Source organism: Trachurus trachurus (genome assembly GCF_905171665.1).
Source record: "Trachurus trachurus genome assembly, chromosome: 17".
Lineage (NCBI taxonomy): Eukaryota > Metazoa > Chordata > Actinopteri > Carangiformes > Carangidae > Trachurus > Trachurus trachurus.
In genome coordinates this window covers 3,221,983-3,294,071 of record NC_139900.1, presented here as the reverse complement: position 1 = coordinate 3,294,071, position 72,089 = coordinate 3,221,983, and the positions used below count along the sequence as shown (strand labels likewise).

Here is a 72,089-nt window from a genome sequence, read left to right as displayed (position 1 = left end):
AGCTTCATGTGGAGACTCTGTCACAGAGAGCAGAGCAGCACAGCACTGACATTTGACTCCTTTTCTGTTTCAGAGGTTCCAGCTCCAGCAGCCCCCTGTCCTCCAGAGAGACAGCCAGCACACCTGGCAGCTCCGCACCAAGCTGACTGTAAGATCACCTGCTGCCTCTCTGCATGGACAGCTCCAATGTTGTGCTGCAGTTAGGGCCCAGTATCAGTCTGTTCACTCTCTGCTCATCACATCACACTTCAACACACACTCCCTGATTCTGTCCCGGTGTCCAACAGCACAACAAAGTCCAGTCCCAGAGCTTTCACTGGCCCATTCCGTCTGATAACACGTGTTGGAGGCCCTGAACTCAATCTGAGGAGATACAACAACTGTAGGGACTGAATCTTAGAGCTGCACTCAGTCAGGTTTCTATTGAAGAGTCAATCTAAGGACTCAGTGTGAGGTCAAAGGTCACATTGAACTAATGGTAGTGGAGTCCTTCTGTGAATCAATAACCACCTGTGTCTTTTCCCATTTGGACTTTCCATGTGGTGGTGGAGTGATTTGAATAGTCATGGCCAGTTGACAGAAGAAGGTGATGGAGGCTTGGTGACTGTGTTGAGCAGTGATTCAGCTTCATGTGGAGACTCTGTCACAGAGAGCAGAGCAGCACAGCACTGACTGGTTTCTCTTTGACTCCTTTTCTGTTGCAGTGGTTCCCCTGGATCCCCTCCGGCCTCAGTGCAGGGTGAAGCTGCTCTGTCTGCTCTACACAGTGCTGATAGTGAAGAGTCTGCTCTACTGCTGTGGACTCTCTCTGCTGATGAGCCTCAGAAACACGGGACCGTCCACCAGCTGCACACAAGCTGACTGACTGTTTCCTCATCCTCTTTTCTCTCCATCGCATCTCATCACTTCATCTCATTTATCTCTTTGATCACGGCTCAGACATTTAAATCTGACAAACCTTTATACAGCTTTAGATAAATATTGAAATGTACTCACACTTTCATTTAATTCTGTTTTTTTCAATTATTAGGAGTATAGTTTTACGTTGATGCTGTCTTCTTTTTTCACTTCAGAGTGATTCTGGTAATAACATTGAATTTCAGTTGTATCGTTAGCTGCTTGGCAATTTCTCTGTTTTTTTTCACATCCTGTTACTCATTTTAATACAGTCTATTCATTTGAAATGTCTTTGTTAAATTGTTTCAGTTTTCTCTTTGAATTAAAAAACAAAAATGCAGTGTTCATGGCTTTTTTTAATCATTGATTTCCATTTGGCTTCAGAACAAATCATTAGAAAATTAAAAACCTGTATTGAATGTTGATTCTGACATCTACAATCAGCTGGGTTTTGCGTGTATTTTCACAATACAAACATCGTAACAATGTCCAGAGCTAAACAAACACTACAACAACAGGAAACGTAGACAAACATAAACATGTAGCTGTTTTAATATGAACAATCTTTTACAGTTATGTTGACGACTGTTAAACTCTACACTGACGACACTGTTTTTTACACACATGAACCTTCAGCAGATTGAGCAGCTGTGAAACTCCAGCTGTTATAAAAATGATGAAACTGCCACTTGAACAGTCTGAGCTGAAGTTAAAATGTTAAATGATATTGTCTGAATGATCCAAATACTATTTAACCTAATTAGAAAATCTAAGTTAATGAAACAATATGTTTATCTGATAAACAGGAGCATCGACAGCTGCATGGTTAACAAATGAACCATGAAATAATTTAGTAGAGATCAGTTAACTCATTAAGATTTGGCTCTGGTTGAGATGAACAGACTCTTCTAAAACCAGCTCTTATTTTTCTGGATGAAAGAAAAACATTTATTTGTGTCAGTGCTGCTTCTGTCTCTGTGTGGTTTGTGGTTATTTGGTCACAATATATATATTTGCATGTGTTTAGTTGTGTTTAAAAGAAAAAACAATCAAAATTCTTATAGTTTCATTTGAGCTCTTTCTATTAAAACATTTCTGATTTGGTATTGAATATTACTACTTTTGAGACATATCTTCATTATTTATTTTAAGAATTATCATAATAATGATGTATACCAACACTTCATACAAAAATGTTCAGGCCTCTGTTTGTCATTTGACTCGTGAACTCAGTAAAGACTGAAAAAACATTAACGTCTCACATTGACAGTAACATGACCACAGACCATCTTTGGCAAATGTCAGTGATTATAAAAACTCTATGTTGATGACACTGTTGTTTCCACTCACAAGTGAAACAACTCTTTACTACCAATTCATATTAAATTAGTCAGAAATAATTCAGAGGAAACTCTACATTTGTATCAGATTTTAGATTTCCGAACACTTTTAAATCCATGCAAGTGTAGATATTAGTGAGACATTATTAAGAGGCTGCTGAATGTTTGTGTAATGTTACACAGATGCTTCCTGAGTCTTTAACAGAGTGGATGGTTGTAGTTGTCATGGTGTTTATCAGAGTGAAAAGCCACAGCTCACAGTTTGGAGGCTGCAGAGCTGAAACCACACAGCCTGAGAGCTGCAGGAGAGGAAGTGTTGATTCGCTGTCAACAGTTTTTATGAGTCCTAATAACGACTGAGAACAGTATAAATCTAAACTAATTGTGAATAATGCCACTGATGTGCATTTATATTTATTCAGGGTTGTTTGTGACATTTCTTACGACTCAGATTATGTGAAACCTGATGATAACAACTTGCCAGCAGTTTTGTCTTTAAACAGCAGTGTCATCAGCGTAGAGTTTTATATTTACACTGACAGGGTTGTAAAAGATGATTTACGTGTAGGCTAAATGATTAATACAAACAATACTGATCCTGTTGCTAAATCAACATCCACCCCTCCTTGATTGTGTATGAAAGCTGTGTTTGTGTTTGTGCTGTTGTTGATTTAACTTTGTCCCAGTTCAGCTTCTTGATCCTGTTTGAATCTTCCTCTGTGTTTGTATTTGAGGTTTATGAAGGTAGAGCTGTTTACAGCCGCGGGCAAATAACTAGTAGGTGTCAATATGTGTGAACAACATTGTCACATCTGTCTGTTATAATTTGAAACAAGAAAATAAATTAATATCCATCCTTTGTTTTCTAAAAGACGATGATTTATTAATAAATTGAGGATGTTACAGTGAATCCATTTGACAAAACAACCACACTCTAAAGAAAATGTACAAAGCATGCAAAGGTTTAATAGAAAACAGAATATTTACCAGACAACTGATGATTCGGTTTGATGTTCTGTTAATTTAATGATGGCTATTAAAAGTAGAAATAAAATACAGCTAAAACCAGAAAACCATATTCAAAAAGTGAAAACATGGATCTGTATGTATGTTATTATCTTTGTGGTTGACTTTATCTAAACATGTAAAAAGATTTGTTAGATTTAAATGTCTGCGCCGTAATCAAATACAAAAAATAAGATGAGGTGATGAGATGTGATGGAGAGAAAAGAGGATGAGGAAACAGTCAGTCAGCTTGTGTGCAGCTGGTGGACGGTCCCGTGTTTCTGCGGCTCATCAGCAGAGAGAGTCCACAGCAGTAGAGCAGACTCTTCACTATCAGCACTGTGTAGAGCAGACAGAGCAGCTTCACCCTGCACTGAGGCCGGAGAGGATCCAGGGGAACCACTGCAACAGAAAAGGAGTCAAAGAGAAACCAGTCAGTGCTGTGCTGCTCTGCTCTCTGTGACAGAGTCTCCACATGAAGCTGAATCACTGCTCAACACAGTCACCAAGCCTCCATCACCTTGTGCTGCCTGGGCCTCCACCGTGCCCCCCTCGTGCTCGACGTAGCAGCGGTATTTATACGTGTAGAAGGCGTCCCGATCCACCAGCAAGATGGCGGCGGAGCGTCCCGGCTCTGTGAGCTGCAGCTGCTCTCCCTCAGCAGGAAGCAGAGGACCATCCTCCTTCTGTCTTTTCCAGGAGAACTGGACCAGAGGAGGAGACATGGCTGAGGCCAGACACAGCAGGGAGCTCCTCCCCTCCAGGTGGGCTCTGGATGCTGCTGGGTACACGCTCACCACGGGCTTCACTACCTGCTCATCTGAAGTTTGACAGCAGCAACAAGCAGCACAGACACATTCACACAGTCAACAGCAGCTTCCAGCACTGCACTGCATTCAGTCTGATCCTGGACACTACATGGACTCTGATCACTCAGCTCCTCATCAATACAGCACAGAGGTCACCATCAAACCCAGTCATCATCTAATGTCTTGTTTTTTACACAACAGATAAATATGTATCTGAGAAACGGATTTTAGTGTCGTGTATATATAACTAGAAAATTTCCTCTGGGAAATTTTGAGAGGGCCACAGGAGCTACGGCCGGTTTTGCCATCTCTGTCAGCCAGGTGGATTGTTCATGAAGTTAACGAGCTCTGGCCTGAGAATCAGTGGTTACCTCGGCAACTTGAGGTGGTTGCCAATGACGATAGGGGCCCCCCAGGCTGAGACAGACAGAAACGTCGAGAAAAAGAGCGATTTTCTGCCTTTGCACTGGTCTCGCAAAAGGCTTACTGTGACAAAACGGTAGCTCCTATCAGAACAAAACACAGATCAACGGTGCTCTAAGGACTTCCTGAAAAATTTGGTACGATTTGTTGTTTCTACAGTAAATATTTTGGAGACGCTGGCAGTTTTAAAACATCGGTCCGTTCTGCTTCTCTCAGAAAACCTTTGTATTGGACTCAATGAGGAGCAGAGACAGACGTGGCCGCACACAGAGGCTGATAATTCAAATTCTGTAAGTCTCTCTGATATTTTGAGCACATAGTGAGAAACAGAACAAGTGTTTCTTACAAATTTTGAAAAAATCATGTGTGTAGAGTGTAAATTGTGGCCGGGCCGAGTGTGAAAAGAGAAAAATTCAGGAATTTTTCTGGGCTCTCTCTCACTCTAACTGATGATGTCACCCACTCTGACACGAACATTCCGTGCAATACACACCCATTATAATCTCATAATTTCTCAAAAAATGATCATGGTCATTGATCAGTGATTGATCAAAAACTATAATACCTATCAAAACGTGGAATACTAAGCCAATACACAAGACTTGTGTCTACTGTTTAAAGTTTAAATGAAGTCTCTAGGTGAAAGTATGCCTGAGCAGTAGATGTTTGTTAAACTCCAATGATTGGTCTTTTTCGCTCTTTTTTTTTCACCCGTCCCATTGACTTTAATGCAAAATTTTGCGCAGTTTTTCGCGACTTACGTTGCAAACTGTTGAGAAATGTAATAGCATACCGATCCCGATCGAACCGCACGTTTTGATATATAATTAACTGAAAGTCGTCTGGAAGTAGGAAAAATAATAAGTAGGAAAAAATCCACACAATAACAGTACAGTTATTTCATAGCTGTAGGGTTCAGTGCCCGGTGCGATGGCCCGTGGCCCTAATAATTATCTTTGTTGATAGTCAATTTATTTCATATGAAAAGATAGGATATACAGTATATGTATATATTTTTTCTCTGTGCATAATAGTGGGAAAACGTGTATGATTTATACACATGTTCGTTATGTATTTTATGTTATATACATAACGAACATAATTTATCAGAAATATCTGTTTTAAATTAAAGCAGAAGTAAGTGATATATTTGTGTTTATATAAGTCTTAAATAGTTCTATCTTCCGACAGCAATCACTTACATAGAGTGTTTGGACCGAAACACGGGTCTGTCAGTCCCTCTGCTCTGCTCTGAGCCCAGGAGAAAACATTTATCGTATCCTACAGTTTTTATCCAATGAGGAGAGAGAACGGCATGCAGGGCTGTGTGTGCAGCCAAGGAACGCCGTGAATGTGGCGATGTAGGGACGAGGACTGTTATGGTGCGTTCAAGGAAACTCGTAGACTCGTGTTTTTCCGTCCTGTGAAGTTGTATCAGTTTGATCTGGTAGGAGTTCACGGGTCGGAAGTTACGAGTGGCCGTTATAGTGACTTTCACAGGTAAAACAGGTCGGAAAAACACGAGTGGGTTGCCTGGAACGCTACAAAGTCGTAAGTTGTGACTTGAAGCTGTAATTTACGATTTCAAAAGCCTGCCTGGAACGCAGCATTAGCGAAAACGACCGGATCACTCACTTCTTCCCTCTGGTAGACGTTATAAAGTACCAAGGGCAAATCGTAATATTTTTAAAAATTCTTTTATTCCTAATGCAATTGGGGCACTGAACACCATGCCCCGTTGATGCGTTGATGCGATGTGTTGTAATGTAACTGCCACTGCTGTCCTGCTTTTTGCCATGAAGATGTCTGTGTGTAAGTGTTGTTGTTGCTGTTGTTGTCCTGCTTGTTGTTGCTGTTATTGTCCTGCTTCTTGTTGTTGTTTTTTATGAGACCAAAGACAAATTTCCACATCGTGGACAAATAAAACTACCTAACCTAACCTAACCTTCTGCTTTAATATATTGGCGAAAATTATTATCTAAACATCCTCACTATTATCAATAATATATACATATATCCTTAAATGTTTATCTTTATGATTTATTTATTATTATTATTATTTTATATACAATGAACACAGTTACCATCACGCAAAACTGCACTTACATGACAACAATCTATTTAGCTTTTCTGATATATGCCACTGAACTTATGTTTTGTTAAACATAATAAATTAACTTCCTTAATTATTAAATGTATAAACTTAAAATTTAAGGTTTTACAGAGAACATAATTATTCTTGTAGCTTTTGGTAAATTTTGTTGAGTAGGTGACAGTATGATGAGATCTACAGGTAAGCATTTTTTATTTCACCTATAGACTTGGTTGTAAATGAAAAATGACAGAATAAAGACAATGACAGTCAGCATTTAATTAGTAAAAGTAAATAGGCTTCATACTTGTAAGGCATATTTTTGAATGAAGTTGAAGTTGAAGGAGAAGGAAGTTAAAATGGTTTGAAATGACATAATGCTGACGGCAGTAATGCAGGTAAAGCTTCACAATAAACCCCAAAGGTTTTATTTATCAACTGCCTGAGTTGCTCCTATTTTTCATGCACTTATAAAATGAAGCAGATTTTTAACTTAGCATACATTTTTTTAAAACTTATTTTCATTTAAAATATTAATGTGAGGGTGAAAATTCCACAACAACCAGCATCAGCATAAATATTATTATCTATATTAAAGTAAGGAGTCAAAATCTAAAGATATAAAGAAATTATTATTCATTTTAACATGTAAATTGACTGTGATGTGAGTCCCGAGATGGTCAAACACTGAATATTTTATAAATAATTCACTGATATATCTTTGTCTCTTCTTCATGTGGAGCTGAGCTGAACCGTGACATTTAAACATCTTTTTGTTACGTTAGAAAGCTGCAGAACTAATTCTTTGTTAACTCTGAACAAACTAACATGTAAAGTCTGAAACAGCAGAAACTGACTTCAAACACATTTTAACTTCTTCAATAAAACAACTGAAGGGAAATAAAAATTTGTTCTTACCTGTTACAAACAGTTTAGTTCCAGAGCCAACGATGTCGAACGGCCAGCCTCTCCACAGTGAGAAAGACTAATACAAAAACCCGTCTGCTGCTGAATGTGTCAGCTGAGCTGAACGAGTCCACATTATGAACCAGGATCATGTTTCAGCTCCATCATGTGTTTCTCTAACGTTCACATCAACATCACTGTCTCTTCTTCTCTTTTCTTTTGGCTTCACACTGAAACATATCAACAAATATTCACATTGAAGTTGGTCCAGATGTTCATGTTCCCCTCAGGATGAACCGTTGCTCCAGTTTTATCACATGATTTAAAGTTGGTTTGTTGTTTAGAGTTTTTATGTTTGATATGATTTTATTCATTTAGCTCCTTTGACTGTTTCTGTTGGTCTTGTTTTCTCATTGAGCTTCTGTGTTTCTTCTCTGTCCTCAGTGTGTGGAACAACAGGAAACCTGCTGAAATATCTGATAACAACATGGATCAACATCAAAGAAAAGTCAAGAAAAAGTGTGTGATGTGGAGGTGAAGTGTGTGAACCTGGGCTGTGGTTTACTGCTCTCTTCCTGTCACTGACGCTGTTTGACACCTGTTCATCTGGAGGTTTTTGTTCAGGCTGCAGGGATCATTTTTCACTGTGGGGATCATTCTTAGCACAGTAGCAGTAGTAGGAGGCTGAATGAGAGAGTTTAACTTTCTCTATCTTCAACTCACAGCCGTTCGGTTTATTAACAGCTGTGAAATCATCTTTCTGAGGATGAATGGAAATAGAATATATTTGACCATCTTGCCTGTGAATAGCAAGAATCATTGTGAATGTTTCTGTCTCTTTCTTCTGTAACCAGACCACATATCCACTGTTATCACACAGCTCAGTTCCTTCACAGGTGAAAGAGACATTTTCACCAACTCTCCTGGTCAATGATAACTGGTCCTGGACCAGCTCTTCTGCTGCCATGGCAACCAGTGCTTCAGAGACACAGACAGGTAGATGAAGGTCAGTGTGACGGTGGTAGTGACAGGTAGAGTGTGTGGGCTCCTGATTGGCTGGAAACACTCACCTGAACACAGACAGCACAGAGCAGCAGCTGGGAGGAAAAGCATTTTGTGAATCAGTGGTGTTTCCTCTGGAGAAGCTGAGGAGAAGTGGAGCTCTGATGCTGCTGAGGCCAAACAAGGACGAGCTGTGAGCTCAGACGAGGCCACGTGGTTTCTGACGGCTCCTCCAACTCCCATCAGCCCCTGCTGCTGCTGATTGACAGACATTTGTCTCTTGACCTCATTTCTGTTATGATCTACGCCTCTGACTGCATTTTATTTTATTTCTGTCATTTTACTTTGTTTAATTCAGGGATTAGCTTTTATTTCTTAACTTTTATATTTGTCTTTATTCTTTTGAAAAAAAACCTCCTGTGTTTCCTCATTATAAAGTAGCCTTAGCGTTTCCTCAGTTCACTGTGGTTTTAACAGCTCCCTGTCATGAAAGCATTGTGGGATGGCAGGTGGGTGGGGCTGTGGTCTGTCTCTCATGTCTCTGTGTAAAGCACTTTGAGTTACAATTACTGTATGAAAAGTGTTGTACAAATAATTTAATTTGATTTGATTTTGCTTATTTTGTTGAAATTGGTTTAAACTTTTCTTATTTCCAAAATGTGAAGTAACTTGTTTGATTTGAAATACAGGTTGATGTGTTTATTTAAACCCAAATGAAAATATGTTCATTTGGGTTATAAAGTAGAGTAGAGTAGAGTAGAGTAGAGTAGAGTAGAGTAGAGTAGAGTAGAGTAGAGAATACTTTATTCATCCCTAGGAGGGAAATTCAAATTAGTCCAGTAACTCACACGACAATGACACAAAAAAGAAAGAAAGATGGAGCAGGACCTCTGGATGGAGCAGGACCTCTGGATGGAGCAGGACCGCTGGATGGAGCAGGACCTCCGCATGGAGCAGGACCGCTGGATGGAGCAGGACCTCCGGATGGAGCAGGACCGCCAGGTGTAGTAGGACCACCAGGTGGAGCAGGACCGCTGGATGGAGCAGGACCGCTGGATGGAGCAGGACCGCTGGATGGAGCAGGACCTCCGCATGGAGCAGGACCTCCGCATGGAGCAGGACCTCCGGATGGAGCAGGACCGCTGGATGGAGCAGGACCGCTGGATGGAGCAGGACCTCCGCATGGAGCAGGACCTCCGCATGGAGCAGGACCTCCGGATGGAGCAGGACCACCGGGTGGAGCAGGGCCGCTGGATGGAGCAGGACCCCCGGATGGAGCAGGACCGCCGGGTGTAGTAGGACCACCAGGTGGAGCAGGACCGCTGGATGGAGCAGGACCGCTGGATGGAGCAGGACCGCTGGATGGAGCAGGACCTCCGCATGGAGCAGGACCTCCGCATGGAGCAGGACCTCCGGATGGAGCAGGACCGCTGGATGGAGCAGGACCGCTGGATGGAGCAGGACCTCCGCATGGAGCAGGACCTCCGCATGGAGCAGGACCTCCGGATGGAGCAGGACCACCGGGTGGAGCAGGACCACCGGGTGGAGCAGGGCCGCTGGATGGAGCAGGACCCCCGGATGGAGCAGGACCGCCGGGTGGAGCAGGACCGATGGTGAAGTGGATGAACCAGGCCGTCCAGAATGGCCTCCTCCATCCTCAGTGCTCATCTCTCCACCACACCCCCCAGTGAGTCCATCAGGGAAACATGACTGAAGTCTGTCGTCATTAAAGGTGCCTCAGGATGTTTAGTCTGTATCCTAGCAACAACTTTATGGAGAACTTCAGATGGAACTTAAGCAGTTGCCATTGGGTGGGATGTACACAAGTGTTGTTATGATTCGGAAAAAATAAAATAAATGTCTACTTTCTGAGTCTTCACCAATATCTCCAGCTCTTTGTCACTCTTGTTGGGCAGAGAGTTGATATTTCCAATGATGACTGACCGCAGAAAGGACTGATAGGACATCTCCACCTCCAAGCCTTTAACCCTCGCACCACCAGCAGCAGCACGACAACCACCTCTTCATCTCAGCTGGGACAGGATGGCGTCCTCCAGATCTGTTCATTTTCAATGAAAGAAGCTCATCTCTGAGAATCTCTTCTCTCCACAGAAGCATCCATCAGTAGATGACAAAAAACACAACAAAAATAAAGCAAATGTTGAGTAAAAACTCAAAAACTCAGAGCTACCAGACTTTGCTGCTCCCAGTTGAAGCGCATGTTCCAGAACATCCATTTCATCCATGGGTCATCCATTTAAGCCCAGAGCTGCAAAGAGGCTGAGAACTATGATATTGAATATTATCTGAATGGCTGTTTGTTTGCTCTGTATATTAACACTCATTGCATCAAACAGTCAGAGGAAATGACAGGATGAATATTTCAATGGATTTTTTTCAAATATCTAATATCAGTTTTATTTATTTTCCAAACATTATTTTCATGTCTGTCTTAAGAAACAGAGCCTCGGTCTCAGTTTACACAGTGAGAAGCTCTTCCTGTGTTTCTGCTGAAATCATCGGCCCACAAAACACAGAAGAAGCCCGCCCCCCTGTGGTGAGGTCGAAGATGTGCAAGGACATCCAGATGAGGCTGACTACGGTTGCCATGACAACACAACGATGAAGAAGCCTTGGGTCAAAGGTCAGGTTTCAGGTCAGCTGTCATTCAGCTGAACAGAGTCAGTCATGAAAGACACTGAAATATAAATATATAAAGCTTGTCCATTATTGTGACTCTGAATATCAGACCACATTTAATGAGATGATGATGCAGAAACGGAGGAAGGTCCAAGAGATTTGAGATCCTTTGTATTGGTGTAATCTATGTTATAGGATATGAGTCTCAGCTTTTAATAAACTGATCAATAACTCAGTGTGTAGACTGAAGCAGTGTGTTGTTTGAACCAGCAGAGGGCAGCAGTGTGAAGGTTTCACTCCTGACAGCAGGAGGAAACACAGAGGAGCTCATCAGAGACTGAAAGATCAACTGATGTTGATTCAAAATTCATTCAACACTAAACAAACTTGACTTTAATTTGTTGTTTTTGGTTCTTTAAGATCACAGCTAAGGAGCTCTGTGGATTTGTACTGTTGTGTTTCCATCACAGCTGTTCAACAACAGGTGACAGTGTGTGTTACTAAACTCACCACTGACCTGAATGTGTTGTTGTGTTTCTGCATCATGGTGACCCAGATTGTTTTTTATTTGCTTCCAGATTAAAATCAAGAGCAACTTTCCACTGATTCACTTCAGAGAAACAGAGAATTTCGGGAAAACAATCACCATTCATAAAAAACAAAAAAAAAGGTGTAAATAATGAGAATAAACCAAGATAAAGAGTTGAATTAGTAAATGAACCTCCTCTGCAGGCTGCCACCTCCCACTCAATGGAAAAACCACACAGCAGCTTCAGCTGAAGACAGACATGAAAATAATGTTAGAAAAAAAGATAAATATATTAGATGTTTGAAATAACTCCATTGAAATACACAAAGTAGTGGAGGCCAGTCTGTTTAAGACCAGAGAGACTCCATGTCCTGTCATTTCCTCTGACTGTTTCATGCAGAGTGTTAATATACAAACAAGAACAAACATCCATTCAGATAATATTCAATATCATCTTAAAATAATCATCAGGCTTCAATGGATGACAACACATTTTTATTTTAAATAAAAACATTAACCTGTATTTCAAATCAACAAAGCAGAGCAAGTGACTTCACATTTTATAAATATGAAAAGCTTTAACCAATTTCAACAAAATAAGCAGAATCAAATCAAGTTAAATTATTTGTATATCACTTTTCATACAGTAATTGTAACTCAAAGTGCTTTACACAGAGACATGAGAGACAGACCACAGCCCCACCCACCTGCCATCCCATAATGCTTTCATGACAGGGAGCTGTTAAAACCACAGTGAACTGAGGAAACGCTAACACTACTTTATAATGATGAAACACAGGAGTTTTTTTTTTCTTTCAAAAAACAAATATAAAAGCTAAGAAATAAAAGCGAATCCCTAAATTAAACAAAATAAAATGGCAGACATAATATAAATGAGGTCAAGAGACAAATGTCTGTCAGTCAGCAGCAGCAGGGGCTGATGGGAGTTGGAGGAGCCGTCAGAAACCACGTGGCCTCGTCTGAGCTCACAGCTCGTCCTTGTTTGGCCTCAGCAGCATCAGAGCTCCACTTCTCCTCAGCTTCTCCAGAGGAAACACCACTGATTCACAAAATGCTTTTCCTCCCAGCTGCTGCTCTGTGCTGTCTGTGTTCAGGTGAGTGTTTCCAGCCAATCAGGAGCCCACACACTCTACCTGTCACTACCACCATCACACTGACCTTCATCTACCTGTCTGTGTCTCTGCAGCACTGGTTGCCATGGCAGCAGAAGAGCTGGTCCAGGGCCAGTTATCATTGACCAGGAGAGTTGGTGAATCTGTCTCTTTCAGCTGTGAAGAAACTGATCAGTGTGACTATGATTATGTGGGCTGGTTCCAGAAGAAAGAGACACTAACATTCACTGAGATTCTTGGTATTAACAGGCAAAATGGCAACTTTCATCTTGTTTCCAGTCATCCTCAGAAAGATGATTTCACAGCTGTTCATAAACCGAACGGCTGTGAGTTGAAGATAGAGAAAGTTAAACTCTCTCATTCAGCCTCCTACTACTGCTCCTGTTCTAAGAAAGATCCTCCACAGTGAGAAATGATCCCTGCAGCCTGAACAAAAACCTCCAGATGAACAGATGTCAAACAGCGTCAGTGACAGGAAGAGAGCAGTAAACCACAGCCCAGGTTCACACACTTCACCTCCACATCACACACTTTTTCTTGACTTTTCTTTGATGTTGATCCATGTTGTTATCAGATATTTCAGCAGGTTTCCTGTTGTTCCACACACTGAGGACAGAGAAGAAACACAGAAGCTCAATGAGAAAACAAGAGCAACAGAAACAGTCAAAGGAGCTAAATGAATAAAATCATATCAAACATAAAAACTCTAAACAACAAACCAACTTTAAATCATGTGATAAAACTGGAGCAACGGTTCATCCTGAGGGGAACATGAACGTCTGGACCAACTTCAATGTGAATATTTGTTGATATGTTTCAGTGTGAAGCCAAAAGAAAAGAGAAGAAGAGACAGTGATGTTGATGTGAACGTTAGAGAAACACATGATGGAGCTGAAACATGATCCTGGTTCATAATGTGGACTCGTTCAGCTCAGCTGACACATTCAGCAGCAGACGGGTTTTTGTATTAGTCTTTCTCACTGTGGAGGAACAGACCTGTGGTACGGCATCTTTGGCTCTGGAACTAAACTGTTTGTAACAGGTAAGAACAAACTTTTATTTCCCTTCAGTTGTTTTATTGAATAAAATGTCACGGTTCAGCTCAGCTCCACATGAAGAAGAGACAAAGATATATCATCAAATTATTTATAAAATATTCAGTGTTTACCTGCTCAGGACTCACATTGGTTTCTTGGTATCAGAACATCACAGTCAATTTACATGTTAAAAATGTCTTCATATTAGATTTTGACTCCTATAGATAATAGTATTTATGCTGATGCTGGTCATTGTGGAATTCTTCACCTACAAATTAATTTTTTTAATGAAAATAAGTTTTAAAAATGTTTATGTTAAGTTAAAGCCTGATTTAAAAGAGTGGAAATGCATGAAAAATAGGAGGCAGTTGATAAACCTTTTGGGTTTATTGTGAAGCTTTACCTGCATTACTGCCGTCAGCATTATGTCATTTCAAACAATTTTAACTTCCTTCTCCTTCAACTTCAATTTATTTTTTTGTTGTACAATTCATTCAAAAAACATACAAGTATGAAGGCTATTTATTTTTTCAAATGAGGTGTTGAGTATCATTGTCTTTATCTTGTCATTTATAAGCAAGTCAAGGTAAAATGAAAAATGCCACTTGTAGAGCTCATCATACTGTGACCTACTCAACAAAATTCATCAAAAACCTACACAAATTATGTACGTAAATAACGTTTAAGGTTATACATTTAATAATTATGGAAGTTAATGAATTGTTTTTAATAAAACACAAGTTCATTGGCTAGCTAAATACATTCCAACATTGATGTGGTGACTGTGTTCGTGATAAATAAACGAATACAATAAAATAAAAATAATCATTAAGATGAAACATTTCAGGATATATAGGCTATCATTGATAATAGTGAGGATGATGAGATAATTTTTGATAAATTATGTTTATTATGTATTTTCCGTAGAAAAAATGTGTATAAATCAAACACATTTCCCCACTATTATGCAGAGAAAAAAATATAAATTTTCACTATCTTTTTATATGACATTAATTAACCATCAACATAAATGATTATCATATATACGACACTGAAATCCATTTCTCGGTTATATATTTATCTGTCATCTGACAAACTAGACCAGTGTTTTTCAACCACGATGTGGGGTCGCCTGAGATGTCTAGTAATTGATTAAAAAATGAATAAAAATAAACTTGAAAATATATCTCTTAAACCAATTATTATTCTTTTTAAAACTATGATTAAAAACACCCCACACAATCTTAAACAACTGGATCTATACTTTCACTTTCTCAAATATAAATCGAGGTCAAATAAAACGCAGCATATAAAAATATCTGAGCTGGCCTATCTTGATTGATGGTCGCGATGATCACAAGATCATAGGGGTTGCCAGAAATTTGTGATGTCAAAATGAGGTAACAAGCCAAAAAATGATGACTGGGTTTGATCCACATACATGTGGTGACCTCTGTGCTGTATTGATGAGGAGCTGAGTGATCAGAGTCCATGTAGTGTCCAGGATCAGACTGAATGCAGTGCAGTGCTGGAAGCTGCTGTTGACTGAGTGAATGTGTCTGTGCTGCTTGTTGCTGCTGTCAAACTTCAGATGAGCAGGTAGTGAAGCCCGTGGTGAGCGTGTACCCAGCAGCACCCAGAGCCCACCTGGAGGGGAGGAGCTCCCTGCTGTGTCTGGCCTCAGCCATGTCTCCTCCTCTGGTCCAGTTCTCCTGGAAAAGACAGAAGGAGGATGGTCCTCTGCTTCCTGCTGAGGGAGAGCAGCTGCAGCTCACAGAGCCGGGACGCTCCGCCGCCATCTTGCTGGTGGATCGGGACGCCTTCTACACGTATAAATACCGCTGCTACGTCGAGCACGAGGGGGGCACGGTGGAGGCCCAGGCAGCACAAGGTGATGGAGGCTTGGTGACTGTGTTGAGCAGTGATTCAGCTTCATGTGGAGACTCTGTCACAGAGAGCAGAGCAGCACAGCACTGACTGGTTTCTCTTTGACTCCTTTTCTGTTGCAGTGGTTCCCCTGGATCCTCTCCGGCCTCAGTGCAGGGTGAAGCTGCTCTGTCTGCTCTACACAGTGCTGATAGTGAAGAGTCTGCTCTACTGCTGTGGACTCTCTCTGCTGATGAGCCTCAGAAACACGGGACCGTCCACCAGCTGCACACAAGCTGACTGACTGTTTCCTCATCCTCTTTTCTCTCCATCGCATCTCATCACTTCATCTTATTTTTGGTCTTTGATTACGGCTCAGACATTTAAATCTAAGAAATCTTTCTACATGTTTAGATGAAGTCAACCACAAAGATAACAACATACGTACAGATCCATGTTTTCACTTCTTGAATATGGTTTTCTGGTTTAAGCTGTTTAGCTTCTACTTTTAAGTGATCATTAAATTAACAGAACATCAAACAAAATCATCAGTTGGCTGGTAAATATTCTGTTTTCTATTAAACCTGTGCATGCTTTGTACATTTTCTTCAGAGTGTGGTTGTTTTGTCAAATGAATTCACTGTAACATCCTCAATATATTAATAAATCACCGTCTTGTAGAAAACAAAGGATGGATATTAATTTATTTTCTTGTTTCAAATAATAACAGACAGATGTGACGATGTTGTTCACACATATTGATACCTATTTGCCCGTGGCTGTAAACAGCTCTACCTTCATAAACCTCAAATACAAACATAGAGGAAGACTCAAACAGGATCAAGAAGCTGATCTGGGACAAAGTTAAACCAACAACAGCACAAACACAAACACAGATTTCATACACAATCAAGGAGGGGTGGATGTTGATTTAGCAACAGGATCAGTATTGTTTGTATTAATCATTTAGCCTACACGTAAATCATCTTTTACAACCCTGTCAGTGTAAATATAAAACTCTACGCTGATGACACTGCTGTTTAAAAACAAAACCGCTGGCAAGTTGTTGTCATCAAGTTTCAAATAATCTAAATGCACATCAGTGGCATTATTCACAATTAGTTTAGATTTATACTGTTCTCAGTGGTTATTAGGACTCATAAAAAACTGTTGAGAGCGAATCAACACTTCCTCTCCTGCAGCTCTCAGGCTGTGTGGTTTCAGCTCTGCAGCCTCCAAACTGTGAGCTGTGGCTTTTCACTCTGATAAACACCATGACAACTACAACCATCCAAGACTCAGGAAGCATCTATGTAACGTTACACAAACATTCAGCAGCCTCTTAATAATGTCTCACTAATATCTACACTTGTATGGATTTAAAAGTGTTCGGAAATATTGTCTCATTTTAAAAATCTGATAAAAATGTAGAGTTGCCTCTGAATTATTTCTGACTAACTTCATATGAATTCGTAGTAAAGAGTTGTTTCACTTGTGGGTGCAAACAACAGTGTCATCAACATAGAGTTTTTATAATCACTGACATTTGTCAAAGATGGTCTGTGGTCATGTTACTGTCAATGTGAGACGTTAAAGTGTTTTCAGTCTTTACTGAGTTCACGAGTCAAATGACAAACAGAGGCCTGAACATTTTTGTATGAGGTGTTGGTAGACATCATTATTATGATAATTCTTATAATAAATAATGAAGATATATCTCAAAAGTAGTAATATTCAATACCAAATCAGAAATATTTTAATAGAAAGTGCTCAAATTAAACAATCAGAATTTTGATTGTTATTCTTTTTTACACAACTAAACACATACATGCAAATATATATATATATACTGTACATATATAATGTGACCAACAAACCACAAACCACACAGAGACAGAAGCAGCACTGACATAAATAAATGTTTTTCTTGTTGAAGCTAAACTAGCGCCTCCATGTTGGTTCACCTCAGCTCTCATTATTTCAGTACATCATAGTTGATATAAAAAATAAAAGCTGCTGTCAGAAGAGTCTGTTCATCTCAACCAGAGCCAAATGTTGATGAGTTAACTGACCTCTACTGAATTATGTTCAAGGTTCATTTGTTAACCATGCAGCTGTCGATGCTCCTGTTTATCAGATAAATATTGTGTTTAGTTAACGTAGATGGTGTATTTGGATCATTCAGACATTATCAAACTAAACATTATAACTTCAGCTCAGACTGTTCAAGTGGCAGTTTCGTCATTTTTATAACAGCTGGAGTTTCACTGCTCGACCTGCTGATGGTTCATGTGTGTATACAACAGTGTCGTCAGCGTAGAGTTTAACATCCCACAACCTTAAGTATGGAATAAACAGCTACATGTTTATTTCTGTCTGTTTTTAGGTGTTGTTGTAATTGTTTAGCTCTGGACATTGTTATGATGTTTGTTCTGTGACAATACATTCAGACGCAAAACTAAGCTAAGCTAATTGTAGGTGTCAGCATCAACATTCAATAAAGGTTTTTATTTTTCTGATGATTTGTTCTGAAGCCAAATGGAAATCAATGATAAAAGTAGTCAAAAAACCATGAACACAGCATTTTTTTTTTACTTTATTCAAAGAGTAAAATTGAAACAATTTAACAAAGTCATTTTAAATGAATAGACTATTAAAATGAGAAACAGGATGTGAAAAAGTACCAGAGAAATTGCCAAGCAGCTAACGATACAACTTAATTCTATGTTATTTCAAGAGTCACTCTTAAGTGAAAATAAGAAACAGCATCAAAGTAAGACAATAATAAAAACGTATTACATATTTAAATGAAAGTGTGAGTACATTTTAATATCTGTGGCCGACTTTATCTAAACATGTAGAAAGATTTGTTAGATTTAAATGTCTGAGCCGTGATCAAAGAGATAAATGAGATGAAGTGATGAGATGTGATGGTGGGAAAAGAGGAAGAGGAAACAGTCAGTCAGCTTGTGTGCAGCTGGTCTACCATCCCATGTTTCTGAGGCTCATCAGCAGAGAGAGTCCACAGCAGTAGAGCAGACTCTTCACTATCAGCACTGTGTAGAGCAGACAGAGCAGCTTCACCCTGCACTGAGGCCGGAGAGGATCCAGGGGAACCACTGCAACAGAAAAGGAGTCAAAGAGAAACCAGTCAGTGCTGTGCTGCTCTGCTCTCTGTGACAGAGTCTCCACATGAAGCTGAATCACTGCTCAACACAGTCACCAAGCCTCCATCACCTTCTTCTGTCAACTGGCCATGACTATTCAAATCACTCCACCATCACATGGAAAGTCCAAATGGGAAAAGACACAGGTGGTTATTGATTCACAGAAGGACTCCACTACCAAAGGTTCAATTTGACCTTTGACCTCACACTGAGTCCTTAGATTGACTCTTCAATAGAAACCTGACTGAGTGCAGCTCTAAGTTTCAGTCCCTACAGTTGTTGTATCTCCTCAGATTGAGTTCAGGGCCTCCAACACGTGTTATCAGTCGGAATGGGCCAGAGAAAGCTCTGGGACTGGACTTTGTTGTGCTGTTGGACACTGGGACAGAATCAGGGAGTGTGTGTTGAAGTGTGATGTGATGAGCAGAGAGTGAACAGACTGATACTGGGCCCTAACTGCAGCACAACATTGGAGCTGTCCATGCAGAGAGGCAGCAGGTGATCTTACAGTCAGCTTGGTGCGGAGCTGCCAGGTGTGCTGGCTGTCTCTCTGGAGGACAGGGGGCTGCTGGAGCTGGAACCTCTGAAACAGAAAAGGAGTCAGATGTCAGTGCTGTGCTGCTCTGCTCTCTGTGACAGAGTCTCCACATGAAGCTGAATCACTGCTCAACACGGTCACCAAGCCTCCATCACCTTGTGCTGGGGCCTGGGCCTCCACCGTGCCCCCCTCGTGCTTGACGTAGCAGCGGTATTCATACGTGTAGAAGGCGTCCCGATCCACCAGCAAGATGGCGGCGGAGCGTCCCGGCTCTGTGAGCTGCAGCTGCTCTCCTTCAGCAGGAAGCAGAGGACCATCCTCCTTCTGTCTTTTCCAGGAGAACTGGACCAGAGGAGGAGACATGGCTGAGGCCAGACACAGCAGGGAGCTCCTCCCCTCCAGGTGGGCTCTGGATGCTGCTGGGTACACGCTCACCACGGGCTTCACTACCTGCTCATCTGAAGTTTGACAGCAGCAACAAGCAGCACAGACACATTCTCAAAAATTCTGTTTTTGAGATAAAATTCTGATATTTGCCAAACTTCATCAACCACGACTCCAAAATATTCTCAATTTTTTTCAGGAAGATTGAAAATGTATTTAGCAGGAATTGGATGGTATATGTTTACAGTACTGTTTACAGTCAAACGTTTTCATGCACTGTAGGCTCAATTTTTGATTAATCAAAAATCTGTGTGGATCGTTTGTGGAGGACAGTCTGAAGATGCTCTCGAGCAAGTTTGGTGTCAGTTGAGCAAACATTGTGGGAGGAGATAGGTTTAATACGTTTCACAGATTTTGAAAAAAACCTGAGTGATGGACTAATTTGTAATGAGTTTAAGTTTCAGCAGGATTGGGGCGACATTTTGGCGAAAATTGCAAAACTGTAGCATGTACCATTGGTTTGGTAGAAATTTTCAAAGTTTTTTAATTTACAGTAAATGCCCAGACTGTGGAACAAACTCCTCCCCGACCTGCGTACCATCATTGACCTTGGTCTTTTTAAATCAAAACTTACAAGCTTCCTTTTTAAGATGGCTTTTAACACTTAAGATTGTTGTGCCATGTTTATTCTGTGTTTTTATTGTTGTCTTTTACTGTTGTTCTGGAATGTCTTGAATGTCTAAACGACTTTTAACTTATTTACTATTTTATTGTAAAGGTCTCTGGCCCCCTTTGGGCTGTTTTAATGTACTATACAAATAAATCTTGATTGATCAGACAAAGATCAGCTTCGACAAAGTCACACATGGAAAAACACTTTAAATATTTCACATTCATATTTCCCTTTATAAATCATCAGCTAAGATCATATTTGTGTATTCATTGTATGTTAAATACATGTTTAACGTGATATGTATATACTATTAATAAAAACACTAAGTTAGTAAGGTCTATACAGTATTAACAACCTACTTTGATATAGATAAGACAGGATTTTGTTGCTAATATGAAAACACCGTTATTTTTCTTTTTTGCCTGAAGTTTTAGCACTGAAACGCTGCTGCCATTAAATCTTCTAAAGTTTAACACTGTGCGGTATAAAAACACAAAATATTGACCATGATACAGTATATTCTGACAAAATAAAATTAGAAATTAGTGAACATATTTTCTTACATCAACATTCATGTAGAATTTCTGTGCGTGTTTATATTTTATGTATGGATACTACATTTAATTGTAAATTGATTATAATCTTATGATTTAAACATTTACCTTCTCAAAATTTTAGGTTAATTCTCTATTGAAATAAATATATGTTTCAGCGATATAAAAAAATCACAGTCCTACAAATTGTTATAAACAATTACAATAATTCTCACCACTAAATTTAAATCGTAAAACAATATATTAATATATAGTTCTCTTTAAATAATTACAAACATATTTTACATGATGTTTGACATAATTTATCCAATTTCATTCCGTTATTATCTACTATTAACTGCTACAATTGCTGACTTTAAGCTTTAAGACTAGTTATCTATATTCATGATTAGTGTTTTTACATTTATTAAACAGTTGAACAATTATACAGATTATACATGTGATTAACTGATTAATGGCTAATTTAGTCCAAACAGTGGCCTGAGCAGTAAAATCCTCAGTTCTTCATGTACTAGTGAATTGATTTAAGAAGAGAAAAGAAAAGCCGTCTGATGGTTGATGAAGCAGCACAATATCACACTTTTTAGACTAAAACATTTCAGCTGCAGCAAAAATAAAGAAATAAAGAATTCCTTCTGCTGTTCAGAGATTCAAACATCTTTTCACTCATGGTTGAACTTTTTCATTGAAGAACGGCTGCATAAGGAACTTTGTACTAAACTCTGAACAAACTATCATGTAAAGTCTGAAACAGCAGAAACTGACTTCAAACACATTTTAACTTCTTCAATAAAACAACTGAAGAGAAATAAAAGTTTGTTCTTACCTGTTACAAACAGTTTAGTTCCAGAGGCAAAGGTCTGGTAGTACCCGCCTCACCACAGTGAGAAAGACTAATACAAAAACCCGTCTGCTGATGAATGTGTCAGCTGAGCTGAACGAGTCCACATTATGAACCAGGATCATGTTTCAGCTCCATCATGTGTTTCTCTAACGTTCACATCAACATCACTGTCTCTTCTTCTCTTTTCTTTTGGCTTCACACTGAAACATATCAACAAATATTCACATTGAAGTTGGTCCAGATGTTCATGTTCCCCTCAGGATGAACCATTGCTCCAGTTTTATCACATGATTTAAAGTTGGTTTGTTGTTTAGAGTTTTTATGTTTGATATGATTTTATTCATTTAGCTCCTTTGACTGTTTCTGTTGGTCTTGTTTTCTCATTGAGCTTCTGTGTTTCTTCTCTGTCCTCAGTGTGTGGAACAACAGGAAACCTGCTGAAATATCTGATAACAACATGGATCAACATCAAAGAAAAGTCTAGAAAAAGTGTGTGATGTGGAGGTGAAGTGTGTGAAACCTGGGCTGTGGTTTACTGCTCTCTTCCTGTCACTGACGCTGTTTGACACCTGTTCATCTGGAGGTTTTTGTTCAGGCTGCAGGGATCATTTCTCACTGTGGAGGATCATTCTTCCAACAGCTGCAGTAGTAGGAGGCTGAATGAGAGAGTTTAACTTTCTCTATCTTCAACTCACAGCCGTTCTGTTTATTAACAACTGTGAAATCATCTAACTGAGGATGATTGTAACCTGAAAATATTTTACCACTTTGCCTGTTAATATCAAGAATCCGTATGAATGTTTCTGTCTCTCTTTTCTGGATCCATTCTACCCATCCAGTGGTGTCACACAGCTCAGTTCCTTCACAGGTGAAGGAGACAGATTCACCAACTCTCCTGGTCAATGATAACTGGTCCTGGACCAGCTCTGCTGCCATGGCAACCAGTGCTGCAGAGACACAGACAGGTAGATGAAGGTCAGTGTGACGGTGGTAGTGACAGGTAGAGTGTGTGGGCTCCTGATTGGCTGGAAACACTCACCTGAACACAGACAGCACAGAGCAGCAGCTGGGAGGAAAAGCATTTTGTGAATCAGTGGTGTTTCCTCTGGAGAAGCTGAGGAGAAGTGGAGCTCTGATGCTGCTGAGGCCAAACAAGGACGAGCTGTGAGCTCAGACGAGGCCACGTGGTTTCTGACGGCTCCTCCAACTCCCATCAGCCCCTGCTGCTGCTGATTGACAGACATTTGTCTCTTGGCCTCATTTCTGTTATGATCTACGCCTCTGACTGCATTTTCTTTTATTTCTGTCATTTTACTTTGTTTAATTCAGGGATTGGCTTTTATTTCTTAGCATTTATATTTGTTTTTATTCTTTTGAAAAAACCCCTCCTGTGTTTCCTCATTATAAAGTAGCATTAGCGTTTCCTCAGTTCAGTGTGGTTTTAACAGCTCCTTGTCATGAAAGCATTGTGGGATAATGTAGTATAATTTAGTTTGATTTGATTCTGCTTATTTTGTTGAAATTGGTTTCAACTTTTCATATTTATAATGAAGTGACTTGCTCTGCTTTGTTTATTTGAAATACATGTTAATGTGTTTATTTAAAATAAAAATGTGTTATCATCCATTGAAGCCTGATGATTATTTTAAGATGATATTGAATATTATCTGAATGGATGTTTGTTCTTGTTTGTGTATTAACACTCTTTGCATGAAACAGTCAGAAGAAATGACAGGACATGGAGTCTCTCTGGTCTTAAACAGACTGGCCTCCACTACTTTGTGTATTTCAATGGAGTTATTTCAAACATCTAATATCTTTATCTTTTTTTTTTCTAAGATTATTTTCATGTCTGTCTTCAGCTGAAGCTGCTGTGTGGTTTTTCCTCTGAGTGGGAGGTGGCAGCCTGCAGAGGAGGTTCATTTACTAATTCAACTCTTTATCTTGGTTTATTCTCATTATTTCCACCTTTTTTGTTTTGCTTTGTTTTTTATGAATGGTGATTGTTTTCCTGAAATTCTATGTTTCTCTGAAGTGAATCAGTGGAAAGTTGCTCTTGATTTTAATCTGGAAGCAAATAAAAAAGAATCTGGGTCACCATGATGCAGAAACACAACAACACATTCAGGTCAGTGGTGAGTTAAGTAACACACACTGTCACCTGTTGTTGAACAGCTGTGATGGAAACACAACAGTACAAATCCACAGAGCTCCTCAGCTGTGATCTTAAAGAACCAAAAACAACAAATTAAAGTCAAGTTTGTTGAGTGTTGAATGAATTTTGAATCAACATCAGTTCATCTTTCAGTCTCTGATGAGCTCCTCTCTGTTTCCTCCTGCTGTCAGGAGTGAAACCTTCACACTGCTGCCCTCTGCTGGTTCAAACAACACACTGCTTCAGTCTACACACTGAGTTATTGATTAATTTATTAAAAGCTGAGACTCATACAACCTTTAAAAAAGTCCATTTGCCAGATAATGTGGATTACACCAATACAAAGGATCTCATACACTCTACTGCCAGTTATTAGGGTTCAATTATATTGTGTCAAACATGAGGTGATCCTGTTATATAACTAATTGTTATACGAGGGTTTAATAATAAGAAATAGTGATTAAATCTCTTGGACGTTCCTCTGTTTCTGCATCATCTCATTAAATGTGGTCTGATATTCAGAGTCACAATAATGGACAAGCTTTATATATTTATATTTCAGTGTCTTTCGTGACTGACTCTGTTCAGCTGAATGACCTGACCTGAAACCTGACCTTTGACCCAAGGCTTCTTCATCGTTGTGTTGTCATGGCAACAGCAGTCAGCCTCATCTGGATGTCCTTGCACTTCTTCGACCTCACCACAGGGGGGCGGGCTTCTTCTGTGTTTTGTGGGCCGATGATTTCAGCAGAAACACAGGAAGAGCTTCTCACTGTGTAAACTGAGACCGAGGCTCTGTTTCTTGACATGAAAATAATGTTTGGAAAATAAATAAAACTGATATTAGATATTTGAAAAAAATCCATTGAAATATTCATCCTGTCATTTCCTCTGACTGTTTGATGCAATGAGTGTTAATATACAGAGCAGACAAACAAACAGCCATTCAGATAATATTCAATATCATAGTTCTCAGGCCTCTTTGCAGCTCTGGGCTTAAATGGATGACCCATGGATGAAATGGATGTTCCAAAACATGCGCTTCAACTGGGAGCAGCAAAGTCTGGTAGCTCTGAGTTTTTGAGTTTTTACTCAACATTTGCTTTTTTTTTGTTGTGTTTTTTGTCATCTACTGATGGATGCTTCTGTGGAGAGAAGAGATTCTTCAGAGATGAGCTTCTTTCATTGAAAATGAACAGATCCTGTCCCAGCTGAGATGAAGAGGTGCTTTTGTGGTGGTTGTCGTGCTGCTGGTGGTGCGAGGGTTAAAGGCTTGGAGGTGGAGATGTCCTATCAGTCCTTTCTTTCTGCGGTCAGTCATCATTGGAAATAATATCAACTCTCTGCCCAACAGGAGTGACGAAGAGCTGGAGATATTGGTGAAGACTCAGAAAGTAGTTTCGAATCATAACAACACTTGTGTACATCCCACCCAATGGCAACTGCTTAAGTTCCATCTGAAGTTCTCCATAAAGTTGTTGCTAGGATACAGACTAAACATCCTGAGGCACCTTTAATGACGACAGACTTCAGTCATGTTTCCCTGATGGACTCACTGGGGGGTGTGGTGGAGAGATGAGCACTGAGGATGGAGGAGGCCATTCTGGACGGCCTGGATCATCCACTTCACCATCGGTCCTGCTCCACCTGGTGGTCCTGCTCCATCCGGAGGTCCTGCTCCACCCAGTGGCCCTGCTCCATCCAGCGGTCCTGCTCCATCCAGAGGTCCTGCTCCATCCAGAGGTCCTGCTCCATCCGGGGGTCCTGCTCCATCCAGCGGTCCTGCTCCATCCGGCGGTCCTGCTCCACCCAGTGGCCCTGCTCCATCCAGAGGTCCTGCTCCATCCAGAGGTCCTGCTCCATCCAGAGGTCCTGCTCCATCCAGCGGTCCTGCTCCATCCAGTGGTCCTGCTCCACCCGGCAGCCCTGCTCCACCTGGTGGTCCTACTACACCTGGTGGTCCTGCTCCACCTGGCGGTCCTGCTCCATCTTTCTGTCTTTTTTGTGTCATGGTCGTATGAGCTACTGGACTAATTTGAATTTCCCTCCTAGGGATGAATAAAGTATTCTCTACTCTACTCTACTCTACTCTACTCTACTCTACTCTACTCTACTCTACTCTACTCTACTCTATAACCCAAATGAACATATTTCCATTTGGGTTAAAATAAACACATCAACCTGTATTTCAAATCAAACAAGTCACTTCACATTTTGGAAATAAGAAAATTTTAAACCAATTTCAACAAAATAAGCAGAATCAAATCAAATTAAATTATTTGTACAACACTTTTCATACAGTAATTGTAACTCAAAGTGCTTTACACAGAGACATGAGAGACAGACCACAGCCCCACCCACCTGCCATCCCACAATGCTTTCATGACAGGGAGCTGTTAAAACCACAGTGAACTGAGGAAACGCTAACGCTACTTTATAATGAGGAAACACAGAAGGTTTTTTTTTTTTTTTTTTCAAAAAAACAAAAAACAAGTATAAAAGCTAAGAAATAAAAGCTAATCCCTGAATTAAACAAAGTAAAATGGCAGACATAACAGAAATGAGGCCAAGGGACAAATGTCTGTCAATCAGCAGCAGCAGGGGCTGATGGGAGTTGGAGGAGCCGTCAGAAACCACGTGGCCTCATCTGAGCTCACAGCTCGTCCTTGTTTGGCCTCAGCAGCATCAGAGCTCCACTTCTCCTCAGCTTCTCCAGAGGAAACACCACTGATTCACAAAATGCTTTTCCTCCCAGCTGCTGCTCTGTGCTGTCTGTGTTCAGGTGAGTGTTTCCAGCCAATCAGGAGCCCACACACTCTACCTGTCACTACCACCATCACACTGACCTTCATCTACCTGTCTGTGTCTCTGCAGCACTGGTTGCCATGGCAGCAGCAGGGCTGGTCCAGGACCAGTTATCGTTGACCAGGAAAGTTGGTGAATCTGTCTCATTCGACTGTGAAGTAACTGAGCCGTGTGATCAACGTGGATATGTACATTGGTTCCAGAAGAGAGAGAGAGAAACATTCACATGGATTCTGAATATCAACAGGCAATATGGTGAAATATATTCAAGTTCAAGTCATCCTCAGAGAGATGATTTCACAGTTTTTAATAAACAGAACGGCTGTGAGTTGAAGATAGAGAAAGTTAAACTCTCTCATTCAGCCTCCTACTTCTGCGTCTGTTATAAGAAAGCTCCCCACAGTGAGAAATGATCCCTGCAGCCTGAACAAAAACCTCCAGATGAACAGGTGTCAAACAGCGTCAGTGACAGGAAGAGAGCAGTAAACCACAGCCCAGGTTCACACACTTCACCTCCACATCACACACTTTTTCTTGACTTTTCTTTGATGTTGATCCATGTTGTTATCAGATATTTCAGCAGGTTTCCTGTTGTTCCACACACTGAGGACAGAGAAGAAACACAGAAGCTCAATGAGAAAACAAGAGCAACAGAAACAGTCAAAGGAGCTAAATGAATAAAATCATATCAAACATAAAAACTCTAAACAACAAACCAACTTTAAATCATGTGATAAAACTGGAGCAATGGTTCATCCTGAGGGGAACATGAACATCTGGACCAACTTCAATGTGAATATTTGTTGATATGTTTCAGTGTGAAGCCAAAAGAAAAGAGAAGAAGAGACAGTGATGTTGATGTGAACGTTAGAGAAACACATGATGGAGCTGAAACATGATCCTGGTTCATAATGTGGACTCGTTCAGCTCAGCTGACACATTCAGCAGCAGACGGGTTTTTGTATTAGTCTTTCTGACTGTGGAGGAACAAACCTGTGGTACCAGATCTTTGGCTCTGGAACTAAACTGTTTGTAACAGGTAAGAACAAACTTTTATTTCCCTTCAGTTATTTTATTGAAGAAGTTAAAATGTGTTTGAAGTCAGTTTCTGCTGTTTCAGACTTTACATATTAGTTTGTTCAGAGTTTAGTACAAAGTTCCTGATGCAGCCGTTCTTCAATGACAAAGTTCAACCATGAGTGAAAAGAGGTTTAAATCTCTGAACAGCAGAAGGAATTCTTTATTTCTTTATTTCTGCTGCAGCTGAAACGTTTGTGAAGAGTCTAAAAAGTGTGATATTGTGAGTTCAGTCTGGATTCTCATCAGCTGCTGCTTCATCACACGGCTTCACTTTTCTCTCTTCTCCTCAAATCAATTCACATTTTATACAAAATGTTCATGGAAATGACTTATTAAAGATAAGTATTGAACAGAGTTAAATGATAAATACATGAGTGCAGGTTAAATTTTAATAGAAAACAATTTTCTAAAATATGTAATGGTAAATTTCCATGGTAAATATCAATAATTTATTGGATAAAATAATATTATAACAATAATTTGTGTAGTGTTAAAATTGCATGAATAGGTCTTATTGTGAAAATATATTTAACTTATTGTGAAATGTATTTGTAATTGTTTGATAATAATTCTGTATATGATTCTTATTACATTACGAATGTATTATCATATGAATCATTATTTATATCACCAAAACACAAATTACCTTAATGTAGAATTGATTGATATTTTAAACTAAGATTATAATCAATGTTTGATTAATTTATTTAAAGAGGAGCAATGTAAGTGCAGTCGCTTTTCTGCTGTTTTGCTAACCCTCATCCTGGCCGTGTGCATTTGCACAAAAATTAACAACTTACTTTGTCATTACATATTGTCAGAATATATAATATAAAATTGTCTGTTTTCTAAAAAAAATTTTTTAATTGTATGTATTTTACTTTTACACTTCACATTTATTTTGATAGTAAATATGTATATAGTAAATATATGATATCATGAGGACATGATCTGAGCAGGTAATTTATGAAGTGAAATATGAATATGAAGAATTTAAACAGTGTTCTTCCATGTCCGACTTTGTTGAAGTGGATCTTTTTCTGATGATAAATATTCTTCTTATTACATTACTAATGTAGTAATAACAGTTCATCATATTAATTAATATTTATATTACTAGAACACACTAGATTAATGTAGAATTTATGAATAATCATAAGATTATGATAAATATTTATGAATGTATTAAAAGTGTAATGTATAGACATAAAAATTATACCTAAACCTTGTCAGCTCTTGTTAACATTTCTATGTTTTCCATATTCTGTTTTATAAACTGTTTTCTTCTCTGTATACAACATCTACTGCACGTCTGCCCGTCCTGGGTGAGGGATCCCTCCTCTGTTGCTCACCCTGAGGTTTCTCCTGTTTTTCCCTGTTAAAAGGGTTTCTGCGAGCTTTATATTAACAAGTTTAAAATATAGTAATATTTTATATCATGAGGACATGATCTGAGCTGATAATTCATGAAGTGAAATATGAAAATGAAGAATTTAAACAGTGTTTTTCCATGCGTGACTTTGTTGAAGCTGATCTTTGTCTGATGATAAACATCCTCTATAAACATGATGTACAGCACAGTAAATGTGTGTGGAGGTGAGTCCAGTACAGGTGGTGACCTCTGTGCTGTATTGATGAGGAGCTGAGTGATCAGAGTCCATGTAGTGTCCAGGATCAGACTGAATGCAGTGCAGTGCTGGAAGCTGCTGTTGACTCATCATCTCTCATCTCTCATCCAGCCCAGTCCAGATCAGCGGCCCCCTGGTGGTAATACATGGGCTAGTGCGTTTTAAACGTCTCTTTTTTCCATGCACAGGGCTGCTGACTGGGATGAGCATAGACAGTTTAGGATTCAGATTATATACAACTTGGTAAATCATTGTTGCATTCTGATGGATATTGAATTCTGTGAATGTGTCTGTGCTGCTTGTTGCTGCTGTCAAACTTCAGATGAGCAGGTAGTGAAGCCCGTGGTGAGCGTGTACCCAGCAGCATCCAGAGCCCACCTGGAGGGGAGGAGCTCCCTGCTGTGTCTGGCCTCAGCCATGTCTCCTCCTCTGGTCCAGTTCTCCTGGAAAAGACAGAAGGAGGATGGTCCTCTGCTTCCTGCTGAGGGAGAGCAGCTGCAGCTCACAGAGCCGGGACGCTCCGCCGCCATCTTGCTGGTGGATCGGGACGCCTTCTACACGTATAAATACCGCTGCTACGTCAAGCACGAGGGGGGCACGGTGGAGGCCCAGGCAGCACAAGGTGATGGAGGCTTGGTGACTGTGTTGAGCAGTGATTCAGCTTCATGTGGAGACTCTGTCACAGAGAGCAGAGCAGCACAGCACTGACTGGTTTCTCTTTGACTCCTTTTCTGTTGCAGTGGTTCCCCTGGATCCTCTCCGGCCTCAGTGCAGGGTGAAGCTGCTCTGTCTGCTCTACACAGTGCTGATAGTGAAGAGTCTGCTCTACTGCTGTGGACTCTCTCTGCTGATGAGCCGCAGAAACAAGGGACCGTCCACCAGCTGCACACAAGCTGACTGACTGTTTCCTCTTCCTCTTTTCTCTTCATCACATCTAATCATCTTATTTTTTGTATTTGATTACGGTGCAGACATTTAAATCTAACAAATCTTTCTACATGTTTAGATGAAGTCAACCACAAAGATAACAACATACGTACAGATCCATGTTTTCACTTTTTGAATATGGTTTACTGGTTTTAGCTGTATTTTATTTCTACTTTTAAGTGATCAGTAAATTAACAGAACATCAAACCGAATCATCAGTTGTCTGGTAAATATTCTGTTTTCTATTAAACCTTTGCGTGCTTTGAACATTTTCTTTAGAGTGTGGTTGTTTTGTCAAATTAATTCACTGTAACATCCTGAATTTATTAATAAATCACAGTCTCATAGAAAACAAAGGATGGATATTAATTTATTTTCTTGTTTCAAATAATAACAGACAGATGTGACAATGTTGTTCACACATATTGACAACAACTAGTTATTTGTCCGCGGCTGTAAACAGCTCTACCTTCATAAACCTCAAATAAACATAGAGGAAGATTCAAACAGGATCAAGAAGCTGAACTCGGACAAAGTTAAACCAACAACAGCACAAACACAAACACAGCTTTCATACACAATCAAGGAGGGGTGGGTGTTGATTTAGCAACAGGATCAGTATTGTTTTTATTTATCATTTAGCCTACACGTAAATCATCTTTTACAACCCTGTCAGTGTAAATATAAAACTCTACGCTGACGACACTGCTGTTTAAAGACAAAACAGCTGGCAAGTTGTTGTCATCAAGTTTCATATTAAAGCAGAAGTAAGTGGTCCGGTCGTTTTCGCTAATGCTGCGTTCCAGGCAGGCTTTTGAAATCATAAATTACAGCTTCAAGTCACAACTTACGACTTTGTAGCGTTCCAGGCAACCCACTCGTGTTTCTCCGACCTGTTTTACCGGTGAAAGTCACTATAACGGCCACTCGTAACTTCCGACCGGTGAACTCGTACCAGATCGAACTGGTACCACTTCACGGTCGGAAAAATACGAGTTTCCTTGAACGCACCATAACAGTCCTCGTCCCTACGTCGCCACATTCACGGCGTTCCTTGGCTGCACACACAGCCCTGCATGCCGTTCTCTCTCCTCATTGGATAAAAACTGTAGGATACGATAAATGTTTTCTCCTCGGCTCAGAGCAGAGCAGAGGGACTGACAGACCCGTGTTTCAGACCAAACACTCTATGTAAGTGATTGCTGTCGGAAGATAGAACTATTTAAGACTTATATTAACACAAATATATCACTTACTTCTGCTTTAAGTTGAATAATTTGAGTCGTAAGATATGTCACAAACAACCCTGAATAAATATAAATGCACATCAGTGGCATTATTCACAATTAGTTTAGATTTATACTGTTCTCAGTGGTTATTAGGACTCATAAAAAACTGTTGACAGCGAATCAACACTTCCTCTCCTGCAGCTCTCAGGCTGTGTGGTTTCAGCTCTGCAGCCTCCAAACTGTGAGCTGTGGCTTTTCACTCTGATAATCACCATGACAACTACAACCATCCACTCTGTTAAAGACTCAGGAAGCATCTGTGTAACATTACACAAACATTCAGCAGCCTCTAATGTCTCACTAATATCTAGACTTGTATGGATTTAAAAGTGTTCGGAAATATTGTCTCATTTTTTAAATCTGATAGACATGTAGAGTTTCCTCTGAATTATTTCTGACTAACTTAATATTCTTCGTAGTAAAGAGTTGTTTCACTTGTGAGTGGAAACAACAGTGTCATCAACATAGTTTTTATAATCACTGACATTTGTCAAGGATGGTCTGTGGTCATGTTACTGTCAATGTGAGACGTTAAAGTGTTTTCAGTCTTTACTGAGTTCACGAGACAAATGACAAACAGAAGCCTGAACATTTTTGTATGAGGTGTTGGTAGACATCATTACTATGATAATTCTTATAATAAATAATGAAGATATGTCTCAAAAGTAGTAATATTCAATACCAAATCAGAAATATTCTAATAGAAAGTGCTCAAATTAAACAATCAGAATTTTGATTGTTATTTTTTTAACACAACTAAACACATACATGCAAATATATATATACTGTATAGTAAAATGTGACCAACAAACCACAAACCACACAGAGACAGAAGCAGCACTGACACAAATAAATGTTTTTCTTGTTGAAGCTAAACTAGCGCCTCCATGTTGGTTCACCTCAGCTCTCATTGTTTCAGTACATTATAGTTGATATAAAAAAATAAAAGCTGCTGTCAGAAGAGTCTGTTCATCTCAACCAGAACCAAATGTTAATGAGTTCACCGACCTCTACTGAATTATTCAAAAGTTTCATGTCAAAGGTCAAGGTTCAAGGTTTTATCAATTTGCTCCATTCCAGTGTAACAAATTGATAAAATAAAGACCTTTGACCTTTGACCTTTGAAATGAAACTTTTACATAATTCAGTAGAAGCCAGTGAACTCATTAACATTTGGCTCTGGTTGAGCCAAATGTTAGTATGTTTGTTTGTTTGTTTGTTTGCTTGCTTTGTTTGTTTGTTAACCATGCAGCTGTCGATGCTCCTGTGTATCAGAAACATATTGTGTTTAGTTAACTTAGATGGTGTATTTAGGTTAAAATTGTATTTGGATCATTCAGACATTATCGAACTAAACATTATAACTTTATAACTGATCAAGTGGCAGTTTCATCATTTTTATAACAGCTGGAGTTTCACAGCTGCTCGATCTGCTGATGGTTCACGTGTGTAAACAACAGTGTCGTCAGCGTAGAGTTTAACAGCCTATAACCACATGTGTGAAATAAACAGCTACATGTTTATATCTGTCTGCTTTTCCTGGTGTTGTTGTGATTGTTTAGCTCTGGACATTGTTATGATGTTTGTTCTGTGACAATACATTCAGACGCAAAACTAAGCTAAGCTAATTGTAGGTGTCAGCATCAACATTCAATAAAGGTTTTTATTTTCCTGATGATTTGTTCTGAAGCCAAATGGAAATCTATGATAAAAGTAGTCAAAAAACCATGAACACTGCTTTTTTTTACTTTATTCAAAGAGTAAAATTGAAACAATTTAACAAAGTCATTTTAAATGAATAGACTATTAAAATGAGAAACAGGATGTGAAAAAATACCAGAGAAATTGCCAAGCAGCTAACGATACAACTTAATTCTATGTTATTTCAAGAGTCACTCTGAAGTGAAAATAAAAGATAGCATCAACGTAAAACTATACTGTAATAATTAAAAAAAACAGAATTAAATGAAAGTGTGAGTACATCTCAATATTTATCTAAAGCAGTATAAAGACTTATAGATTAAAATGTCTGAGCTGTGATCAAAGAGATAAGTGAGATGAAGTGATGAGATGCGATGGAGAGAAAAGAGGATGAGGAAACAGTCAGTCAGCTTGTGTGCAGCTGGTGGACGGTCCCTTGTTTCTGAGGCTCATCAGTAGAGAGAGTCCACAGCAGTAGAGCAGACTCTTCACTATCAGCACTGTGTAGAGCAGACAGAGCAGCTTCACCCTGCACTGAGGCCGGAGAGGATCCAGGGGAACCACTGCAACAGAAAAGGAGTCAAAGAGAAACCAGTCAAGGCAAGGCAAGGCAAGGCAATTTTATTTGTATAGCCCGTTTTTACAAACAGTTTGTCTCAAAGGGCTTTACATGTCATCACAACAACATCCTCTGCCCTTAGACCCTCACATCGACTGAGGAAAAACTCCATGGAAAACCCTTTTAACAGGGAAAAATTGGAGAAACCTCAGGGTGAGCAACAGAGGAGGGATCCCTCACCCAGGACGGGCAGACGTGCAATAGATGTTTTTACATACAAGAAAATAGTTTATAGTTTATGACACAGAATGTGGGAAACATGGAAATAAGTCAGTAGGAATACAAAGTCAGTGCTGTGCTGCTCTGGGTTACATGCTGCTATTCCCACATGCCGCTATTTCGACATTGACTTCTAATTGTCGGAATAGCGGCATTAACATTATTTTTCAAACGTCCCACTATTCCGACATTTTTTTTTTCATTGTCGGAGTAGCGGCACTTTACTATTTTTCAAACATTCCGCTTTTCCGACATTGATTGATTACGTTATAGTCAGACGTGTCCTTCTGATTTTTTTTTTATTTTCATCTGAGACACTGTTTCTCATACACAAATACATAGGCCTATAAGAGAGAAGAAAAAACAAACCCTCCAAGTTTAAAAACTAGCAGCAGCACCCGCTGATCTGCAGCTACTGAGACTGTTATTATTCTGTCACCTGAGTTAACAAGGTGCACGTGCGTTTGGAGCTGACGAGGGGAGAGAATAAAGAGTGAGACAACACGGCCCTGAGGAGGAACTGTGAAGGACTCAGCTGTAATGGAAAATGAGCTAAACCGAGTCCAGTAGAGCTGTAAGGATTTCCAGGATAGTGACCATTACTTTGAACGCCTTTCCACAGTTACAGCCTGTAACTGTGGAAAGGCATTCAAAGTAATGGTCACTATCCTGGAAATCCTGCTTTACATTGTTTTAAAGGGATAGTTCAACATTTTGGCAAATTGGCCCATTGCCATAATCGCTATAGTCATAGCAGTAGGTTCGTTACCTTTAATTGTCGGTGCAAGCTATTTTTAGAACGGTGGAGCAGAGCGGAAGGCTGCTCAAAGCTAAGCTATGGAGGCTAATGGAATTTCTTGGTTTCCCTCATCAAACTCATCAAATACACAATCCAAAAACTCAAAAACGCTTTCGTGGACAAGTTGTGACTTGCACATTCACCATGCTATGAGATAATAATGGAACGTTACGAAACGGAGCCACTTTTGAGGTAAATGCAGAGACTGCTTGCTGAAAAACTGTCCCTGAAGGCAACGCGCATCAGCGGTTTTGCATGAATTTACCTCTAAAACATCTCCGTGTCGTTACATTCCGCTATTATCTCATAGCGTGGTGAATGTGCAGGTCACAACTTGTCCACAACAGCGTTTGGGAGTTTTTGGATTGTGTATTTGATGAGTTTGATGAGGGAAACCAAGAAATTCCATTAGCCTCCGTAGCGTAGCTCTGAGCAGCCTGCCGCTCCACTCCGCCATTCTAAAAATAGCTTACACCAACAAATAAAGGTAACGAACCTACTGCTATGACTATAGCGATTATGGCAATGGGCCAATTTGCCAAAATGTTGAACTATCCCTTTAACGTAAAAGGAAAAAAAAAAGATTTTCTGGGATAAAGGGGCAGATTACATAAGATTATTCTTCTTTCTGCTCCCTTTTGTTGAGATTTGGGAGGTTCTTGTTTGTAGCTTATTAAAATGCAAGATAATTTTTCTGACTGATTTATTGCCGATGCCGTGTATTTCGCTTTCTTTCCCCCGCCCTCCGCCCGTTGTCTTCGTTGTCACTTTGTTGCCGCTCCACAGAGCGCACATGGCTAATTAATATGCACGTGCTGACCATCTATGGTTGTGTCTAGGCATTCCGGGGGCGGAGGTGTGTTCACGTGCGCAACTGCGCACCATTCTTGGATCCAGTTTGATTTATCAAAGAGAAATTGCGGAGTTGTGCACGCACAGTTTGATAGATCTAAAAAAGCTGTAAATATTTTGGGTGTCTTTTCGCTGTAGGCCTAAGCAAAAAATGTAGTAGCAGCAGTTTTACACTGCTTGCTTACAGTTTTGATAAGGGTTAGGGTAGCCCAGAGCCCAGACACTCACAGCTGCAGCTTCTCCGCGGCTCATCCGCTGCGCTGTCCGTGGTGCTGAAGGTGACAGGTTAACTTGACAAACAAACTGCAACATAGTTCTGTTTGTTTATCATATGTGTAAGTTTTGTTTGTGACTTGATAGTTTAATTGTTGAGATTAAGAACATCACTCCCTCGTCAAACCGGTGATAGGCATGCTGAAAAGAAAAGAAGAGAGACGCGCCTGAGTATCGCAGCTTAAAAAAAAAAAAAAGAAAAAAAAAGATGACGTGTCGGAATAGCGGTATCAAAAAGTGTCGGATTACCGGCATGTCTAGATAGAGGGATGTCGTAATAGCAGGATGTCTAAATAGAGACATGTCGGAATAGCGGGATGTCTGAATAGCGGGCGGACCCCGCTGCTCTGCTCTCTGTGACAGAGTCTCCACATGAAGCTGAATCACTGCTCAACACAGTCACCAAGCCTCCATCACCTTCTTCTGTCAACTGGCCATGACTATTCAAATCACTCCACCACCACATGGAAAGTCCAAATAGGAAAAGACACAGGTGGTTATTGATTCACAGAAGGACTCCACCACCATAGGTTCAATGTGACCTTTGACCTCACACTGAGTCCTTAGATTGACTCTTCAATAGAAACCTGACTGAGTGCAGCTCTAAGATTCAGTCCCTACAGGTGCTGTATCTCCTCAGATTGAGTTCAGGGCCTCCAACACGTGTTATCAGTCGGAATGGGCCAGTGAAAGCTCTGGGACTGGACTTTGTTGTGCTGTTGGACACTGGGACAGAATCAGGGAGTGTGTGTTGAAGTGTGATGTGATGAGCAGAGAGTGAACAGACTGATACTGGGCCCTAACTGCAGCACAACATTGGAGCTGTCCATGCAGAGAGGCAGCATGGGATCTTACAGTGCATTGACACCGGGCGCGAGTAAAATATTCGCCTCGCTCTATTCGCTCGAGTTTGCCCGCTGGAATATTTGTTTTTACTCGTGGCATTTGCGCGAATGGGCGAATTTCGCGTTTTCGCTTCATTCGCGTCGCGACATTCGCGTCATTCGCGTCGCGACATTCGCGTCATTCGCACCGCGCCATTCACGTCATTTGCGCCGCCGGCACAAATTCGCGTCCACTCGCGTCTGTACATTGACTTTGTATGTAATCGTATTGTGCAAAAAATTTGCACCGCGTGCGGTGTGGACGCACCATTACAGTCAGCTTGGTGCGGAGCTGCCAGGTGTGCTGGCTGTCTCTCTGGAGGACAGGGGGCTGCTGGAGCTGGAACCTCTGAAACAGAAAAGGAGTCAAATGTCAGTGCTGTGCTGCTCTGCTCTCTGTGACAGAGTCTCCACATGAAGCTGAATCACTGCTCAACACAGTCACCAAGCCTCCATCACCTTGTGCTGTCTGGGCCTCCACCGTGCCCCCCTCGTGCTTGACGTAGCAGCGGTATTTATACGCGTAGAAGTCGTCCTGATCCACCAGCAAGATGGCGGCGGAGCGTCCCGGCTCTGTGAGCTGCAGCTGCTCTCCCTCAGCAGGAAGCAGAGGACCATCCTCCTTCTGTCTTTTCCAGGAGAACTGGACCAGAGGAGGAGACATGGCTGAGGCCAGACACAGCAGGGAGCTCCTCCCCTCCAGGTGGGCTCTGGATGCTGCTGGGTACACGCTCACCACGGGCTTCACTACCTGCTCATCTGAAATTTGACAGGGACCCTCTGGTCATTCATTTTTTTATCCCCGCAAAAAAAAAAAAAAAAGAATGAAAGAAGAAGCCCTATGGTCTGATCCGAGTTAGAAATGTTTTCGATCTGAACCCTGTCTGGTCGTGTTCGGCCCGGTCCGATGACTGAGCCATGGGAAGAGCCGGTATAACTACAGTCTGTGGCTGAAGCACACAAAGTGTAATTGGTTCATATTAAACTTGAATGCTCCTCTCGATCCGACCCTTCCCTTCTATCCTGACTCTTTTAAACAGTAACAACAGAACCAAGATTTTCCATCTTTGCTGAGCATCAGAATTGTTTGAAATTAATAAAATAAAATTTTAAAAAAGCCTGTCCCTGTCTCTAACATATGCCGGGTCAGTTCGGCTCATATAGAGCAACCCAGTATCACACCAAAGCGTGAAATACGCCCCAACAATATACACTACCCCCCGCCCCCACCACCACCACCACCCCTCCTTTTATTATAGGGCCCGCTACAATAATTTCAATAATTTTGCATTAGGGCCCGTAGCAGACTACTTTCGCCACGGGACACATTCACACAGTCAACAGCAGCTTCCAGCACTGCACTGCATTCAGTCTGATCCTGGACACTACATGGACTCTGATCACTCAGCTCCTCATCAATACAGCACAGAGGTCACCACCTGTACTGGACTCACCTCCACACACATTTACTGTGATGTACATCATGTTTATAGATGATGTTTATCATCAGACAAAGATCAGCTTCAACAAAGTCACACAAACACTGTTTAAATTCTTCTTATTCATATTTCACTTTATAAATCATCAGCTCAGATCATGTCCTCATGATATAAAATATTTACTATATTTTAAACTTGTTAATAAAATACATATTTTTTACAATATTAATATGAAGTGTAAAATATATAGTCTCAAGATTCACATAAATAATTTAAAAGGTAAATATTTTAAAAAATCTAATTTAGTGCTAATACAAAAAACACATAACATGTAATATATATTCTGACAATATATAATGACAAATTAAGTTGTTGGATTTAGGTTTAATTTCTGTGTGCACAACCATATGTTTTATACATTAAAACTTAATTCTATTATTGTTGAATGAATTCATCAAATATTTATGATTTGTGATCTTATTATTAAAATATTGACACCATTTGTACATCAATTCTACATTACATACATACAACTAGATTTTAGTGATATAAATATTGATTCATATGATTAACTGTTACTACATAAACTTATAAATTCTTCAAATATTTATTAATGTCATATGATTAAAATATTGACACATAAGTGATTTATCTAAATTCTACATCATACTAATTCGTGTTTCAGTGAAATAAATATTAATTCATATGATTAACTGTTGCTACATGACTTATGTGATAAGAATATTAGGCTACTTCTATACATATTTACAATATTAATATGTAGTGTGAAAGATACAGTTACAAGATTCACATGTAAATAAATAATTTAAAATGTAAATAAACAATTTTTCATCAAATTTAGTGCTAATTAAAAAATCACAAAACATGTAATATTATATATTCTGACAATATATAATGACAAATTAAGTTGCTGCTTCTTCTTTTTTTAAAACGGTTTAGATGTAATTTTTGTATGTTTGTGTATACACAACCATACATTTTATACATCAAAACTTGATTCTATTCATTGTTAAATACATTTGTTAAATATTTACTATTATCATATGATTAAAATATTGACCCATGAACTTATTTTAGCAAAATTCTACGTTAAACTAATCTGTGTTTCACTGAAATAAATATTGATTCATATGATTAACTGTTAGTACATAATGTAATGAGAATAATATATTGAATAATTCTCAAAACAATTATTAATACATTTCACAATAAGCTCAATATATTTTACACAATCAGACATGTTCATGCAATTTTAATATGACTAATTAGTACAATCATTTTTTAAAATTTCAATATCATCAACAATTTATCTTTGTTTGATTTTTAAATGTAATATTTTACATACATTTTCATGACTCATTTGTTCTTCTTAAAATAAATATTTCATATAAAATGTGAATTGATTTGAGGAGAAGAGAGAAAAGAAAAGCCGTGTGATGGTTGATGAAGCAGCAGAATGAGAATCCAGACTGAACTCACAATTCTCACTTTTTAGACTCTTCACAAACGTTTCAGCTGCAGCAGAAATAAAGAAATAAAGAATTCCTTCTGCTGTTCAGAGATTCAAACCTCTTTTCACTCATGGTTGAACTTTGTCATTGAAGAACGGCTGCATCAGGAACTTTGTACTAAACTCTGAACAAACTAACATGTAAAGTCTGAAACAGCAGAAACTGACTTCAAACACATTTTAACTTCTTCAATAAAATAACTGAAGGGAAATAAAAGTTTGTTCTTACCTGTTACAAACAGTTTAGTTCCAGAGCCAAAGATGTGGTAGTGCTTGTCTGTTCCTCCACAGTGAGAAAGACTAATACAAAAACCCGTCTGCTGCTGAATGTGTCAGCTGAGCTGAACGAGTCCACATTATGAACCAGGATCATGTTTCAGCTCCATCATGTGTTTCTCTAACGTTCACATCAACATCACTGTCTCTTCTTCTCTTTTCTTTTGGCTTCACACTGAAACATATCAACACATATTCACATTGAAGTTGGTCCAGACGTTCATGTTCCCCTCAGGATGAACCATTGCTCCAGTTTTATCACATGATTTAAAGTTGGTTTGTTGTTTAGAGTTTTTATGTTTGGTATGATTTTATTCATTTAGCTCCTTTGACTGTTTCTGTTGCTCTTGTTTTCTCATTGAGCTTCTGTGTTTCTTCTCTGTCCTCAGTGTGTGGAACAACAGGAAACCTGCTGAAATATCTGATAACGACATGGATCAACATCAAAGAAAAGTCTAGAAAAAGTGTGTGATGTGGAGGTGAAGTGTGTGAACCTGGGCTGTGGTTTACTGCTCTCTTCCTGTCACTGACGCTGTTTGACATCTGTTCATCTGGAGGTTTTTGTTCAGGCTGCAGGGATCATTTCTCACTGTGGAGGAACTTTCTTATCACAGACGCAGTAGTAGGAGGCTGAATGAGAGAGTTTAACTTTCTCTATCTTCAACTCACAGCCGTTCTGTTTATTAGAAACTGTGAAATCATCTTTCTGAGGATGATTGTAATCTGACTTTATTTTACCAGTTTGCCTGTTAAAACGCAGAATCACTGTGAATGTTTCTGTCTCTCTATTCTGGAACCAGAACACATATTCATTGTGATTACACAGCTCGGTTCCTTCACAGCTGAAGGAGACAGATTCACCAACTCTCCTGGTCAATGATAACTGGTCCTGGACCAGCTCTGCTGCCATGGCAACCAGTGCTGCAGAGACACAGACAGGTAGATGAAGGTCAGTGTGACGGTGGTAGTGACAGGTAGAGTGTGTGGGCTCCTGATTGGCTGGAAACACTCACCTGAACACAGACAGCACAGAGCAGCAGCTGGGAGGAAAAGCATTTTGTGAATCAGTGGTGTTTCCTCTGGAGAAGCTGAGGAGAAGTGGAGCTCTGATGCTGCTGAGGCCAAACAAGGACGAGCTGTGAGCTCAGACGAGGCCACGTGGTTTCTGACGGCTCCTCCAACTCCCATCAGCCCCTGCTGCTGCTGATTGACAGACATTTGTCTCTTGGTCTTTTTTTTTTTTTTGAAAAAAAAAGAAAATACCTCCTGTGTTTCCTCATTATAAAGTGGCGTTAGCGTTTCCTCAGTTCACTGTGGTTTTAACAGCTCCCTGTCATGAAAGCATTGTGGGATGGCAGGTGGGTGGAGCTGTGGTCTGTCTCTCATGTCTCTGTGTAAAGCACTTTGAGTTACAATTACTGTATGAAAAGTGATATACAAATAATTTAATTTGATTTGATTCTGCTTATTTTGTTGAAATTGGTTAAAGCTTTTCTTATTTCCAAAATGTGAAGTAACTTGTTTGATTTGAAATACAGGTTGATGTGTTTATTTAAACCCAAATGAAAATATGTTCATTTGGGTTATAAGGTAGAGTAGAGTAGAGTAGAGAATAATTGAACGTAGCGTTAGTTCTGGCAGGCCATGACGTCAAGCTCTTAATCAGCACAGCCTAACTGTCTTCACCTGTGCAGATCAGCTGATGGCTCAGCTGACTCTCCGTGGCTGCTTCCTATTGGGGAACTGCATTCAGAGCGCGCTATTTAAACTACTCTAGCCCGACATCACCTCCCTTGCTGCTGCTGCTTCCTCTGCCGGCTTTTTTGCAACCCACCTCCACCCCAGCTCCTCCTGTCATTGTATCTTGTTGGTTGCTCTGCTCTGTCTGGGTTTTCTTTGCTGCTGCGCTCCCTGCTTATGCCGTTCATGATGGCTCGTGAAGGGCAGGAAGGTGCTCTTCCTGCCTCAGGCTTTCCACGCAAGCGCGTGGAAGAGCAGGGGGTCCCAGAACAGTACCATACCGCCAAACTAAACTGTGCAAGTAAATAAATATTATTTTGACATAGTGGTCCTGACAGAACTTTATTCATCCCTAGGAGAGAAATTCAAATTAGTCCAGTAGCTCACACGACAATGACACACAAAAGAAAGACAGATGGAGCAGGGCCGCCGGATGTAGCAGGGCCGCTGGATGGAGCAGGGCCGCCGGGTGGAGCAGGACCCCCGGATGGAACAGGACCGCCGGATGGAGCAGGACCACCAGGTGGAGCAGGACCCCCGGATGGAACAGGACCGCCGGATGGAGCAGGACCACCAGGTGGAGCAGGACCCCCGGATGGAGCAGGACCGTCGGATGGAGCAGGACCCCCGGATGGAGCAGGACCGCCAGGTGGAGCAGGACCCCCGGATGGAACAGGACCGCCGGATGGAGCAGGACCACCAGGTGGAGCAGGACCCCCGGATGGACAGGACCGTCGGATGGAGCAGGGCCGCCAGGTGGAGTAGGGTCGCCAGGTGGAGCAGGACCGCCAGGTGGAGCAGGACCGCCGGATGGAGCAGGGTCGCCAGGTGGAGCAGGACCCCCGGATGGAGCAGGACCGCTGGATGGAGCAGGACCCCCGGATGGAACAGGACCGCCGGGTGGACCAGGACCACCAGGTGGAGCAGGACCGCCGGATGGAGCAGGAACCGCCGGATGGAGCAGGAACCGCCAGGTGGAGCAGGAACCGCCAGGTGGAGCAGGACCACCGGATAGAGCAGGACCCCCGGATGGAGCAGGGCCGCCTAGTGGAGCAGGACTGCCAGGTGGAGCAGGACCGATGGTGAAGTGGATGATCCAGGCCGTCCAGAATGGCCTCCTCCATCCTCAGTGCTCATCTCTCCACCACACCCCCCAGTGAGTCCATCAGGGAAACATGACTGAAGTCTGTCATCACTAAAGGTGCCTCCGGATGTTTAGTCTGTATCCTAGCAACAACTTTATGGAGAACTTCAGATGGAACTTAAGCAGTTGCCATTGGGTGGGATGTACACAAGTGTTGTTATGATTCGGAAAAAAAATAAAATAAATGTCTACTTTCTGAGTCTTCACCAATATCTCCAGCTCTTCATCACTCTTGTTGGGCAGAGAGTTGATATTTCCAATGATGACTGACCTGACCTGCTCTGTATATTAACACTCTCAACTCAATTCAACTCAAAATGTATTGCTATAGCACATTTAAAAACAACCTTTGTTGCCCAAAGTGCTGCACAACGTACACTCATTGCATCAAACAGTCAGAGGAAATGACTGGATGAATATTTCAATGGATTTTTTTTCAAATATCTAATATCAGTTTTATTTATTTTCCAAACATTATTTTCATGTCAAGAAACAGAGCCTCGGTCTCACTTTACACAGTGAGAAGCTCTTCCTGTGTTTCTGCTGAAATCATCGGCCCACAAGACACAGAAGAAGCTCGCCCCCCTGTGGCGAGGTAGAAGATGTGCGAGGACATCCAGATGAGGCTGACTACGGTTGCCATGACAACACAACGATGAAGAAGCCTTGCGTCAAAGGTCAGGTTTCAGGTCAGCTGTCATTCAGCTGAACAGAGTCAGTCATGAAAGACAATGAAATATAAATATATAAAGCTTGTCCATTATTGTGACTCTGAATATCAGACCACATTTAATGAGATGATGATGCAGAAACGGAGGAAGGTCCAAGAGATTTAATCACTATTTCTTATTATTAAACCCTCATATAACAATTAGTTATATAACAGGATCACCTCATGTATGACACAATATAATTGAACCCTAATAACTGGCGGTAGAGTGTATGAGATCCTTTGTATTGGTGTAATCTATGTTATAGGATATGAGTCTCAGCTTTTAATAAACTAATCAATAACTCAGTGTGTAGACCGAAGCAGTGTGTTGTTTGAACCAGCAGAGGGCAGCAGTGTTAAGGTTTCACTCCTGACAGCAGGAGGAAACAGAGAGGAGCTCATCAGAGACTGAAAGATGAACTGATGTTGATTCAAAATTCATTCAACACTCAACAAACTTGACTTTAATTTGTTGTTTTTGCTTCTTTAAGATCACAGCTGAGGAGCTCTGTGGATTTGTACTGTTGTGTTTCCAGCACAGCTGTTCAACAACAGGTGACAGTGTGTGTTACTGAATTGACCTGAATGTGTTGTTGTGTTTCTGCATCATGGTGACCCAGATTCTTTTTTATTTGCTTCCAGATTAAAATCAAGAGCAACTTTCCACTGATTCACTTCAGAGAAACAGAGAATTTCGGGAAAACAATCACCATTCATAAAAAACAGACAAAAAAAGTTGGAAATAATGAGAATAAACCAAGATAAAGAGTTGAATTAGTAAATGAACCTCCTCTGCAGGCTGCCACCTCCCACTCAAGAGGAAAAAACACACAGAAGCTTCAGCTGAAGACAGACATGAAAATAATGTTAGAAAAAAAGATAAAGATATTAGATTGTTTGAAATAACTCAATTGAAATACACAAAGTAGTGGAGGCCAGTCTGTTTAAGACCAGAGAGACTCCATGTCCTGTCATTTCCTCTGACTGTTTCATGCAAAGAGTGTTAATATACAAACAAGAACAAACAACCATTCAGATAATATTCAATATCATCTTAAAATAATTCTCAGGCTTCAATGGATGATGACACATTTTCATTTAAAATAAAAACATTAACCTGTATTTCAAATCAACAAAGCAGAGCAATTCACTTCACATTTTATAAATATGAAAAGCTTTAATCAATTTCAACAAAATAAGCAGAATCAGATCAAATTAAATTATTTGTATATCTCTTTTCATACAGTAATTGTGACTCAAAGTGCTTTACACAGAGACATGAGAGACAGACAGCCCCACCCACCTGCCATCCCACAATGCTTTCATGACAGGGAGCTGTTAAAACCACAGTGAACTGAGGAAACGCTAATGCTACTTTATAATGAAGAAACACAAAGGTACTTTTTCAAAGAATAAAATAAAAACAAATATAAAAGCTAAGAAATAAAAGCTAATCCCTGAATTAAACAAAGTAAAATGACAGAAATAAAATAAAATGCATGGTATGGTGCATGTTATGGGTATAGGCATAGGGGGTATAGGTGTGTGTGTTTCCTTGCCAGGTACCGTGGTGCTGCTGACGTCATCCTCGTCATCCTCGTCATCCTCGTCATCCTCGTCATCTCACGTCCGAGCCGGAAACCGGAAGCCGGAAGTCAAGACGTTATAAAAGCCGGCTGGAGGGGCAGATCGGTGGGCAACAGTCACAGTCTGCACGAGGCTGTTGGCCCCTCGCCGTGTTCCTTTTTCCTTTTGTCTTTGGTTGGGGGTTAGGCTTTAGCTTTGGTTGTTGTTTTGGTTTGGGGATTGTTTTTCCCCTGGTTTGTTTGTGCTTTCCTTTTAGTTTATGGGTGGCGTTCCTTTTTGTACTTTGTTGCTCCTTTTGTTTTGTTATTGGTTTAACGCCACCCGCTACGCCCCCGTTACCTGTTACATTATTGTTTATCCAATAAATCCACTTATCATTGCCTCTTGTCCCCTGCGCACTCTTTTGTTACTGCTCCCGCACCCCTAGACTCAAGGGGGGTCGTAACAAATTGGGCGCTCGTCCGGATCTTTGTAAAACCTTTTGAAGTAGTCCGAGTTATTGTGTGCAGGGTAGCGTAGCATAGTGTTATGCCACGCTTTGTTTTGGCTCAGTTTGTAAGAAATCCCACACTTGATCAAATCGAAGTCTGTAAGCGGAAGAATCTAGTGGCCATTGCGAGGCGTTTCGGCTTCTCGGTAGAACCAAAAGCGGTAAAAGCAGAGCTAAAAAAGCAGGTCATGAGCAAACTTGAGGAGATGGAAGTTTTGCCTCCGGTTTTGCCTCCGGTAGCTCCAGTGCAGGCGGATGGCATCCTGCAGCTGGGTAGTCAGGGGAGTCCCCCACGTGCAGCGGCTGGCGAGGTTATGGGGCAAGGTGCCCTGGGCGTTGACTTGGAGGGAGGTGCGCGGGGCAAAACGCCGTTCACCCTTCCTCGGTTTGAGCCCTTGTCTCCGGGGTCTTCCAGTGGGCGAGACGAGGCACGGGTGAAAGTCCGGTTGGCTCGTCTTCAGCTGGAGTCCAAGGAGCAGGCCCGCCAGGCCGACCGTGAGTTCTGCCTGCAAGTCAAAAAAATGGAGCTGGAAATCGAGGCTGACACGGCCGTCAGGCTGAGGAAGCTTGAGCTCGATGCCCAAGGGCAGGCTCAGCGTGTGTCAGAGCCGGTAGGCATGCCATCCATATCTCCCAGTTTGTCTCGTAATCATTTTGACATCAGTAAACATGTGGCGTTGGTGCCACCTTTTCGGGAAGCCGAGGTGGACTCGTACTTTAACACATTTGAGCGCTTGGCCATTGCTTTGAAGTGGCCCGATGACGTGTGGCCACTGTTGTTACAATGTAAATTGCATGGGAAAGCCCAAGAGGTGGTTTCGGCGCTCCCTCTTGAGGATAGTTTGAGGTACGACACAGTAAAAGAGGCCATTCTGCGAGCATACGAATTAGTACCTGAGGCATATAGGCAAAAGTTTCGTGGTCACCGAAAAAATCCTTCACAGACATATGTAGAGTTTGCACGAGATAAAGCAACATTGTTTGATAAATGGTGCTCTGCCTGTAAAATTAGAGATTTTGCAGAGCTGCGAGAGCTTGTGTTAATAGAGGAATTTAAAAAGAGTTTACCAGATCGTGTAGTAGTTTATCTGAATGAACAGAAAGTGAAGGTGTTATCGGCTGCAGCAGTTCTGGCCGATGAATATGTGCTTACTCACAAGGTTGTATATCCTTCTTCTCCTTCTCCAGGCCCAGATCGTTCGCGTCCGGCTTCCTCGTTCCAGGGTCAGGTGAACCGAGCTCGCCCCAGCGTCACGGAGGAGAGAGAGTGCTTCTATTGACACAAACCGGGGCACGTCATTGCAAATTGCATGATGTTAAAAAGAAAAGAGCAGTCGTATCCGGCGTCGATGGTGCGACATCCAAAAGGTGTTGGTTTGATAAAAGTAGCTCCTCCACAGAGGGTCGATCCAGCACCGAGCGGCACCGGGTTTGACCCGTGTTTCCAGCCGTTCATTTTTGATGGGTTAGTATCTCTTCCCGGAGACCCAGGGGAGAAACAGCCCGTACAGATTCTGCGCGACACAGGTGGGTCTCAGTCAGTTATTCTTGCCAGCGCGTTGCCGTTCTCTGAAAAGTCTGCTTGTGGCTACAGTGTAATTCTCAGTGGCATTGAAATGGGCTACGTCCCGCAGCCGCTGCATTTCGTGCGCGTTGAATCCAAACTAGTCACTGGCGTGTTTGCTGTAGCCATTTGTCCTGCGTTACCTATTCGAGGCGTTACCATGTTGTTGGGGAATGACATTGCTGGGGGTAAAGTAACTCCTTCCCTCGAGGTTTTGGACACGGCGCCCCGCATTAGTTCCCGGCCGGATGATGCGGTGCAGCCGGAGTTCCCCTCATGCGTAATTACGCGCGCTCAGTCCCGGAGACGCGCCGCGGAATGTAAAGGTTCCAACGCTGCCAATGTTGATTTAACTGACTCTGTGTTTGTTAAACTCTTTACAGAGGATGCGGTTCCAGATCCAGCACCAGCTGCTGATTCTCCTGCATCAACTACAGTGACGAAGGTACCCAGTACTCGCTCCTCGACCAGCACACAGGTGCCTATTACGCGAGAGAAATTAATCACAGCACAAAAGTCTGATGCGAGTCTGGTGAAATGTTTTGCGGCTGTGGAGAAAGTGGATACTCCTAAGCTGGGTTCCACTGCGTTTTTCATTGACAATGGTGTTCTGATGCGTCGGTGGTCGCCGTCGTCAGAGGAAGAATTTGACTGTGGGGTGGTGGATCAAATTGTGGTTCCCTCGGTTTATCGAGACCAAATTTTGAGCTTAGCACATGAGAGTCCCTGGGCAGGTCATTTGGGTGTAAATAAGACCTATAACCTAGCCCTGAGACATTTTTTTTGGCCCGGTCAAAAATCAGATGTGGTTAATCATTGTCGCAGCTGTCACACGTGCCAGGTGGTGGGGAAGCCGAATCAGGTGATTCCGCCGGCTCCCTTGCGACCAATTCCTGCCGTGGGAGAACCGTTTGAAAGAGTCCTGGTAGACTGCGTGGGTCCGTTGCCCAGAACAAAATCCGGTCATCAGTATTTACTGACTATAATGTGTGCGTCGACTCGGTTTCCTGAGGCTGTGCCTCTGCGTAAGATTACAGCCAGTGTTGTTGCAAAGGCTTTAACCAAGTTTTTTGCTACGTTCGGGTTACCAAAAACAGTACAGACTGATCAGGGCACAAATTTCCAGTCTAAATTGTTTAAACAAGTGCTCCACTCGTTGGGGATCAAGCACGTTGTCTCGAGCGCGTATCATCCCGAATCGCAGGGCGCGCTTGAACGGTGGCACCAGACACTCAAGTCCATGCTGCGTAAATACTGCTTGGACACGGGCAGAGGTTGGGATGAAGGCGTCCCCTTTGTTCTTTTTGCTGCTCGCGACGCAGTACAGGAGTCTTTGGGGTTTAGTCCTGCAGAGCTGGTGTTCGGACACACCATGCGCAGTCCGTTAAAGGTGCTAAAAGAGAAGCTATTGTCTACTGATGCGTCTCCAAATGTGAACGTGTTAGATTTTGTCTGTAAATTCCGTGAACGTTTGCATCAGGCTCGTTCGGTGGCGCACAGTGCCCTCGGTGGCTCACAGGAAAAAATGAAAAAGCAATTTGATCGTTCGGCTGTTGCTCGGCACTTTAATATTAATGACAGTGTTCTTGTTCTGCTCCCGTTGCCGGGTTGTTCTCTGTCAGCGCGTTTTTCTGGTCCGTATAAAGTTTTGAAACAATTGAGTGAGACGGACTATGTGATCGGTACGCCAGACTGGCGGCGGAAAACTCGCGTGTGTCACATAAACATGTTGAAGCGGTATCATTCTCGTGGCGATGACGCGCGCTCCCTTGGAGAGGATGCTGCTGTCTCTGTGGGTGGTTGCTCTGCGCTCATTGTAACGAAAAATGATTCCGGTGATGAGGATGGGTTGCCTTCTGCGCCATCTTCCCAGCAAAGTGCACGGTTGCCGAATTCCAAAATGCTCCGAGTGTTACCGGATCACCTGCAGCATTTGGAATCCGCGCAACAGCGTGACATTGTGGAACTAGTGGCGCAGTTCCCATGTCTTTTTGGTGATGTGCCTACGCGCACCACAGTGATTGAACATGACATCGATGTGCGGAGCGCTAAGCCGGTAAAACAGCATCCGTACCGTGTAAATCAGATCAAAAGAGACTTAATGAAAAAGGAGGTTAAGTATCTCTTAGAAAATGGCTTGGCTGAACCCAGTAACAGCGCGTGGTGTTCTCCTTGTCTTTTGGAAGCGAAGCCTGATGGTTCTCAGCGTTTCATTACAGATTTTCGAAAAGTAAATGCGCTTACTGTGCCAGACTCCTATCCGTTGCCGCGGATGGAAGACTGTGTTGACAATTTGGGTGCTGCAAAGTTCGTTAGTAAGCTCGATCTATTAAAAGGATACTGGCAGGTTCCGTTAACTAAGCGCGCCGCTGAAATCTCCGCTTTTGCTACACCTGACCATTTCCTCCAGTATACTGTCATGGCGTTTGGAATGTGTAACGCACCCGCTACATTCCAGCGTTTGATTAATACTGTGTTGACTGGAGTGTCTAATTGTAATGCTTACCTTGATGATTTAATCGTGTATTCGGACTCGTGGTGTGATCACGTGAAGACGCTCACAGAGGTGTTTGAGAGGCTTGCGCGCGCGTCCCTCACGTTGAATCTTGCGAAGTGTGAGTTTGGGAAGGGTACCGTGACATATCTGGGGAGGCAGGTGGGTCGTGGCCAAGTCCGTCCGGTAGAGGCCAAAATCAGTGCCATAGTTCAGTTCCCCGTGCCGTCCACGCGTCGTGAACTGAAGCGGTTTCTCGGGATGACTGGTTATTACCGGGGCTTCTGCAGGAATTTTTCCTCCGTCGCCCAGCCTTTAACCAGTCTGACCAGTCCAAAGGGTGAATATCTCTGGACCCCGGAATGTCAGCGTGCGTTTGAGAGTGTGAAGATGTTGTTGTGTCACGCGCCGGTACTTGCTGCCCCTGATTTCTCTAGGCCGTTTAGTTTGGAGGTGGATGCGAGTGCTGTGGGAGCTGGAGCTGTCTTGATGCAGGAGGATTCTTCTGGTGTGGAGCATCCTGTCAGTTTCTTCTCGCGTAAGTTTAACATCCACCAGAGTAAGTATTCAACTATTGAGAAAGAGGCATTGGCGTTGTTGTGGGCGTTACAGTATTTCGACGTGTATGTTGGGTCGTGTAGTCTGCCCCTGGTCGTACATACGGATCATAATCCGTTGGTGTTTTTGGCGCGTATGTACAACCATAATCAGCGTCTCATGCGGTGGGCATTGCTCCTCCAAGATTATAACCTGGTGATTAAGCATAAGAAGGGCTCTGAGAATGTAGTTGCGGATGCCTTGTCTCGAGCTGTGTAACAAACCTGTGGGTTTGTATTTATGGGGGGGGGTGTTATGGGTATAGGCATAGGGGGTATAGGTGTGTGTGTTTCCTTGCCAGGTACCGTGGTGCTGCTGACGTCATCCTCGTCATCCTCGTCATCCTCGTCATCTCACGTCCGAGCCGGAAACCGGAAGCCGGAAGTCAAGACGTTATAAAAGCCGGCTGGAGGGGCAGATCGGTGGGCAACAGTCACAGTCTGCACGAGGCTGTTGGCCCCTCGCCGTGTTCCTTTTTCCTTTTGTCTTTGGTTGGGGGTTAGGCTTTAGCTTTGGTTGTTGTTTTGGTTTGGGGATTGTTTTTCCCCTGGTTTGTTTGTGCTTTCCTTTTAGTTTATGGGTGGCGTTCCTTTTTGTACTTTGTTGCTCCTTTTGTTTTGTTATTGGTTTAACGCCACCCGCTACGCCCCCGTTACCTGTTACATTATTGTTTATCCAATAAATCCACTTATCATTGCCTCTTGTCCCCTGCGCACTCTTTTGTTACTGCTCCCGCACCCCTAGACTCAAGGGGGGTCGTAACAAATGCAGTCAGAGGCGTAGATCATAACAGAAATGAGGCCAAGAGACAAATGTCTGTCAACCAGCAGCAGCAGGGGCTGATGGGAGTTGGAGGAGCCGTCAGAAACCACGTGGCCTCGTCTGAGCTCACAGCTCGTCCTTGTTTGGCCTCAGCAGCATCAGAGCTCCACTTCTCCTCAGCTTCTCCAGAGGAAACACCACTGATTCACAAAATGCTTTTCCTCCCAGCTGCTGCTCTGTGCTGTCTGTGTTCAGGTGAGTGTTTCCAGCCAATCAGGAGCCCACACACTCTACCTGTCACTACCACCGTCACACTGACCTTCATCTACCCGTCTGTGTCTCTGCAGCACTGGTTGCCATGGCAGCAGAGCTGGTCCAGGTCCAGTTATCATTGACCAGGAGAGTTGGTGAATCTGTCTCCTTCATCTGTGAAGGAACTGAGCTGTGTGACACCACTGGATGGGTAGAATGGATCCAGAAAAGAGAGACAGAAACATTCATACGGATTCTTGATATTAACAGGCAAAGTGGTAAAATATTTTCAGGTTACAATCATCCTCAGTTAGATGATTTCACACCTGTTAATAAACAGAACGGCTGTGAGTTGAAGATAGAGAAAGTTAAACTCTCTCATTCAGCCTCCTTTTACTGCAGCTGTTGGAAGAATGATCCTCCACAGTGAGAAATGATCCCTGCAGCCTGAACAAAAACCTCCAGATGAACAGGTGTCAAACAGTGTCAGTGACAGGAAGAGAGCAGTAAACCACAGCCCAGGTTCACACACTTCACCTCCACATCACACACTTTTTCTTGACTTTTCTTTGATGTTGATCCATGTTGTTATCAGATATTTCAGCAGGTTTCCTGTTGTTCCACACACTGAGGACAGAGAAGAAACACAGAAGCTCAATGAGAAAACAAGACCAACAGAAACAGTCAAAGGAACTAAATGAATAAAATCATATCAAACATAAAAACTCTAAACAACAAACCAACTTGAAATCATGTGATAAAACTGGAGCAACGGTTCATCCTGAGGGGAACATGAACGTCTGGACCAACTTCAATGTGAATATTTGTTGATATGTTTCAGTGTGAAGCCAAAAGAAAAGAGAAGAAGAGACAGTGATGTTGATGTGAACGTTAGAGAAACACATGATGGAGCTGAAACATGATCCTGGTTCATAATGTGGACTCGTTCAGCTCAGCTGACACATTCAGCAGCAGACGGGTTTTTGTATTAGTCTTTCTCACTGTGGTGAGGCGGGTACTACCAGACCTTTGCCTCTGGAACTAAACTGTTTGTAACAGGTAAGAACAAACTTTCTCTTCAGTTGTTTTATTGAAGAAGTTAAAATGTGTTTGAAGTCAGTTTCTGCTGTTTCAGACTTTACATGTTAGTTTGTTCAGAGTTTAGTACAAAGTTCCTGATGCAGCCGTTCTTCAATGAAAAAGTTCAACCATGAGTGAAAAGAGGTTTGAATCTCTGAACAGCAGAAGGAATTCTTTATTTCTTTATTTCTGCTGCAGCTGAAATGTTTTAGTCTAAAAAGTGTGATATTGTGAGTTCAGTCTGGATTCTCATCAGCTGCTGCTTCATCAACCATCAGACGGCTTTTCTTTTCTCTTCTTAAATCAATTCACTAGTACATGAAGAACTGAGGATTTTACTGCTCAGGCCACTGTTTCTACCAAATTAGCCATTAATCAGTTAATCACATGTATAATCTGTATAATTGTTCAACTGTTTAATAAATGTAAAAACACTAATCATGAATATAGATAACTAGTCTTAAAGCTTAAAGTCAGCAATTGTAGCAGTTAAAGCAGAAGTAAGTGATATATTTGTGTTAATATAAGTCTTAAATAGTTATATCTTCCGACAGCAATCACTTCTATAGAGTGTTTGGTCTGAAACACGGGTCTGTCAGTCACTCTGTTCTGCTCTGAGCCGAGGAGAAAACATTTATCGTATCCTACAGTTTTTATCCAATGAGGAGAGAGAACGGCATGCAGGGCTGTGTGTGCAGCCAAGGGACGCCGTGAATGTGGCGACGTAGGGACGAGGACTGTTATGGTGCGTTCAAGGAAACTCGTATTTTTCCGACCGTGAAGTGGTACCAGTTCGATCTGGTACGAGTTCACCGGTCGGAAGTTACGAGTGGCCGTTACAGTGACTTTCACCGGGAAAACAGGTCGGAAAAACACGAGTGGGTTGCCTGGAACGCTACAAAGTCGTAAGTTGTGACTTGAAGCTGTAATTTACGATTTCAAAAGCCTGCCTGGAACGCAGCATTAGCGAAAACGACCGGACCACTTACTTCTGCTTTAATAGTAGATAATAACGGAATGAAATTGGATAAATTATTTCAAACATCATGTAAAATATGTTTGTAATTATTTAAAGAGAACTATATATTAATATATTGTTTTACTATTTAAATTTAGTGGTGAGAATTATTGTAATTGTTTATAACTATTTATAGGACTGTGATTTTTATATCGCTGAAACATATATTTATTTCAATTGAGAATTAACCTAAAATTTTGAGAAGGTAAATGTTTAAATCATAAGATTATAATCAATTTACAATTAAATGTAGTATCCATACATAAAATATAAACACGCACAGAAATTCTACATGAATGTTGATGTAAGAAAATATGTTCACTAATTTCTAATTTTATAAGATTTAATGGCAGCAGCGTTTCAGTGCTAAAACTTCAGGCAAAAAAGAAAAATAACGGTGTTTTCATATTAGCAACAAAATCCTGTTTCATCTATATCAAAGTAGGTTGTTAATACTGTATAGACCTTACTAACTTGGTGTTTTTATTAATAGTATATATACATATCACGTTAAACATGTATTTAACATACAATGAATACACAAATATGATCTTAGCTGATGATTTACAAAGGGAAATATGAATGTGAAATATTTAAAGTGTTTTTCCATGTGTGACTTTGTCGAAGCTGATCTTTGTCTGATCAATCAAGATTTATTTGTATAGTACATTAAAACAGCCCAAAGGGGGCCAGAGACCTTTACAATAAAATAGTAAATAAGTTAAAAGTCGTTTAGACATTCAAGACATTCCAGAACAACAGTAAAAGACAACAATAAAAACACAGAATAAACATGGCACAACAATCTTAAGTGTTAAAAGCCATCTTAAAAAGGAAGCTTGTAAGTTTTGATTTAAAAAGACCAAGGTCAATGATGGTACGCAGGTCGGGGAGGAGTTTGTTCCACAGTCTGGGCATTTACTGTAAATTAAAAAACTTTGAAAATTTCTACCAAACCAATGGTACATGCTACAGTTTTGCAATTTTCGCCAAAATGTCGCCCCAATCCTACTGATACTTAAACTCATTACAAATTAGTCCATCACTCAGGTTTTTTTCAAAATCTGTGAAACGTATTAAACCTATCTCCTCCCACAATGTTTGCTCAACTGACACCAAACTTGCTCGAGAGCATCTTCAGACTGTCCTCCACAAACGATCCACACAGATTTTTGATTAATCAAAAAATGAGCCTACAGTGCATGAAAACATTTGACTGTAAACAGTACTGTAAACATATACCATCCAATTCCTGCTAAATACATTTTCAATCTTCCTGAAAAAAATTGAGAATATTTTGGAGTCGTGGTTGATGAAGTTTGGCAAATATCAGAATTTTATCTCAAAAACAGAATTTTTGAGAATGTGTCTGTGCTGCTTGTTGCTGCTGTCAAACTTCAGATGAGCAGGTAGTGAAGCCCGTGGTGAGCGTGTACCCAGCAGCATCCAGAGCCCACCTGGAGGGGAGGAGCTCCCTGCTGTGTCTGGCCTCAGCCATGTCTCCTCCTCTGGTCCAGTTCTCCTGGAAAAGACAGAAGGAGGATGGTCCTCTGCTTCCTGCTGAGGGAGAGCAGCTGCAGCTCACAGAGCCGGGACGCTCCGCCGCCATCTTGCTGGTGGATCGGGACGCCTTCTACACGTATAAATACCGCTGCTACGTCAAGCACGAGGGGGGCACGGTGGAGGCCCAGACAGCACAAGGTGATGGAGGCTTGGTGACTGTGTTGAGCAGTGATTCAGCTTCATGTGGAGACTCTGTCACAGAGAGCAGAGCAGCACAGCACTGACATCTGACTCCTTTTCTGTTTCAGAGGTTCCAGCTGCAGCAGCCCCCTGTCCTCCAGAGAGACAGCCAGCACACCTGGCAGCTCCGCACCAAGCTGACTGTAAGATCACCTGCTGCCTCTCTGCATGGACAGTTCCAATGTTGTGCTGCAGTTAGGGCCCAGTATCAGTCTATTCACTCACTGCTCATCACATCACACTTCAACACACACTCCCTGATTCTGTCCCAGTGTCCAACAACACAACAAAGTCTAGTCCCAGAGCTTTCACTGGCCCATTCCGACTGATAACACGTGTTGGAGGCCCTGAATTCAATCTGAGGAGATACAACAACTATAGGGACTGAATCTTAGAGCTGCACTCAGTCAAGTTTTTATTGAAGAGTCAATCTAAGGACTCAGTGTGAGGTCAAAGGTCACATTGAACTAATGGTGGTGGAGTCCTTCTGTCAATCAATAACCACCTGTGTCTTTTCCCATTTGGACTTTCCATGTGATGGTGGAGTGATTTGAATAGTCATGGCCAGTTGACAGAAGAAGGTGATGGAGGCTTGGTGACTGTGTTGAGCAGTGATTCAGCTTCATGTGGAGACTCTGTCACAGAGAGCAGAGCAGCACAGCACTGACTGGTTTCTCTTTGACTCCTTTTCTGTTGCAGTGGTTCCCCTGGATCCTCTCCGGCCTCAGTGCAGGGTGAAGCTGCTCTGTCTGCTCTACACAGTGCTGATAGTGAAGAGTCTGCTCTACTGCTGTGGACTCGCTCTGCTGATGAGCCTCAGAAACACGGGACCGTCCACCAGCTGCACACAAGCTGACTGACTGTTTCCTCATCCTCTTTTCTCTCCATCACATCTCATCACTTCTTCTCATTTATCTCTTTGATCACGGCGCAGATTTTAACAAATCTTTCTACATGTTTAGATCAAGTTGGCCACAAATATTAGATTGTACTCGCAATTTCATTTAATCCCATTTTAAAATAATTGTTTTACTTTGATTCTGTTTTTTATTTTCAATTATCAGATTGATTCTTGTAATAACTTTCAATTTAGTTGTTTTGTCAGCTGCTTGGCAATTTTTCTGGTATCTTTTTTTTCTCTCATACTGTTTTGTATTGTAAAACATTTTATTCATATATTGTTTTTTTTGTCAAATTATTTCACTTTTAATCTTTGAATAAAGTTTTTTTTAAAAATCACAGTTTTTTGGTTCATTTTTTGGCATTGATTTCAGAGCAAATCCTCAGAAAAATGAAAACCTGTATTGACTATTTACACTGACACCTACAATTAGCATGGGTCTGGTGTGACTGGCTTTTAATGTATTCATACAGAACATCCAGAACAAACATCAACTACAGCCACAGGAAACACAGCTTTCATACACAATCAATTAGTCGTGGGTGTTTATTTAACAACAGGATCAGCATTGTTTGTATTTATTGTTTAGCTTGATCATGAATCATCTTTTACAATCATGTCAGTGTAAATATAAAACCATACGCTGATGACACTGCTGTTTAAAGACACAAAAAACAGCTGGCAAGTTGTTGTCATGGGTCACATAAAGTTAAACGAAACCTTGAATAAATACAAATGTACATCAGGGACATTTCACACGTACAATATGTTCATGAGTGTGAATGTAGAGCAGCAGATATGAATCTGTTCTTTGTGGTTATTAGGAAAAAACTGTTGAGAGCGAATCAACACTTCCTCTCCTGCAGCTCTCAGGCTGTGTGGTTTAAGCTCTGCAGCCTCCAAACTGTGAGCTGTGGCTTTTCACTCTGATAAACACCATGACAACTACAACCATCCACTCTGTTAAAGACTCAGGTAGCACCTGTGTAACATTACACAACCATTCAGCAGCTTGTTAATAATGTCTCACTAGTATCTACACTTGTATGGATTTAAATGTGTTTGTCTCACTTTTTAACGTGATCTAAATTTAGAGCGGCCTGTGAATTATTTTATATTTCTAACTTAGTATGAATTTGTAGTCAAGAGTTGTTTTACTTGTGGGTGGAAACGACAGTGTCATCAACATAGAGTTTTTATAATTACTGACATTTGTCAAAGACATTAAATGTAAGCCGTTAAAGTGTTTTCAGTCTTTACAGAGTTCACATGAGACAAATAACAAACAGAGGCCTGAACATTTTTGACTGAGATGTGAGTGGACCTCATGATTATGATTAAATCTAAATATTTTTAATACTAACAGCTAAAATTAATCTGAATTTTGACAATGTTAATTTCAACACAAACACATACATGCAAATTAATATAAATAATGTGACCAACAAACCACAAACCACACAGAGACAGAAGCAGCACTGACACAAATAAATGTTTTTCTTGTTGAAGCTAAACTAGCGCCTCCATGTTGGTTCACCTCAGCTCTCATTATTTCAGTACATCATAGTTGATATATAAAAAAAAAAGCTGCTGTCAGAAGAGTCTGTTCATCTCAACCAGAGCCAAATGTTAATGAGTTAACTGACCTCTACTGAATTATGTTCAAGGTTCATTTGTTAATCATGCAGCTGTCGATGCTCCTGTGTATCAGGAAAATCTAATGTTAAGATTAGATTTTATATTTAGGTTAAATAGTATTTGGATCATTCAGACATTATCCAACTAAACATTTTAACTTCAGCTCAGACTGTTCAAGGTGCAGTTTCATCATTTTTAAAACAACTGGAGTTTCACAGCTGCTCGATCTGCTGATGGTTCGTGTGTGTAAACAACAGTGTCGTCAGCGTAGAGTTTAACAGTTGCACCAACACAACTGTAAAACACGAGTAATGTAAAACCTAAATGATGAGAAGACCCAGTATTGAACCTGGTGGTACACCCACAACCACATGTTCATATTAAAACAACTACATGTTTATGTTTGTCTACTTTTCCTGGTGTTGTTGTGTTTGTTCAGCTCTGTACATATATTCACATCATCACTGATGTTTGTTCTGTGAAAATACATTAAAAGCCACTAACACCCAGAACCAAGCTAATTGTAGGTGTCAGTGTAAACATTGAATACAGGTTTTTATTTTTCTGATTATTTGTTTGAAGCCAAATGGAAATCAGTGATGAATGTAGTCAACAATACAAACCATGAACACTGTGATTTCTCACTTTATTCAAAGAATAAAACTGAAACAATTCAACAAAAACATGTTAAATTAATACTGTATAGACTGTATTAAACATGATGACATAACACGATGAGGAAGAAATGCCTTTATGAAGCAGCTAAAGATACAACTAAATAAGAGTCACTCTGATAATTGAAATTAACGTAAAACGATCATTAAAAATTATAACATAATTCAATTAAAGTGTGAGTACATTTAAATATTTGTGGTCTCTTTTTTCTAAACATATAGAAAGATTTATTAGATTTAAATGTCTGCGCTGTGATCAAAGAGATCAATGAGATAAAGTGATGGAGAGAAAAGAGGATGAGGAAACAGTCAGTCAGCTTGTGTGCAGCTGGTGGACGGTCCTGTGTTTCTGAGGCTCATCAGCAGAGCGAGTCCACAGCAGTAGAGCAGACTCTTCACTATCAGCACTGTGTAGAGCAGACAGAGCAGCTTCACCCTGCACTGAGGCCGGAGAGGATCCAGGGGAACCACTGCAACAGAAAAGGGGTCAAAGAGAAACCAGTCAGTGCTGTGCTGCTCTGCTCTCTGTGACAGAGTCTCCACATGAAGCTGAATCACTGCTCAACACAGTCACCAAGCCTCCATCACCTTCTTCTGTCAACTGGCCATGACTATTCAAATCACTCCACCATCACATGGAAAGTCCAAATGGGAAAAGACACAGGTGGTTATTGATTCACAGAAGGACTCCACCAGCACAAGTTCAATGTGACCTTTGACCTCACACTGAGTCCTTAGATTGACTCTTCAATAGAAACCTGACTGAGTGCAGCTCTAAGATTCAGTCCCTACAGTTGTTGTATCTCCTCAGATTGAGTTCAGGGCCTCCAACACGTGTTATCAGTCGGAATGGGCCAGAGAAAGCTCTGGGACTGGACTTTGTTGTGCTGTTGGACACTGGGACAGAATCAGGGAGTGTGTGTTGAAGTGTGATGTGATGAGCAGAGAGTGAACAGACTGATACTGGGCCCTAACTGCAGCACAACATTGGAGCTGTCCATGCAGAGAGGCAGCAGGTGATCTTACAGTCAGCTTGGTGCGGAGCTGCCAGGTGTGCTGGCTGTCTCTCTGGAGGACAGGGGGCTGCTGGAGCTGGAACCTCTGAAACAGAAAAGGAGTCAAATGTCAGTGCTGTGCTGCTCTGCTCTCTGTGACAGAGTCTCCACATGAAGCTGAATCACTGCTCAACACAGTCACCAAGCCTCCATCACCTTGTGCTGTCTGGGCCTCCACCGTGCCCCCCTCGTGCTTGACGTAGCAGCGGTATTTATACGTGTAGAAGGCGTCCCGATCCACCAGCAAGATGGCGGCGGAGCGTCCCGGCTCTGTGAGCTGCAGCTGCTCTCCCTCAGCAGGAAGCAGAGGACCATCCTCCTTCTGTCTTTTCCAGGAGAACTGGACCAGAGGAGGAGACATGGCTGAGGCCAGACACAGCAGGGAGCTCCTCCCCTCCAGGTGGGCTCTGGATGCTGCTGGGTACACGCTCACCACGGGCTTCACTACCTGCTCATCTGAAGTTTGACAGCAGCAACAAGCAGCACAGACACATTCACACAGTCAACAGCAGCTTCCAGCACTGCACTGCATTCAGTCTGATCCTGGACACTACATGGACTCTGATCACTCAGCTCCTCATCAATACAGCACAGAGGTCACCACCTGTACTGGACTCACCTCCACACACATTTACTGTGCTGTACATCATGTTTATAGACGATGTTTATCATCAGACAAAGATCATCTTCCACAAAGTCACACATTAAAAAAAACAATGTTTAAATTCTTCATTTTCATATTTCACTTTATTAATTATCAGCTCAGATCATGTCCTCACGACATAATATACATATGCTATATTTTAATCTGTCAGTAACATTCATACGTATGACCAATATAAATATGAAGTGTAAAAGATTGAAAACATGCTTCAATACTGAGAAATACAGCGAGGTGTTAGAGGAGCCGAACAGCTTAATCAGCGCTGTATCATCTCCTCTTGTAGTGGCTTGGGTGAAACAGACATTTACACTTAGAAGTTACGCATTATAGTTTTAAATGACAATAACTTTTAAGAATAACTTTAGTGCTAATATTTTTTTTTTAAACAGAACACACAATATAATATATTCTGACAATATGTAATGGCAAATTAAATTGTTGGGTTTAGGTATAATTTCTGTGTGGATACATAACCATACATTTTATACGTTCAAACTTAATTATATTTATTGTTAAATAAATTAATCATATATTTATTTTAATCTCATTAAAATATTTGCATATGAATATCTTTTAGATAAATTCTACTTTAAATGAATGTGTGTTTCCTCAGTGGATGTGAGGGTCGAAGGGCAGAGGATGTTGTTACGATGCCATGTAAAGCCCTTAGAGACAAACTGTTTGTAAAAACGGGTTATACAAATACAATTACCTTGCCTTGCCTTAAATATTGATTCATATGATTAACTGTTACTACACAACTATGTAATAAGAATAAACAGAATAATTCTCTAAATAATTCCAAATACATTTCCCGAAAAGTTCATGCAATTTTAACAAAACACAAATTGTATTTCAAATCTTGAAAAATAAATAAATCTCATGAAATATTAATATGTACGGAAACATAATATTAAGTATTTTAGAAAATGTGTCTTTCATTATATTTAACCTACATTCATGTATTTATCATTTTACTTTGTTTATATAATATCTTGTTTTCCTTGAAATATTATTTAATATGAAATATTTTTGCATTTTATTAAATAATGTTAAAAAGTTCATTAAAAATTGGAACTGTTTTGAGGAGAAGAGAGAAAAGAAAAGCCGTGTGATGGTTGATGAAGCAGCGGCTGATGAGAATCCAGACTTAACTCACAATATCTCACTTTTTAGACTCTTCACAAACGTTTCAGCTGCAGCAGAAATAAAGAAATAAAGAATTCCTTCTGCTGTTCAGAGATTCAAACCTCTTTTCACTCATGGTTGAACTTTGTCATTGAAGAACGGCTGCATCAGAAACTTTGTACTAAACTCTGAACAAACTAACATGTAAAGTCTGAAACAGCAGAAACTGACTTCAAACACATTTTAACTTCTTCAATAAAATAACTCAAGGGAAATAAAAGTTTGTTCTTACCTGTTACAAACAGTTTAGTTCCAGAGCCAAAGATGTGGTGGTTCCGGTTTGCCTCTCCACAGTGAGAAAGACTAATACAAAAACCCGTCTGCTGCTGAATGTGTCAGCTGAGCTGAACGAGTCCACATTATGAACCAGGATCATGTTTCAGCTCCATCATGTGTTTCTCTAACGTTCACATCAACATCACTGTCTCTTCTTCTCTTTTCTTTTGGCTTCACACTGAAACATATCAACAAATATTCACATTGAAGTTGGTCCAGACGTTCATGTTCCCCTCAGGATGAACCGTTGCTCCAGTTTTATCACATGATTTAAAGTTGGTTTGTTGTTTAGAGTTTTTATGTTGGATATGAAGCAAAAACTCGGGTCTGGGAAAAGTTCGGGGAGGCCATGGAGGAGGACTACCGGTCGGCCTCGAGGAAATTCTGGCAAACCGTCCGACGCCTCAGGAGGGGGAAGCAGTGCTCCGCCAACACTGTTTACAGTGGAGGAGGGGAGCTGTTGACCTCGACTGGGGATATCGTCGGACGGTGGAAGGAATACTTCGAGGATCTCCTCAATCCCACTGGCACGCCTTCCGTCGAGGAAGCAGAGGCTGAGGATTCAGAGGTTGATTCATTCATCACCCAAGCTGAAGTCACTGAGGTAGTCCAGAAGCTCCTCAGTGGCAAGGCACCGGGGGTGGATGAGATCCGCCCTGAGTACCTCAAGTCTCTGGATGTTGCGGGGCTGTCGTGGCTGACACGCCTCTGCAGCATCGCGTGGCAGTCGGGGACAGTGCCTCTGGACTGGCAGACCGGGGTGGTGGTCCCTCTCTTCAAAAAGGGGGACCGGAGGGTGTGTCCCAACTACCGGGGGATCACACTCCTCAGCCTCCCGGGAAAGTCTATTCCAGGGTGCTGGAGAGGAGAATTCGGCCGATAGTCGAACCTCGGATTCAGGAGCAACAATGCGGTTTTCGTCCTGGCCGTGGAACACTGGACCAGCTCTACACCCTCTGCAGGGTGCTCGAGGGTGCATGGGAGTTTGCCCAACCAGTCCACATGTGTTTTGTGGACTTGGAGAAGGCTTTCGACCGTGTCCCACGTGGCATCCTGTGGGAGGTGCTCCGAGAGTATGGGGTCGGAGGCCCTCTGCTGAGGGCTGTACGGTCCCTGTATGACCGGAGCAGGAGCTTGGTTCGCATTGCCGGCAGTAAGTCAGACCTGTTCCCGGTGCGTGTTGGACTCCGGCAGGGCTGCCCTTTGTCACCGGTTCTGTTCATTATTTTTATGGACAGAATTTCTAGGCGCAGCCAAGGGCCGGAGGGGGTACGGTTCGGGAGCCACTTGATTTCATCTCTGCTTTTTGCAGATGATGTGGTCTTGTTGGCTCCCTCGAGCCAGGACCTTCAGCACGCACTGGGGCGGTTTGCAGCCGAGTGTGAAGCAGCTGGGATGAGAATCAGCACCTCTAAGTCCGAGGCCATGGTTCTCGACCGGAAAAAGGTGGCTTGCACCCTCCAGGTCGGGGGAGAGTTCCTGCCTCAGGTGGAGGAGTTTAAGTATCTTGGGGTCTTGTTCACGAGTGAGGGGAGAACGGAGCGCGAGATCGACAGGCGGATCGGTGCGGCGGCCGCAGTAATGCGGTCATTGTATCGAGAGAGCTGAGCCGAAAGGCAAAGCTCTCGATTTACCGGTCGATCTACGTTCCCACCCTCACTTATGGTCATGAACTCTGGGTCATGACCGAAAGAACGGGATCCCGGATACAAGCGGCCGAAATGAGTTTCCTCTGCAGGGTGGCGGGGCGCTCCCTTAGAGATAGGTGAGGAGCTCCGTCACCCGGGAGGAGGTCGGAGTAGAGCCGCTGCTCCTCCACATCGAGAGGAGTCAGCTGAGGTGGCTCGGGCACCTGTATAGGATGCCCCCTGGACGCCTCCCTCGTGAGGTGTTCCGGGCATGTCCCACCGGGAGGAGGCCCCGAGGAAGACCCAGGACACGCTGGAGTGACTACGTCACTCGGCTGGCCTGGGAACGCCTTGGGGTCCCCCCGGAAGAGCTGGAGGAAGTGTCCGGGGAGAGGGAAGTCTGGGGATCCCTGCTCCGACTGCTGCCCCCGCGGCCCGACTCCGGATAAGCGGATGAAAATGGATGGATGGATGGATGGATGATTTTATTCATTTAGCTCCTTTGACTGTTTCTGTTGGTCTTGTTTTCTCATTGAGCTTCTGTGTTTCTTCTCTGTCCTCAGTGTGTGGAACAACAGGAAACCTGCTGAAATATCTGATAACAACATGGATCAACATCAAAGAAAAGTCAAGAAAAAGTGTGTGATGTGGAGGTGAAGTGTGTGAACCTGGGCTGTGGTTTACTGCTCTCTTCCTGTCACTGACGCTGTTTGACACCTGTTCATCTGGAGGTTTTTGTACAGGCTGCAGGGATCATTTCTCACTGTGGAGGATCTTTCTTAAAACAGCGACAGTAGGACTTCCGGTGGAGCAAGACGACAAGATGGCTGCATGAGCTCGAGCTCCCGATAGCAAGTTAGAATTAGCCCCCCTGAATTCACTATTGCTGAGCAATTCATAGAAGAATTTTACTTTGGAATGAATAGGGGAGTAACAACTAGAAGTCAAACGAAACGTGACATTCAAGAAGGGAAGAATTCACCGGAGATGGCCGACACTCAGTGTGCTAACGACGACAACCCCGTGGAAAACATGTGCTCCGTGCTTCAAACTATCAGTAAGGAAATACGCGACTTCAGGACTGAGCACAAAGTGGATCTACACACTCTCAAAGAAGAACTTAAGGAAGACATGAAAAACGGACTCAAAGATCTCAAACAGGAAATTTACCAAAAACTTTCTGCTAACTCCGCTCGGATCCAGGCCAATGAAACCAGGCTGAATGAAGCAGAAGTCCGGATCAATGAGACCGAGTCGGCTAACACGGCCATGAAGGAGGCGCTCATTAAGTCCATGGAAAGACAAAAAACAATGCAGGAAAAGTTGACAGATATTGAGGGGCGGTCTAGGCGGAATAACATTCGCATTTACGGCGTACCCGAAGGGAAGGAAGGTAACTCCGTGCCTGACTTTGTGGAACAACTTCTGAAAAGTGAGCTTGCACTGACAGCGGATAATAGCCTGCACATTCAGCGCGCACACAGAGCTTTAGCCCGTAAACCGGAGCAGAACCAGCCACCCAGGTCTATAGTGGTAAATTTTTTGGAGTTTAATACCAAAGAAGCAATATTGAAAAAAGCCTGGGGAAAGAAAATAATGATTGAGGGGCGACGCTTGTCATTCGATCATGACTATGCCACAGAAGTTGTTCAGAAGCGCAAGGCATACACGGGGATAAAGAGGCTCCTGAAAGAGAGAGGAATTCGTTTCCAGACTCCGCTGGACAAGATGCGCATTCACTGGGATTCGGGAACACGCACCTACGAGAGCGCACAAGACGCAGCCCAGGAGCTAAGGAAGAGGGGCTACTCAGTGGAAACACCAGGCAGCAGCGCCGCCAACCCGAGCCGGGAGATGGAGCGGCTTCTTCGAGCCCCGACATGGCAGCGAGCCGGGGAGATGAGCACAGATGCTGCGGTCCGCGCGAGGGAAAGATTACAGGAGTTTGAGCGGATTCCCCCCAAGTAATCTTTATTCTCTACCTTGTCACGGTATGTGGTTGGCTCCTTAAAGAAACCAGCGGTGAGAAGTTAATATTTTGACTGATATATCACTCCTGCCTGTGATGAGACTTAAACCGTTATGGAAAAAAAGAAAAAGGAAAATATCCGCACTTCAATTCTTTATTATTTATTATTTGATTATTTCACTCATATTATGAGTAACAGACAATCAACAAGAGTATGTTTTAATTTTGAGGGATATCTTATTTTCATTCAAATATGGTTTGGCAGGGCAGCTACTTTATTATTATTATAATGTTTTCAAATATATATTTTTTTTTTCTTCTACGCTGGTATGGGGCCAAAATAAGTCAGACCAATGCTAAAGACTTCACTTGGTATACAAAATATATGCTATCGGATGACGTTGGACTGCTAGGATGTGTGAAATTGCGTGTTTCACCTCTAGTGAGGGGCCCTCCAGGAGGAGGATCTCCCCTCAGCCTACCAACGGGGACTCAGGGTGGCGAAGAATCACCCCAACTTGGGAGTTAAATGTTTTTTCTTTGTTTTTTTCAGTTTGCACACGTTGTCCAGATGTTCAGGTCTGTGCAGTTTCAAGTTGTCTGGAGGCTAAAGAATGTAACATGGGATTGGATCATTTAAATGCCATATAATAATATAAAACTGGTGTCACTTAATGTAAATGGGATGAATAATCCAGTCAAGAGGAGCAAGGTCCTGGCTAAATTGAAAAAAGAAAAGGCTCAAGTATTATTTTTGCAGGAAACTCACCTGCCTCAACAAGAGCATGAAAAGTTAAAACGCTTTGGTTTTAGGAATACATTTTATAGTAGCTACAGACCCAGCCAGAAGAGGGGAGTGGCTATCCTTATCACAAATGCAGTTCAATTTGAATGTCTTAAAGAAATTAGGGACAATGAAGGGAGGTTTGTATTAATTAAAGGAAAACTAGAAAACACAATGGTGACAATGATCAATGTATACGCCCCCCCAGAAAGCACTAAATGTTTTTTCAAAACTCTGTTTGACACTATTGCTATAGAAACTGAAGGTATATTGATATGTGGAGGAGATTATAATGTGGTCATGAATCATAACCTGGATACAACAAGCCCAAAAAGAAGCAAGAAGCATCTATCCAAATTTATCAATACATCAGTGCAGGAAATGGGACTAATTGATGTATGGAGAGAACTCCACCCACTAGAAAGGGACTATACACATTATTCGGTACCCCATTCTGTCTACTCCAGAATTGACTACTTTTTAATTAATACAAGTGAAATTCACAGGGTCACAGAATGTAAAATCGGGGTGGCAGATATATCAGACCACAGTGGGATTAGCCTGACAATACACCTGAATAATAGAAAAATAAATACTGTATGGAGGCTAAATGTGGGCATCTTGAACAATCAGGCAAATGTGAAACAGATAAGAGAAGAAATAAAAAGGTATATAGAAGAGAACGATAACGGGGAAGTAAACCCTGCAATTCTATGGGACGGTATGAAGGCAGTCATTCGGGGGAAATTAATCGCTTTGACAGCATCACAAAAAAAGGCTCGACTAGCTATATATAAACACAAAGTAGAAAAACTGCAAGAATTGGAAAAGAAACATAAAAATACAGAGAATCAGTCCGTATTACAACAAATAAAGAAGGCAAGGGAAGAGATAAATGAGATACTCAGGACAGATATAGAAAAGAGGGCAAGATTTATAAAGCAGACATACTATGAATCAGGCCCAAAAGCAACAAGACTCTTAGCTAGACGACTGCGGAAACAGCAGGCCATTAACACAATTCATAAAATAAGGAACCCTCAAACCAACCAACTATCACACGAACCAGAAAAAATAGAAAAAATATTTGAAAAATATTATAAGAAGCTCTATTCTAAACCATTGTCAGCTGATGAAAAAACAATAAAAAGTTTTCTTGACACACTTGACCTGCCATCTATTGGTGAGACACAGAATGACACTATTACGTCACAACTCACAATTAAGGAGCTAGAAGCTGCAATCAGTAGGTTAAAGACTAGTAAATCCCCAGGTAGTGACGGGTACCCTTCGGAATGGTATAAGGCCTTTCAGAAGGAGCTAACACCTTTGCTTCTGCCCTGCTTTAACTGGACCCTTGACGAGGGTGGGGGTCCCCCATCGTGGAAGGAAGCGATTATTACCGTTTTGCCTAAAGAAGGCAAAGATAAAGAAGACTGCAAAAACTATAGGCCAATTTCACTTTTAAATGTGGACTACAAATTATTTACATCAATTATTTGCAAAAGACTTGAGGCCTTCATACCAGATTTGATTGATGAAGACCAAACCGGTTTTATTAAAGGTCGCCAAACGCACGATAATATTAGAAGAACCCTCCATATTCTAGACAATGCCCAAAAAAGTGGTACAAGTACAATTCTGGTTAGTTTGGATGCTGAAAAAGCGTTTGATAGTGTTAGTTGGTTATTCTTATATGAGGTATTAAAGAGATTTGGCTTCAATGAAAAGGTAATCCAATGTATTAAAACTATGTATCAAGAGCCCACAGCTAAGATCAAAGTAAATGGAAGCTTGTCCAATTCAATTAAGTTGGAGAGGGGGACAAGACAAGGTTGCTGTCTGTCTCCCACTCTTTTTGCTTTATATGTCGAGCCTTTAGCACAGGCAATAAGGCAGAGTGGGGAACTGCAGGGTGTCACTGTAGGGGGGACTGAACATATCATTGGCCTTTTCGCGGATGATATAATTATTTTTCTTGAACAACCAGATATATGTTTCCCACACCTAATGTCTCTTCTGGAAAATTACAAATACTATTCAGGGTATAAACTCAATATATCAAAAACTCAAATTCTCTCGTTAAATTATTCTCCATCCCGACAAATAAGAGATGCATATAATTTGAAATGGAATTCTAAAACAATGAAGTATCTCGGTGTAACTCTGAGTAAAACACTTACAGACATGTTTGAAAAGAATTATAGTGAAATTGAAAAAAACATCAAAAAAGATTTGGAAAGGTGGTCTACCCTCCCATTAGACTTCAGTGCTAGAATACGGACAGTCAAAATGAATATTTTACCTAAATTGTTATATTTATTTCAAGCTCTTCCAATTAATATCCCCCAAAACAAATTTTTAGCCTGGGACAAGATGATTTCTAGATTCATTTGGAATAGTAAAAAACCAAGAATAAAATTTACGACACTTCAACTACCTAAAAGCAAGGGGGGGATGGCTTTACCTAACCTTTCAGAATATTTTTATGCAGCTCAACTTAGGTATTTGGCCTGTTGGTGTAGACCTGACTATGAGTCTAAATGGAAAGAAATGGAAAGGGAAATACAGGGTTTTCAAACCCAGATATTGGTGGGGGATAAACATTTGATAGGTGCTTTGAGTCATGCTATGAACCCAATAGTAGCATTTACACTTAAAATATGGAGCACTGTTGTAAGAAAATACAAACTTCAGAGGGATATATGCAATCTGGTGTGGTTTGCGTATGATTTAAAGTTCAAGCCAGGGATGTACGACCCAGCATTCAAAGGATGGACACAAAAAGGTGTGACTGCAATATGTACAGTATCAGAAGGTGGACAATTTCTAAGTTTCCAAGATCTAAAGACAAAGTACAGCCTCGAAAACAAAGACTTTTACAGATATCTGCAGTTGAGAGATTATTTCACAAAAGAGATAAGGTCAAATGAAACTATAAATAAGGTGATTGGAATTATTATTGATTCATACAAACAGAAGGGGTCTCGGCCCATCTCTGCTTTCTATCGAGCTTTGGGTGAGAGTAGGAAGGACTCAACACTTTATATAAAAGCAAAATGGGAAGCAGAACTAAAAATCCAAATACAAGAGGAGGAGTGGTATCATATGTGTGAGACACAATGTACATCAACAAATTCTTTAATATGGAGGGAGTTCTGCTGGAAAAACCTAACTCGCTATTTTATAACACCAAAAATAAAATCTAGGCAACTCGCTGTACAACAAGACTGCTGGAGATTATGTGGGAGCACTGAGGCGGACCATGCACACATCTTCTGGAATTGTATAAAAATGAGGATATACTGGCAAAATGTTAACTCTGTTGTAAAAAATGTTTTGGGATATGAAATCCCAAATACTTGTCTAGTGATGTATCTTGGGAATATTGAGAAGGTTGTAATGAAAGAAGATCTGTACTTGACTAAAGTATTACTTGCAGCAAGCAAGAAAGCGGTCACAAGAAACTGGCTCAATGTGAACGCTCCAAACCAGGAGCAGTGGCTGGGAATTGTCCAGGAAATCCATGTTATGGAAAAATTGACATACCTGCTGAGACTCAAAGTGAACGTATTTGAAAGGAACTGGGAAAAATGGAACATTTACATGAGACATGACACCAACTGAACGAACGCTAAATGGAATAGTGGACTGAACAGTAGCATCTCCAGACAGTATGTTAGTGTTATTATTGTTACTCTAACTTGTACCTTGTTTGTTGTATTGTTTTTCGCCTATATGTGAAAACTCAATAAAAATCTAAGTGTTAAAAAAAAAAAAAACAGCGACAGTAGTAGGAGGCTGAATGAGAGAGTTTAACTTTCTCTATCTTCAACTCACAGCTCACGTTCTGTTTATAAACAGCTGTGAAATCATCTTTCTGAGGATGATTGGAATTTAGATCTATTTTACTATTTTGCCTGTGAATATCAAGAATCCACATGAATGTTTCTGTTTCTCTCTTCTGGAACCAGTGTGCAATTCCACTTTTATCACACAGCTCGGTTCCTTCACAGATGAAAGAGGCAGATTCACCAACTCTCTTGGTCAATGATAACTGGTCCTGGACCAGCTCTTCTGCTGCCATGGCAACCAGTGCTGCAGAGACACAGACAGGTAGATGAAGGTCAGTGTGACGGTGGTAGTGACAGGTAGAGTGTGTGGGCTCCTGATTGGCTGGAAACACTCACCTGAACACAGACAGCACAGAGCAGCAGCTGGGAGGAAAAGCATTTTGTGAATCAGTGGTGTTTCCTCTGGAGAAGCTGAGGAGAAGTGGAGCTCTGATGCTGCTGAGGCCAAACAAGGACGAGCTGTGAGCTCAGACGAGGCCACGTGGTTTCTGACGGCTCCTCCAACTCCCATCAGCCCCTGCTGCTGCTGGTTGACAGACATTTGTCTCTTGGCCTCATTTCTGTTGTGATCTACGCATCTGACTGCATTGTCTTTTATTTCTGTCATTTTACTTTGTTTAATTCATGGATTAGCTTTTATTTCTGAACTTTTATATTTGTTTTTATTTTATTCTTTGAAAATATCTCCTGTGTTTCCTCATTATAAAGTAGTGTTAGCGTTTCCTCAGTTCACTGTGGTTTTAACAGCTCCCTGTCATGAAAGCATTGTGGGATGGCAGGTGGGTGGGGCTGTGGTCTGTCTCTCATGTCTCTGTGTAAAGCACTTTGAGTTACAATTACTGTATGAAAAGTAATATACAAATAATTTAATTTGATTTGATTCTGTTTATTTTGTTGAAATTGGTTAAAACTTTTCATATTTATAAAATGTGAAGTTACTTGCTCTGCTTTGAAATACAGGTTAATGTGTTTATTTAAAATGAAAATGTGTTATCATCCATTGAAGCCTGATGATTATTTTAAGATGATATTGAATATTATCTGAATGGATGTTTGTTCTTGTTTGTATATTAACACTCTTTGCATGAAACAGTCAGAGGAAATGACAGGACATGGAGTCTCTCTGGTCTTAAACAGACTGGCCTCCACTACTTTGTGTATTTCAATGGAGTTATTTCAAACATCTGATATCTTTATCTTTTTTTTTTTCTAACATTATTTTCATGTCTGTCTTCAGCTGAAGCTGCGGTGTGGTTTTTCCTCTGAGTGGGAGGTGGCAGCCTGCAGAGGAGGTTCATTTACTAATTCAACTCTTTATCTTGGTTTATTCTCATTATTTCCACCTTTTTTGTTTTGCTTTGTTTTTTATGAATGGTGATTGTTTTCCTGAAATTCTCTGTTTCTCTGAAGTGAATCAGTGGAAAGTTGCTCTTGATTTTAATCTGGAAGCAAATAAAAAAGAATCTGGGTCACCATGATGCAGAAACACAACAACACATTCAGGTCAGTGGTGAGTTTAGTAACACACACTGTCACCTGTTGTTGAACAGCTGTGATGGAAACACAACAGTACAAATCCACAGAGCTCCTCAGCTGTGATCTTAAAGAACCAAAAACAACAAATTAAAGTCAAGTTTGTTTAGTGTTGAATGAATTTTGAATCATCGTCAGTTCATCTTTCAGTCTCTGATGAGCTCCTCTCCGTTTCCTCCTGCTGTCAGGAGTGAAACCTTCACACTGCTGCCCTCTGCTGGTTCAAACACACTGCTTCAGTCTACACACTGAGTTATTGATCAGTTTATTAAAAGCTGAGACTCATATCCTATAACATAGATTACACCAATACAAAGGATCTCATACACTCTACTGCCAGTTATTAGGGTTCAATTATATTGTGTCATACATGAGGTGATCCTGTTATATAACTAATTGTTATACGAGGGTTTAATAATAAGAAAT

General features: G+C 41.3%; 3 protein-coding genes and 1 long non-coding RNA gene across 6 annotated transcripts in view; 2 read left to right on the top strand and 2 right to left on the bottom strand.

Moving 5' to 3' along the window:
- Nucleotides 1-869, top strand: part of LOC311000767 (uncharacterized protein) — a 2,853-nt gene extending 1,984 nt beyond the window's left edge. Inside the window, exons 3-4 of the mRNA XM_083991601.1 lie at nt 74-148; nt 705-869. Coding sequence (XP_083847727.1) covers nt 74-148; nt 705-865 — 236 coding nt within the window. The 3' untranslated portion in view covers nt 866-869. The remainder of the gene's footprint in view (nt 1-73; nt 149-704) is intronic.
- A 17,701-nt stretch (nt 870-18,570) lies between these two features.
- LOC311000005 lies at nt 18,571-19,431 on the bottom strand. The gene is made up of 2 exons (XR_014596072.1): nt 19,355-19,431; nt 18,571-18,798 (listed from the first exon to the last, which is right to left on the bottom strand). It is a non-coding gene; the product is annotated as an uncharacterized lncRNA (long non-coding RNA).
- Nucleotides 19,432-27,645: 8,214 nt separating this feature from the next.
- On the top strand, nt 27,646-56,439 carry LOC311000371 (uncharacterized protein). Of its 3 annotated transcripts, none has more exons than XM_083991053.1 (4): nt 27,646-27,838; nt 29,830-30,129; nt 55,568-55,642; nt 56,199-56,439. In XM_083991053.1, exons 2-4 carry the CDS (start codon nt 29,925-29,927, stop codon nt 56,357-56,359), a joined length of 441 nt encoding a protein of 146 aa, XP_083847179.1. In that variant the 5' UTR covers nt 27,646-27,838; nt 29,830-29,924; the 3' UTR covers nt 56,360-56,439. The 3 variants fall into 3 exon arrangements, with proteins under 3 accessions (XP_083847179.1, XP_083847181.1, XP_083847180.1); XM_083991054.1 differs by lacking the exons at nt 27,646-27,838; nt 29,830-30,129 and adding exons at nt 52,660-52,717; nt 55,158-55,457; XM_083991055.1 differs by lacking the exons at nt 55,568-55,642; nt 56,199-56,439 and adding an exon at nt 30,248-30,518.
- A 3,085-nt stretch (nt 56,440-59,524) lies between these two features.
- Nucleotides 59,525-61,903, bottom strand: LOC311000456 (uncharacterized protein). The gene is made up of 3 exons (XM_083991177.1): nt 61,852-61,903; nt 59,924-60,223; nt 59,525-59,813 (listed from the first exon to the last, which is right to left on the bottom strand). Exons 2-3 carry the CDS (start codon nt 60,126-60,128, stop codon nt 59,683-59,685), a joined length of 336 nt encoding a protein of 111 aa, XP_083847303.1. The 5' UTR covers nt 60,129-60,223; nt 61,852-61,903; the 3' UTR covers nt 59,525-59,682.
- Between the last annotated feature and the right edge of the window lie 10,186 nt (nt 61,904-72,089).

Excerpts from the sequence above, each read along its gene's own strand:
- LOC311000371 (XM_083991053.1), top strand. The coding sequence starts at position 29,925 with ATGTCTCCTCCTCTGGTCCAGTTCTCCTGGAAAAGACAGAAGGAGGAT. Across the intron at positions 30,130-55,567 it reads GGAGGCCCAGGCAGCACAAG|AGGTTCCAGCTGCAGCAGCC; the intron begins GTGATGGAGGCT and ends TTTCTGTTTCAG. Across the intron at positions 55,643-56,198 it reads AGCTCCGCACCAAGCTGACT|TGGTTCCCCTGGATCCTCTC; the intron begins GTAAGATCACCT and ends TTTCTGTTGCAG.
- LOC311000456 (XM_083991177.1), bottom strand. The coding sequence starts at position 60,128 with ATGTCTCCTCCTCTGGTCCAGTTCTCCTGGAAAAGACAGAAGGAGGAT. Across the intron at positions 59,814-59,923 it reads GGAGGCCCAGACAGCACAAG|AGGTTCCAGCTCCAGCAGCC; the intron begins GTGATGGAGGCT and ends TTTCTGTTTCAG.